This window comes from Hemitrygon akajei, chromosome 8, assembly GCF_048418815.1.
Source record: "Hemitrygon akajei chromosome 8, sHemAka1.3, whole genome shotgun sequence".
NCBI classification, from domain to species: domain Eukaryota; kingdom Metazoa; phylum Chordata; class Chondrichthyes; order Myliobatiformes; family Dasyatidae; genus Hemitrygon; species Hemitrygon akajei.
Genome location: NC_133131.1, coordinates 147,937,055 through 148,009,143, shown reverse-complemented (window position 1 = coordinate 148,009,143; position 72,089 = coordinate 147,937,055).

Sequence of the window (72,089 nt, the reverse complement as noted above, 5' to 3'; positions counted from 1 at the left end):
AGAGCAAGGTCAGGGTCCAGGGGCATGGCATTGAAGACAACTGGTGACCTTTCAGTGCTGCAGCTTTCCTTGGCCTGCACTGCCAATGTGATGAGTCTTCACCTTCTGCCAGCTCCACCACTGAGGTCTTGTTTCTGCCAGTTCCACCACTGCATCGAGCTTCTTGCTTTGTGGCTACCTGTGAGCAGGAGTATCTCAAGGTAGTACAATTTATACATTCTTTGATAACAAATGTGCTTGAATGTTGAAATATATAAAATTTATTTATTCCTCACCCCTTATGGGTGATGTTCACGTGTATTTTTCCCTCAGTCGCAGGTCCTCTACCAGAGGCCTGGGAGCCTGAGGGTTCGGTGCAGTATCCTTGTTGTTCCGGTCCTGCGCTCTTCTGGACCGAGATCTTAGATGTTGTTCCTGGGACTTGTTGGAGCCACTCTCCCAGTCCAGGTGTCACAGCTCCAAATGCTCCTTTCACTGCCGGGGTTACTCTGGCTTTAACCTTCCACATCCTTCCTATCTGCTCTTTCAAGCCTTGGTATTTCTCCAGCTTCTCATATTCTTTCTTCCTGATGTTACTGTCATTCAGGATTGCTTTCTTTTGTCCCGTGTCCAGTATTACTATGTTTGGATGGTTGGCCAGTACCTACTTATCAGTCTGTATTTGGATGTTCCTCAGGATCTTAGCTCTGTCATACCTTCTCAGCTGTTTCCCATTTGGACTTGGGAGTGTAGAATCCATACCCAGCACAGACGTTCCTGTATACAATTCCTGCAACTTTGTTGTGCCGTTCAGTGTATGCTGTCCCTGCCTGCACCTTGCACCCTGCTACTATGTGCTGGATGGTATCAGTGGATTCCTCGCACAGTTTTGCATCTTGGGCCTTGTCTGGTGTGACAGACGCCTGCTTCCATTGCTCAGCCCCTGTTCTTGTGCAACCATGAGCAGTGCTTCTGTGCTGTCCCTCAGCCCTGCCATTTCCAGCCATTGGTAGGACTTTATGTTAGGCACCACCATGGGGGTCTGGGGTACAGGTCTTGCTGGTGGCAGTCCGGTTGGGGTCTTGGGCGGGTCCTCCTGAACTTATGCTACATCTGCCCACATAAACTTCTGGATGAGAGTGACAAAGAACAAACATATATATACACTTCCTCTGTAACTGTACCACTTCTGTGTTCCATTAATGTTTTTCCTTTGTACAACCTGGATGTACTGTTGCTGTGAAGTGATCTATATGGATCACGTGCAAAAGAATGTTTTTTACTGTGAGAATAAAAGACCAATTACCAATTAAATTAATTGTTAGAGAAAATAGAGAGAAGTGGAGGAGATTTTTATTATCACCTAGGGGATGGTGGAACTTGGAAAGGATGACTGAAGCAGAAAATCTTGATGTATTTTTCTAAATGACCAGAGTCCAAACCCATCATGGCATTAGTGGAATTTAAACACAATTTGGAAATCAAATTAATCTGAAATTTACGGGGAGAAACCTAGTAGTAAATGATTACCACAAGACCACTGACACTCATTTGATTCATTTTTCTCCTTCTGAGGAAGAGATTTGGTACCGTTAATTATAGGCACAAGATATTCGGCAAATGCTGGAAATCTTGAGCAACAGATACAAAATGTTAGAGGAACTCTGAAAGTCGGGCAGCAGCTATGGAGGGAAATAAACATCCGATGTTTCAGGCCAATACCTTTTACCAGGACTAGAGATGAAGGAAGCAGAAGTCAGAATAAGAAGGTGGATGGTGAGTATTCGGGGGGGGGGGGGGCGCGGTGATGGGGGGTGGAGAGGGAAGAACATGTGATAGGTGAGGGGAACAAGAGGGGGCTGATGGACAGGTAGTGAGAGAAAGAGTGTGAGGCTAACCAGAATGGGGAATGGAAACATGAGTGAAAGGGAGCATGACTTCCTTTACTGTCACAGTGAGGCCAAACTTAGACTTTATTTTATTTAAAGATACAGCGTGGAATAGGCCCTCCCGGCCCTTCGAGACCACACCGCCAGCAACCCCTGATTTAACCCTAGCCTAATCACGCGACATTTACAATGACCAATTAATCTACTAACTGGTTGGTCTTTGGAGTGTGGGAGGGAACTGGAGCACCCGGTAGGAACCCATGCATCACACACGGAGGATATACAAACTGCTTACGGAGGATGCTGGGATTGTACTCCGAACTCCGACACCCCAGTTGTAATAGCACTGCACAAACGACTACGCCACCATGGGGACAATTCTTGGCAGAGCCACATCTCATAGGTTGCCTACAACCTGATGTTATGAACATTGATTTTTCTAACTTCCGGTAATTAATTCCCTCTTGCCCTCTGTTCTCCTAACCCCTTCATTCTTTATCCATTTTGATTAGTCTCTTATCCCTGTTTTACTTCTTTTCTGCTCTCATAACCTGCCCAGCGTCTCCCTTTGCTGTTCTTCCTCCTTCCCTTTATTCCACCATACACTGTCCTCTCCTATTAGATTCCTTCTTATTCAGTCCTTATCGTCTTCCACCTATTCCCTCCCAGCTTCTCACGTCATTCACCCTCCTCCATCTCATCAACCAGCTTCTCCCTCACTTGGTTTTACCTATAACATGCCAGTTTGTTCTCCTCCCCCTCTCACTGCCTTCTTATTCTGGTTTCTACCCCCTTCCTTTCTAGTCCTGATGAAGCATCTCTCTCACAACGTTGACAGCTTATTTCCCTTCATAGATGCTGTCTGACTTGCTGAGTTCCTCCAGCATTTTGTGTGTGGCGCCATTAATTGGCCTGTCCCATATATCACTTACATCTCACCATTGCGGTTAATCCATAAAGTGCTTAGCAAGCTACTGTACATAGCTCCAAGTAAATTAGAAATGCACAATGAATTCTGACCTAATCAGTGAAGCCCAAATCATGACATATGAGTTTTATGTAACCTCCAGGACTATGGATAGAGAACATGGGTTAGGTTTTTGTTTGCTGGCATGGGTTGGAAGGTCTTTGGTGTTATAAATAAATGTTGTTGATTCAATTTTGTGTTAGATCAGAGAACGGCGAAATAAATAACACAAAGACTGAGAAAGCTGTGTTATTTAGCATTATAAAGCTTAGGCACAGAAACCAGAATACAGGGAAATAATGATAGATGAAAAAATAGAGAAAAAGGATGCAGTGGGGAAAACCAAAATTTAAGTTGTAGTTTGAAAAATCAGCAAGAATTAAAACTTGCTGCTAGAATTATGATATCAGACTAGCAATAGAGTGGAATGGAGCAGATCTCACAGGTTTCAAAGGTACATTTAATGTCAAAGAAATGTATACAATATACATCCTGAAATTCTTTTTCTTCACAAACATCCACAAAACAGAGGAGTGCCCCAAAGAATGAATGACAAATAAATGTTAGAGCCCCCAAACCCCTCTAGCTCCCCCCTCACATAGCCAGTAGCAAAGCAATGACCCCCCTTCCCCTGCCAGGAAAAGAGCATCAGCACCCCCCCCCCCACCGAGCACTCAAGCATGCAGCAAAGCATCAATAAAGACACAGACTTGCAGTACCCCAAAGACTACTTGTTCACCCCGTAATTCAGCATACCACAGGCTCTCTCTCTCTCCCTAGTAAGGGAAAAAGAGGTGTCCCCATTTCACAGCAAGAGGGGAGACATAACAAACAACTCGCTGATTTACAATGTTAAAAGTTTGTAGCGTCGCTTCTTCCGAGCTCTGTGGCCAAAGGCTCTGCGTCGGGTCTCTGGGTGCACAGCCAGCAGCCAGCTCACTGCTTCTGATCTTCTGTCTCCCACGACACACCGATTCCCGGCAGAGGCACTGACCTCAAGTCCACCCACCTCCAGAGGCACAAAATCCCGGAACCCTGAAGATGCACTAGTCTTCTAGGCCGCGTCCTTGGCATATTGAATAGCGGTCAGCTGTGAGACCCTGAGAGCGGGTCCCATTCCCACAAAGAACCAAGGTCAGCGTTTAACTCCAGGTCAGGGTCTTCAAAAGAACCCTGAAAGGGAAAAACAGATACTAAAGATAGAAATAGAGCTGTTTTTGAAGATGCAAGCAAAGGAGTCACAGTTAGGTACCATTGTTCTCCTAAGCTCCTCCTCCTACCTGTCTAGGTCTTTGTTCTGAAATTATTTTGTACGCTGCACTAGTCAATGGATTTCAGTGGGTGGTAGACAGTGTGATGTCATTCATGTGAAATTAACATCAGAATTGAGCAACCAAAACAAGACCACATGGATATCTACATTAACTTACAATCTTCCCTTCATTTATATGGACAGACAATCTATCAAGGGGTTATCAGTTTTCTTAATAGAAACCAAATCCCATTTTCTTCCATCCTACTTGGGCCACAGATGGCCTCTAATTCTAGCAAACCCCAGAATTAATTTTGTACACTGCCAAAATTCACACAAAGTAGGAAACAAAGTACCTGACTCTCCCTGCAAGTCCCAGGAAGCAATTTGATGTGATTAGAAGCCATGCTATTGAAGAGGAATTCACAAGTGCACTCTCAATTTGGGTTTTCTGCACAACCAACCAAGTACTACTTTGGACAAAGTGGCTGGAGGTACTTCTATTGGAAACAAGACAGACCAAATGGTACCCAAACTGAGCAATCATCCCAAGTGGCTATAGAAGGGTGACAAATTGTTACTGCTGTTTTTGGGATGCAAGTCATGTGTTCTGCATCTCTGGGAACCTCTGCTGATGTACTTTAACCTAACTGACATTCCATCTAATCAATCAGCTCATTATTCAGATGCTGATGCTAATCAGGTTCAGACTCAACATTCTTCATGTTACCACGAGTTCACTCATCTGTTTGACCTGGAAATAGTGAATAATGTAAAGTAGAAATAGAAGATGGACTAGCCGACCTTCTGCCTGAGCCTGCAGCAGACTGGGAATTGTCTGGTGATATTGATGCATTGATTAATTTGGGTACCTCCCAACTCTGGGCCAACTCAGGTAGGATCATCTGTAAATCAAAGATTCATACAGAGTACTGACCTGTGTGGAGACCTGATGGCCTTACTTGTGGGCTCTGCTCCACTGTAGCTGACTGGGCCAGATGTAGAAGCCTTCACTGGAATTTCACTTCTTGGATCTGAATAAAATTAGCCTTGGCAGAAGGTAGTCATGGTGATAGGAATCAGAAAATAGTGGTTGAAGGGTGGTTTAATTATTGGAAATCTGTGACCAGTAATGAATTGCAACCATCAGTACTGAAATCTTTGTAGTTTCTGTTGTACTAAGACTTGGATCTGAATGAAGGATACATGATTAGTAAGTTTGCAGACAACGTGAAAGGTGGTGGTGTTGTGGATGGCACGGAAAGTCGTCTAAGGCTACAACAAGACATAGATCAGATGGAAAGTTAGCAGAGTGTTAGCAGATGGAATTTAATCCCAACAACTGAGAGGTGATTCATTTTGTAAAGTCATGTAGGGGGTAGAATATAGTAACTCGCTAAGGAATTTTGAACAAATGAACCTTGGGATTCAAATCGAGAATTCCCTGAAATTGGCAATGCACGTTGACAGTGTGAAGAAGACATCATATGCTGGGGCATAAAATTAAAGTTAGGACCTTATGTTGCAAATAAAACTGTGGTTAGGCTGCACTTGGAGTATGGTGTTCAGTTTTGGTTTCAACTTCATTGGAGAGTGTGCCAAGGAGATCACCGGGATATTGCCTGGATGAAAGAACTTTAGTTAATTAGAGAGATTAAATAGGCTGGACTTGATTTCCTTGGAGGTGATGAGTCACCTGCGGAGAGATATATCTTTATAGGAGGCATAGGTCAGGTAGATAGTGAAAACCATTTTTCCATAGAAGGGGTAATAAAAACATAAGGTCATACATTTAAAGTGAGAGGAAATAGTTTTGAAGAAGACTTAAGTGGCAAATTTGGCACAGAGTGTGGTTGCTACCTGGACTTTACTGACAGAGGAGGTGGTGGAGTCAGCTACAGAGACTACATTTAAGGGGGTTATAGATAGCCACTGGAATGGGTAAGGCATAAAAGGATATGGACCTAATGTGAGCAAATGGGATTAGCGTAAGTTAGCATGGACATGGTGGTTTGAAGGCTCTCTTTATTTGCTGGGTGACTCTAGCAGTCAATGTCTCTAACACTGTGAGAAAGCCTTACTCTAGAACATATAAGCTGGCAAGTATGTCACTAAATGGCCTTCACTTGTCTCTAACATTTTCAAACTCTGAAAGCTTAAAGAAGAAATTAAACCATTCATAAAAATGCTGCAAACAGATAAAACAAAACAAAGCAGAGCAATTTTCAAAATCAGCTTATTTTCTTGTCTCCTAAACTTGCATTGGAGGTTCCACTGAAGATGCCGGGTATCAGATCCAAGTAAGGCTGGGGCCTGCTTTTTCACTCGATGGTGAATCCATTAATGGAGCAAAATAATAGATTTGCCCAAGTTACAATTTTCCGTGTTGCGCTACGGTCTGGGAGTCACATAAGTTTCAAAGGCGGAATGTTAGCTGCAGACATTGCAATCTGTCATCTTGACAGAGGGAAGCTGGTCCTACCCTGTTTGTAAATATTGCCATTTTACCGACGTGCTGTGCCATGCTGCTCCGAGCCTGACACGGTGATTGATGTTGTGTTGCAGTGATTTATCTCAAAACCTGTTGAAAAGTGTAGGGAACTCGTCTATATCCACAGCACAAATATGGAAAGGCACGTAAAGGCTGCAGGAATATTTGACAGATGCACATCCAAGTGGAAAACTAATATCAGCTTCCTGTATGATACAGGATTCCTGCAGGTTGTGGTATTGTGGCTTGGTGGTGGGAGTGGGGGGGGGGGGGGGGGGGGATAGGAAATTGTTCATTTTACTGTTGTTGTGTCCGTATTGTATGTTGGTTGTGTGTAGTTCTGCTGAATATTGTGGGCATTCAGTGTTGGCACCAGAGATGTGGAGACACAGGCTGTTGAAATGTGTTTTTTGTCCCCAACATATCCTCTTACTGTATTGGTTATTAATGCAAATGACTCATTTCGCTGTATGTTTTGATGTATGTGTAACTAATAAATTTAATCTTGAATCTTGAATTTCTCATTGATGATTTTAGTACAAGATGAGCAGCTGAATCAGCAGACAAGAAGCTATAACTAGAGAATTCTGATCAAAGCTAATCAAATTCTGATCGAGCCCATTGATGGGAAGTAGAGAGAAACAGGGCTTGTTTTGCTGTTGTGCATTTGTTCCCTGCTATGTTCTGTTTTGTGTTGCTCTGCCAAGCTTTGTAGGTACGATATGTTAGCGGCGGAATGTGTAGCAACACTTGCAGACTGTCCCCAACGCACCCTTAGGTGTATTGGTTGCTAATGCAAATGACAGATTTTACTGCATATTTTGATGTACATGTGATAAATAAAACTGAATGGTAACAGACATGGAGAACTAATCAAATCATGAGAGGCTGTGGATGCTGAAATCCAGAGCAAAAACGAAACTGCTGGAGGATCTCAGCAGGTCAAGCATATCCATGGAGTCAAAGGATTTAGACAAGTGGGTCCTAAAGCAGGAACTTGACCCGAAAGGTGGACTGTTCCTTTGCCTCTACAGATGCTGCCTAATACGTTGAGTTCCTCTAGCAGTTTGTGTTTCTGCATGAAGAAGTAATTGACTCACTTCATAGGATGTTATGGGCCACGAATTCTGATATCACCTCTGTATTAAAAGCAGAATTTCCTGTTGCACCCTGAAGATGGACAATCTTGAGAATGAGACAGGTGGTGTGTAATGGCTTCTGAACCAAGTTCAGCTGCATAAAAGGAGCTGTCTGACAAGGAAAGTTTGTCTGATGTTATCACTGCTCTGTGTTGAACACTTGTAATTGGTTTTCCAAAGAGGAAGACAGGATAAGATTGCTGAGAGGTTAGACTGAGATTTTATGCTGTATCTGTTGAAATGTGTTTTTTTTTTTGTTCTCTATGCTGTGTTCCTGCACACTTTACAAAGTATCTAAACCCTTTCTCCAATTTCTCAAAATTCCTTTTTATGGGAAAACCAATTATTTATTTTTCACCTCTCACTGATGACTCTGCCATCTCATATTGTCATTATATCAACATTCTTTACCTCATATAAATAATGTAAGATTTTAATATTTCTTTATGACATAGAAGGATGGCCCATGATGTTTACCCCAGCTCAAAGGCATTCACTTAAGTCCAATTTGACCTGTTTCCCTAGGATCTCATCGAGTATCATGGGATAATTTAGACTAACTTATCTATGCCAGCGTTTTGTAAAAGCTATCCAATTGTTCTTTACCCCAATCCTTACAATCCCTGCCATCAACATCATCATTGTATACTGTGTCCTGTGATGTAGGCGACCATGATCTTTGACCATGATTCTTATTGGCAAATTTTTCTACAGAAGTGGTTGGCCATTGCCTTTCTCTGAAAAGTGTCTTCACAAGCCATTATCGATACTCTTCAGAGATTGTCTGCCTGGTGTCAGCGGTCGCACAACCAGGACTTGTGATACACACCATCTGCTCACACAACAATCCAATACCTGTTCCTATGGCTTCACGTCACTCTGTCTAAGCAGTTGCTACATCATGCCCAAGGGTGACCTGCAGGCTAGCAGAGGGAAGGAGCACCTTCTTTGGTAGAGACATATCTCCACCCTGCCACCAATCACTATCACCTGTTCCAATCATTATGTATTAGCCACACACACACAGAGCTGGCAAACTCATTTAAAGCCACTGATTATTTGTCTGATGTGTTTAACACTCTCTTTCTTATCTTCCCTTCTTACTACATCCTATTCACTCTCTCTGAAATGTGAAGCACAATGATAGATTCTTCCATTTGTATAGATTTTTAAACTCCACAGAAGGACTGTAGACTTTACAGATGCATTATTAAACAATCATTATTGAGCCACCTGAGAAGTCTCCTTGAAAAGCAAATAGTAAATCCCTGGAATTATTTACCCTGGAGGTCTGTAGAAGCTAAGTTATTGGGGATACTTATTGATACATTTTTGAAATATCAGTGAATTGATTGCGATGGTACAGATCAGCCATGATCATATTGAAGACAGGATATGTTTGAGGGACTGAGTAACCTACTCCTTCTCCTATTTCCTTATGTTCTAAAGTGGATACTATCTCACTGGCTTTCCATTCCATCTTGGACCACATGGACACCAAGTAGCTATTTATTGATTAGACTCGAAGTTCAATCCCATCATACCATCAGTACTAATCAGCAAACTTCAAAAATTGGGCCTCTGTTTCTCTCTCTGCCCCTGGATCCTTGACTTCCTCATCGGGAGACCACAGTCAGTGCGGATCAAAAGAAATAACTCGTCCTTGCTGACAATCAACACCAGGCCATGTCAAGGAAGCATCCACTGCTCTACTTTCTCCATGCTTATGACTGTGGGGCTAGGCACAGTTCAAATGGCAGCTATAGATTTCTGAATGGACAATAAACCAACCATCCACACAACCTCATTATTTTTGGCTCACTTTTTGCACTACTTATTTAATTTAAAAGAATTATATTTTGCACATTTTTTTAATGTATTGCTCTATACTGCTGCAAAAAACAACAAATTTCATGACACATGCCAATGATATTAAACCTGATTCTGATTCAAAGGCTCACAAACACAAGAACATCTGCAGATGTTGGAAATCCAAAGCAATACACACAAAATTCTGGAGGAACTCAGCAGGTCAAGCAGTATCTATGAAAACATGAACTGTTTCGGGTCAAAACCCTTCATCCACATTGATGAAGGGCTTCGGCCCGAAATGTCAGCTGTTTACTCTTTTCCATAGATGTTGTCTGGCCTGCTGAGTTCCTCCAACATTTTGCATCTGATTCAATGGCTTGTACGAAGTTTACGAGGAAGTTTTAGGAAAAAAGAAACTCACAAAGCAAAGGTATTCAGGGATCAATCTCAAAATTTAGGGCTCTGCCAACTGAAGCTTTGATCAATAAAGGAGGCAAATATCACAGATGGTTATAAGGCAGGAGAAGTTTTTGGGGTGAAGGTACAAAGCTACAATGGAATTTTGAAAAAAGTCTGCTAATATAACTCAGCCATTCCTTAACCAGACATCAAGATAAACACAAAAGTGACTTGTTTGCAGAACCTGGTGTGAATTACAGAGAATAGAATTTGTGACAAGTGGAATAGGGGAACTGGTCAATAGTGTGTTAACACAATCAGATATAAGGGTAACAAGGGCATTGGTGAGGGTATTAGTGGTGATTGAGGCAGCAGTGGAATCAGGTGATTTTAGAAATAGATTGAAAATGGGCACAGATATTAGAATCAAAGCACATATCATAGTCAAATAATGGAAACAGCCTTGTTTAGTATCAGACAATTGCCAGTGAGAAGTTTAAGTAAATTGTCAGCTTAGACTGAATCTCCTGACAGTTTACATTGTTCTTTCAAAGTGAGCTGATTCACGGATCATCCCGGGGTCTGGAAACAAATGCTTAGAGCAAACCATCTTCTATTGACCAAGAGAAGTTACAGATTCTGTTCAGCCTAGTTACAGTTCACAGCATTTGAACCTTCTTCTCTGTGGTGTTATTGCAGCAGATCAGACAGCAACTCCCTCAGGAATCCAGGTATAAACAAACTGTCTGCAGTAGCATGTGTCAGCTGGCCAGCGACACTTTCTTAGTGCAAGCAGCCATCACAAGGGAAAGCTGAATTTCTTTATTCATGAATATAATAAAGCAGGAAGATCCTGCTCTGCTGTTCCATAAGACCATGCATTACCTTCCACCTCTACACCATCTACCTACATCTCCTTCTAATTTCCAGAAACTCTTCTAGTATCTGGAAATTTATTGAGTTTAGTTTTGAATGCTATCAATAACTAAAGTTTCAGAAGGATACGGATCATGTACAGGCAAAAAGGATTAGCTTAATTTAGCATTGTATTCAGCACATCCGTTGTGGGTTGAAGGGCCTGATCCTGTTCTCTGTCCGATGCTCTATGTATTTAAGGTATGTTAAATGATGAAGAGCTTAGACGTAGAAAGTAGGAATGACCATTCGTCTTGATTAAGTGGTCAATGATCAAAAGACAGACTTACATTAATTATAGAAGGATAGAGGAGAGATGAGGAGATGATTCTTCAACAATAAGGTATATGAAACAGAAACTCTAATGAAATTTAAGAGTGGCCTGCACAACTACATTCCAGATGCTGAAAATTGAAGTTTACTCTTCTTTGTCCATGATGGGCTGAAACGCCCTCCTTCACTGTTAAGTTTTCTATGATTCTAAGATGCTGTCAGGAAAACACCACTATCATTCCTGTTTCCTCCACTTCCCCAGCAGCCCATTCCAGATACCTATCACTGTGTTAAAAACTTGTCCTGCATGTCTCCTGTAAGCTTTCCCTCTCTCACCTTAAATGGATGCCCTCAGTATTTGATATTTCTATTCTGTGCAAAAGATTCTGACTGTGCCTCACACAACTTTATAAACTCCCATCAGGTCTCTCCTCAGCTTCTGGTGTCCAAAGAAAATAACCAAGTTTATCCAATCTCTCCTTATAGCACATATACTCTAATCCAGGCAGGGTCTTGGTAAACCTTTTTTCAAGCCTTTCACATTCTTCCCTTTCTCCCACCATTCTCCCCCCGCCCCCCAGCCTCTTCTTTTCCAAATAAATCCATCCCAATTAATTCAATCTTTCTTAGCCACAATTTTCCAGCCCTGCTCAGTTCATAAATATCCATTGCATCTTGTCCTGTGGAATAATTTCTTTCCTGTAACATGGTGATTACAACTATGTAGAGTCATCAAGATGTGGCTAATTGGTGTGGTATATAATTATAGTACAACTTCTCAGTTGTTGTAGTTTTTACTCAGCTAATAAGGGAAAGTATCTACCGTAATATGTAGTCAATTCTGGTTGCCTCACTTCAAGAAGGACGTGGAAACCATAGAAAGGGTGCAGAGGAGATTAACAAAAATGTTGCCTGGTTTGGGGAGCATGCCTTATGAGAATAATTTAAGTGAACTCAGCCTTTTCTCCTTGGAGCGACGGAGGAAGAGCAGTGACCTAATAGAGGTGTACAAGATAATGAGAGGCATTGATTGTGTGGATACTCAAAGGCTTTTCCCCAGGGCTGAAATGGCTAGCATGAGAAGACATAGTTTTAAGGTGCTTTGAAGTAGGTACAGAGGAGATGTCAGGGGTAAGTTTTTTACGCAGAGAGTGGTGAGTGCGTGGAATGGGCTGCCAGCGGCGGTGGTGGAGGTGGATACAATAGGGTCTTTTAAGAGACTTCTGGATGGCTACATGGAGCTTAGAAAAATAGAGGGTTATGGGTAAAACCTAGGTAATTATAAGGTAGGGACAAATTCGGCACAGCTTTGTGGGCCGAAGGGCCTGTATTGTGCTGTAGGTTTTCTAAGTTTTTATGTTTCTATGTCTTTTCAACCATCTCTTTGAACATTCCCCCATAATCACTTACTGGAACTGCTAATGACAATAGAGCCCAAAGCAGTGTTTGGTTGCAAGCTGAGCACTGAGGCAAAAGCTGAACATTAATCCATAACGTCTATGATTAAATATTGTTCTTTAAATATCTGTTGATCTACAACTTTCTCCAAGACTGATTGTATTCTTTTAATACACTGGCTATGGACCCAAACATTTGCTGAACAGTTCATCTCAATCAGAAGCAATGTACAGTGATGTTTGAATTGATATTCTATCTCAAAACTTAATTTATTTAATGTGATTTGTTCATTCCATGGAATGGGGGACCATGTATGCCTAGCATCACCCTCATTCTAATAGCTACCTTTTTGTGTGACTGCATTGAGCTGTGTGTAGTACTGGAGTATGTGTATCATAAATGCCACCTCGTGTAATTTGGTTCTACCTGAACCTACTGTCTGGCTTCAGAGCTGAATGATATTCCATTCAATTGGACTTGGTTGCACTTCCTGTCCTTTATACAAAAGTTTTCTTTCAGAAAAAAAACCCACCTCTGACCATAAATCCATCAGCATAGGACATTCTGTGGGAGAAGGATGAAGCGTCCAATGCGATAGTTTCCTAAGTGACCTGTCAAAAACATTTGGTAGGATGTGTCATTGCCAGAATTCAGCAAGAAGGACTAAGACCTCAAGATTTAGGCAGTGTGAGGAGTCTTTCCCTTCAGTTCCTTCCAGGATTGTTGGTGTCTCACTTCTGATGCTCTCTGGTCTAACAGCTGTTCCCAGGGACTTTTACCACGATAAACATGAAGAGTTTCTGGAAGATCTTCAACTCAAAGAAAGACATACTATGGTCTGCCTAAAACCTAATGGTCTTTCAGTGCTATGAGATGTCTGTAAGTACATGATGACCTCTGCATTCCAGCCTGCTGAAATATGGCTAAAGAATGTTCTGAAACTTGGTATTACTAAATGCAAGGACTTTGTGGAGGAAAGAGTGCTGTCTAAATGCCTGCCATCACCACTCAGATACAATGCAGATAAAATGCAAGGGATGAACCTTAAAAAAAGCCAGATACTGTTCTATATTTTTTCTGTATATTTTTATGAATAAGATTTTATTTTTTTGGAAGTAAAAAGGTCATTCTATTAAATCCCTTCTGGTAAATTCACAACACTGGTAATCTCTCAAGGTTCTTCTTAAATCTAGGCCCCAGAGATTAGAATCCTTTCCATCCATTCTTTACCAAGGTGCTTTCTAACTCCCTCCTTATTAAATTCAAGCTCACTTCTACCAATATCATTGCCAACCTGTCAAATGGACCATCTTTTTAATTTGTCATGTGTTGGTCCTAATGAGCTAGGTCTGGTTGGCTTGCCATAAAAATCAACATGGTTTCTTAATGTCCCACAGGGAAGGAAATTTGCCATCCTCATTGTTCTGGTCCATATGTATGACTCAATTGCTCCTTTAGTTCAGGGGTAATTAGGGATGTACAATAAATGCAAAGTCTATATTCTGTGACTAATTAGGAAATGCTGAGATGATGAAAGAGAAAAACAATGAGACTCACTGGGGATCAGGAGGGGGCCTTTGTCATGGTAAGTGGGAAAGATTTACAGCTGATGTGAGGGAGGTGTCTCTTCACCCAGAGAGAGGCAAGTACCTGGAATATAGTGCCAGAGAAGTTGGTAAGAACCAGGGTGGTTGGCAGCACCTTAAGAAGTGTCTGGACAAAAACATGAATTGCTTCGGCATAGAAGGCAATGAGCGGAGTGCTGGAAGATGGGAATAATACAGATAGGTGCCCACTGGACGGTGGAAACATGATGGGCATGGAAACCTGTCTCCATGCTGTCTGAGTTTATGACTCACTGCTTGTAATAATTTATGTTTCGGTATGAGGAAGTTTAATTAGCAACTATCATGAGAGAAAGAACAAAATTTTGTTCTTAAAGCTCAAGGGATCAAGAAATGTGGGCAGAAAACTGAAACAGGGATAGTGAATTTTGATGATCAGCAAATATTATTGAAAGGCAGAGTAAAAATGAAGGGCTGAAAAGCCTATTCCCATTATTTTTCATGTTTCAAGGTTTCTTTTATGTTGTCCAATTTTACCCAGATTGGGTTAGGTCAAATAGTTATTAAGTTATTGAATGGTATGATAAGGTGGACTCCTGACTTTACTGTCTATTTCATTATGGTTTTGCACCTTGATTGCCTGCACTACACTTTCTCTGTAAATGTAACACTACATCCTGCATTGTGTTACTGTTTTCCGTTGTACTACCTCAATACACCAATCTGTATGCATGGCAAGTAAAGCAATTTTTTTCACTGTACCTCAGTACATGTGACAATAATAAACCAACTTAACAATTTAAAAATCAGAAATACTTAGAAGGTCAGGAAAGCAATAGCGGGGGAAAAAAAGAAAGTTAACATTTTGGATTAACAAACTTTCTTCCAAAGTCATACCTGAACAGGTGAGACAATCTTTTGTGATCAGCTTTGACTGTATCTACTGCGCAGGTACAGCTATTCTCTGCTATCTAATGCATTTCACTGCTGAGACAGGTAATGTGGTGACAGCTGAGCAGATTACAAGCGCAGGAAGTTCCAGTTGCTTCCAAGAGTTAAACCAATATCAAACTCCTGGAGCCCTCATTGAGTCGTGCTATGTGTCAGGCACTTGGCTCTGTTGAAGGTGACATTGGGTAGCAGATCTCAGTCACGCAGCTTGCTCTGGATAACACACCGTTCGAGGGATGCAAAGTAGTGGAAGCCTACGAGAGCAGAGATCTGTGGTTAGATTTTAATGTTAGCAGATGGCTTTCTGTTAATTTAACTCATTAAAAAATTAATTTTAAAAAGTTCCCAACTGCCACTTTAACCATCTGGGAACTTTTTAAATGTGGGTTATATTGGCGATGTTATAGTGTAGCAGATGTGAAGCCAACATGGTGTAAACCAACTCTTGGAGGCGTATCTCTTTTCTAAATACATTTTCAGATATTCATATCTGCCCTGCATTTCATAGGTTGCACTGATGTTTAGTTGAGGTCTCTCTTCAAATGGAGTTATATTCTAGCTGACCTATAATGCACTGACAAACATCCATAATATCTCATTAACCACTGAATGAGAAAACCTGGTGTAACATTTCCATTCCCACTCACAGCACCCTGAATGAACTGCATCTTAATTATTCCATATATTTTCCTCAAAGTGCAGGTATTAATCAGAAATTAATGGCAGAGGAAGCCATGTGACAAAAGCATACTTAAAACACTCTGTTGCTAACGCACCTGAGAAACGATGACTGTGGAACATATCAATGTCATACTCCACAATGCTATGGGCATTTTGTTGCCATGGTGATATGCAGTTCTATCAATTAGCATCCGGAAATTGTATGAAAGGACATTCATTTGCATTTGTTTCAGACTATTGGTATTGCATAGCATGTGATTTTTGGGCATGCATTTCCACGTTTGTAGATATTTCCCAGTGAGATTACCTCAGTTAGTTCTTGACATGAGTCACACTAAGTCTGTTGTCATTCACCTCTCATACTCTGGGGCATGTAACAATGTCATCACCTTGAGCGGGACTTTTATTTACTTAGGAGCAGAAATTGGACTATAAAATCCTGGATTTACAACTTGTGTTATCAGCACAGAGTTCAAAAGCGGTATGTTATACTGAAACTAGTGAAAGTTGAATGATTTAAAGGGACGTTGCTGGGGACCTTGTTTAATAATGCAGTCACTATTTCCACTGAGTTTTATTTTATTAAACATCCCAGCCACCCATGGCATGGAATCAATTTATGGTCCGAGGTTTATTCTCTGACCTAGCTATCCCAGTCATTGTGGATTATGTTATTTGCATTCTCGGCCTGACTGTGATTGTCCCATAGCTCAGGAGGTTCGTCACCTCTCCCCTCGTATATCAGCCAGTTATCAAATCCTGACATAATGTTCCATTTAGCATCTTGGGACATTTTACCTCAGTAAAGGCAATGTATAGATGCAGACTAGTAACGATGTGTATTTGTAGTTTGGTTGTGAGATTGCATCCATTGTACTAAACATTATAGTTTATAATGAGCTTCACCACGATAAATGTGCACAATTATTTAAGACTTTGGTACATTCCTCACAAATATTTTTTAAAAATTGCGGCTCAGTGCACACATAGGAAATGTTCAGAGGGCCAAATGCAGGCTAATGAGACCAGCTTCAATGCAAGTCTTGGTCAGCATGGACTAGATGGGCTCAATTTGATTGAGGACCAGTTAATGTCCTTTTGGTGAATACCACAAAAGGGAACACAAGACTCCCTAATGTCATGGGATCTCAAAATATCCAGCTGAACTAGCTGGAGCAGTTTGTACAAAACACTTCAATGGTTGTCCTCCCATTTTGATTTGAACAGACTGCTGGTACCTTTACAGTTTATTCTTAAGTTTGGTTTAAAGGCATAAGCAATATAGTCAAGTCATGTTTATTGTTTGCTTTCCAACTCCAATGATCTTTAGAGGTGGTTAGAGAATTTAGAAACATTCTTTGTATCCTATGTGAAGAAGGTGGTAGATTCTGGGTTATTAATACACTACTGTCCTATCATTGCACAGTATAACTATGAAATGACTGGACATTTCTTATAGCTCCGATTCTCTGTTATCACATTTTCCTAGATGAGATCATGTCTTCTAATTAACATTTTTAGGGTACTATTTCACTAAGATGAGAAAATCTGAAGATACTGGCAATCCAAAGCAACACACACAAAATGCTGGAGGAACTCAGCAGGCCAGGTAGTGTCTGTAGAAAAACATTAACATTTCACACCAAAACCCTTCTTCAGGACTGGAAACAAAGATGAGAAGTCAAAGCATGAAGGTGGGGGGAGGGGAGGCAGAAGTACTAGGTGATAGGTGGAACCAGGACAGGGGGCAGGGTGAAGCAAAGAGCTTGAAATTTGATTGGTGAAAGAGATGAACAACAGGAGAAGAGGGAATCTAATAGCAGAGAACAGTAGAAGAAAGGGAAGGGGGAGGAGCACCAGAGGGAGGTGATGTGCAGATAAGGTGATAGAGGGAAATGGGATTGGGGGCGATGGTGAAGGGAGGGCAATTACTGGAAATTTGAGAAACCAATGTTCATACCATCGGATTGGACACTACCCAGACAAAATACAAGGTGTTGCTCCTCCAGCCTGAGTGTGGCCTCATTGTGGCGGTTGAGGAGGCCATGGACTGACATTTTGGAAGGGGAATGGGAAGTAGAATTGAAATGGGTGGCCACTGGGAAATCCTGCTCTTGTTTCATTGAAGTTTGGTACAAGCCATAAATTCAGAAGAAATCCATACTTCAATAGTTGTTCTTGAAGTTAAACCTGTGCAGTGCTATCATCCATCTTCCTGGAACTTGCCATTGCGCAAAACGTTGGTTGTACTCTTTTCCATAGATGCTGACTGGCCTGCTGAGCTCTTCCAGAATTTTGTGTGTGTTACTTAGAAAATAAGAGGCAGCTTGCCTAGCTTTCTATTCAACATGTCACTTCAATGAGGCTCCATACAGCAGACACTTAATGTCTCAATACTCTGCTGAACAATCAGTTCAGAATGTGCTCAGGGTGGAACTTAAAACTGCAGCATCTGGATCCAGCTAAATTATGGCATTAGTGTTAAAAGGAAGCTAAGTTAAATAAAGATAGGACAACTGGAGCATCGGTAAAGTCTTTTAATGGTGCATAAAGTTTTTTTTATCAATGTGATGCAACAGTTAATTTGGAGTTGGCTCTTGCTCTTTGTAATCATAAAGTCATAAATTCATTCAGTCAAGCAAAGATGTTGTGAAATTAGAGGCAATTATCTCTGAAATGGCAACAACATTTCAGAAATATATCCCAGAGTATTAAGAACCATTTAATGAAAATAAAATTGTTCTCTGCCTGATAGAGCACATTATAGGAACATCTCCATTCATTGGTCTGAACTGCTGTGATACTGTAAAAAGCATAGTGCATCATTGCATTTTCTGTTGCTGATGGCATTGGTCCTAATAATTAGAAGGAAGCTGAAATGTAGTGAAGTGCAGGTTTGGGGTTTGGGGTGGGAGTTGTGATACATTCCTGTCAGGAAGCCCAAAGCTTCTGCCAAAAATCACCTTGTTAAAATAGGAAACAGATAGATATCGGATGATTATTATCACAATTTTCTAATGCTCCCTTTGCTGGACTTGCCTCCTGTTACATTCTTCCTCCTTCTATCCACCTGTAAAACTTCAGCTCATCCAGATCCCTACCACCTTTATACTATCCAATACCAAGTCCAACAATCAGCCACTCCTGTTCGTGCAGATATAATTAGCTCTTGGTACTCAAAATTCCATAATATAATTTATTTGTATTTGTGTTTAAAGTGCTCATAGCCTAACCTTTCTTTATCTCTATCTTCCTCTAACCAATTTCCTCAACAAACTCAGCATTGTGGTTAAGTGAACACAAGGAAATCTGCAGATGCTGGAAGTTTAAGCAACACCCACAAAATGTTGGTGGAACAGCAGGCCAGGCAGCATCTATAAGGAGAAGCACTGTTGACGTTTCGGGCTGAGACCCTTCATCAGGACTCAACAGCCCTGATGAAGGGTTTCGGCCCGAAACGTCGACAGTGCTTCTCCTTATAGATGCTGCCTGGCCTGCTGTGTTCCACCAACACGTTGTGTGTGTTGATTGTGGTTAAGTGATTGATTTTGTATCCAAGGGCATAGACTATTGATCAGGAGGTATGAGATTGAATTTGACCACAGCAACCAGGAAATTTTAATTCAGGTAATGAATAAGTCAGTAATGGTAACAATTAAACTATTGAGCTGTTGTATAAACACACTGATGTTCTTCAGAAAGGGAGAACTATCACTTTTATCTAGTCTGGTCTATATGTGACTCCAGACCCATCAATGTGGTCAGGTTTTAGGTACAATAAAACATAAAGGCCAAGCTGCACTAGGGTGGGAGAGAAAATTATTTCAAAATTCAGGGCAATAATCCTTCATCAAACCTGGAAGGAGACAAATAAAGTTTGTGTTACATCTTCTGTTAGGGAAATGAAAGATAATGATGACAATAATAATGATAAATACTTTATTGATCCCAAGTGGGGAATTCTTTCATTACAGTAGCAACATTTAAAAACACTCATAGCATTGTGCAGACTTAACTAATAATAAAGAACAGAATAAAAATATACACAATAATAATTTACCGATGTGCAATACTGTGTAATAATAATGTACGAAATAATAAAACAGAGACTATTGTACTATGATGTGTGTTCTCCTGTTGCATAGAGATGAACTGTTATACTATATATGCTTAATATATGTGGTAGGAAAGAATTTTTGTAACAATCCTTGTGACAGTGGAGCAGGATCAGTCTATTCGAAAGGGTGCTTATTCAGTAGGTCATGGAGAGGATATGCCTGATTGTCCATAATGGATAACAGTTTGTTTAGTGACCTCCTCTCCTCCTCTAACTCAAAAAAGTCTGGGTTGTAGCCAACGATGAATCTAGCCTTTCTGATGAGTTGATTCAGTCTTTTTGCATCACCAGCACCGATGCTGCTCCCCCAACATAAAGCCGTAAAGAAGACTGCACTCGCTACAACAGACTGGTACAAGATCTCCAACATCCTGTTGCACACATTGAAGGATCTCAGCTTCCTTAGAAAATAGAGTCTGCTCATCCCCTCTTGTAAATTGCCTTGGTGTTGGTTTTCCAGTCAGGGCTGTTGTTGAGATGAACACCCGAGTATTTGTATTCCTCCTCCACTGCAACTTTTCTTCCCTAAGTGTATACAGGACTCATCAGAGATGGCAAATAGTGAAGAGATTAAAGGTGGTGCTGGGGTGAGGATCTAAATTATCTTGGTGACACAGTATTTTAGGCAATATCTAGATTGAGCGATCTCTCTGGAAGAACATAAATTGAGGAAGATGATTAAGGACAATTTGAGGAAATAAAATGACAGTGTTGGAACTGAAGTACAGAAGCTGTTGGATGCTTTAATACACACTGAAATATTTGGGCTACCCGAACCAAAAGGCAATTGTCAAAGCCAAATTCGAGTTTATAATAATAATGCACAAATACATGTATACACAGGTGCAAAGAAAATCTTGTATGCCGCAACACCACAGGTACTAGGCATTTGATATACAACATTCTCAAGATAAACATAAATTATACAACAGAAAATCCAATTAAACCAAAAAAGACCAAAGTTCGAAGTACATTCATTATTGAAGTATGTATACAATATACAAACTTGAGATTCATCTCCTTACAGGCAGCCACAAAACAAAGAAATGCAATAGGACCCACTAAAAAAGAAGACTATCAAACACCCAATGTGCAGGAAAAACAAATTAATCAAACAAAAAAGTAGCAAATAACATTCAGAACTGAAAATTATGGAACTGAGTCCATGGTCATGAAGCCAGTCATAGCTGATCTGGGAGCCCGTTGGTTGCAGGACACCGTCTCAGTTCAATGCAGAGGTGAGTAAACCTCATGAGTAATGAGCTCAACACCAGCCCCAACACCTGACCTTTTTAATCTGGCTCTCTGCTTATATCGCCTAAACAGCAGGTCATTCCTTTTTCTCAGACCTATGCCCTGCCACTTCGATATGTTTCGGGTCCAGGACCTGCTGTCTTAATTCAGCTCGTACCTGACCAAAGTCATCGTAGTGTTGTTATAACAAGGTAGTAACCAGGGTTGTGCAGCATGGCTGAAAGCCACTAACTGTTCTGATGAACAATAAATGTTTGTCTTTGCGGGCAATGCTCAGAGTGCAAATGCCATGCATCAAGAGAATTTTTATTTCTACAGTTTTAGGAGCTCTTGCTGTGATCAGGATTTGAAGTAGTTGCTTCTATAAGCTTCTTCAATGGCTTTGTCTCTATTTGCCTAATTGTGAGAAGCTTCTATGAGGCACCTTTGCACAATATCCTTACGTTGAAGAAAATGTTGAAATGGCAAGTTGTTAAATGCATCGGTATTGATGAGCTGTTGTAATCATCAATTACTCACCTAGATTAATTTGTTTTTGCCTATTAATAGTTAAACACAACAAGATTAAATGGCACCCATTAATCTTCTTTCCTCTTTTTGGGAATTGAAGACCTAATAGCTCTATGACAAGAAGCACAATGAAGGGGAGCTCAGGTAGTTAAACGTGAGAGATTCTTCCTTATCTTGTAGTATTTTAGGATCACCAAGTTATATAATGTGGTAACTGCCAGTTCAGCTCAACTTGTCCATATTCGCCAAGATATCTACCTGGACTAGTTCCATTTGCCTATGTTTGGTCCATAGCTAAACCTTTTCTATCCATGTACACAAAGTGGTGCTAAGGGAACATTAATGCATCAGCAAGCTAATATGAAGAATGAAGATTTATCAACCCCTTTTCCAGCCTCTCTACAGAGTGGAATCAGTCCTAAAACTGCATCCCCACCTTGAGAGATTGGGCCCTTTCAGAGGAGATAGAGGTGATTTAAGGAAAATAGTAGTGAGTCACTGTTTCCTGGAATGTACTTCATGAAAGAGTGCTGCAAAGAGCTTCAAATTGAGCTTTGGAAAACTACTTGGATTGCCTGGATTAATAATTGAATCAGTCATTGATACAGGGGATATCAAACACCCTATGTCAAACACCCATTACAGGCAATGGGATAAACTGGATTGCACTTACCAACAATTTAGGTGGGCCAAATTATGAGTGAATGGATTCATCACTAAAATTCTCCTAATTGAAACTGAGGAGACAAATGAAAAGAGTGATCATAAGGAAATGAATAAGACTGACATCTAAAATCATTGTGGAGCATGAAAAGAAAAAAGTTTCAAAGAAAAGGCATTGTTAAAAACATATTGCTCCCTCCTTTGCTGTGGAGGGAGACAACAGTGAACTGTGTACACTACAAGTATGTTTTCCAGCCGAAGTTCCTGTAGAAGATATTCCTGGTTAGTAAGTTAAGTTGACTTCCTCAGAATCCACTGTAATCTTAGCCACTATCTTCTACATTGAGCAGTACAGGAACTTCGGTAGATCTTAATTCATTGCGAATGGTTAGTATAATGCTTTACAGTTGATCAGGACGCAATTCCTGCCACTATCCGTAAGGAGTTTGTTCGTTCTCCCCATGACCATGTAGGTTTCCTCCGGGTGTTCCTGTTTCTTCCCATAGTCCAAAGACATGCAGGTTATGGTTAGTAGGTTGTGGACATGCTACACTGGTGCTAAAAGTATTGTGTCACCCTTGGGCTGCCATCAGCACATTCATACATTGTGTTGGTCATTGATACAAGGATCATGCCATCAGTTTGGAGGCTACTCAGATGAAATATAAAGTGTTATTCCTTCAGCCTGTGTGGTCTCAGCATGGCAGTAGAGGAGGCCATGAGAATGGGAAGTAGAAATGAAATGAGTGGCCACCGGGAAATCCTACTTTTTTGTGGTGGACAGAGCGAAGGTGCACGATGAAGCAGTTTCCCAATCTAAATTGGGTCTCACCGATATTTCTTATATTCCTTATATTCTGTCTGAGTAGTTTCCAATTTGATGGCATGAACATTGGTTTCTTATATGTCCGGTAGTTGCACCCCTCCTCTCATTCACCATTCCCCATTCTTGTTTCCCTCTCACACCTTCTTTTCCTACCTGCCCATCACCTCTCTCTGGTGCTCCTTCCCTTTCCCTTTCTTCCATGGTTTTCTGTCCTCTCCTGTCAGATTCCCCCTTCTCCAGCCCTTTATCATTTCCACCCATCAACTTTCAAACAATTTACTTCACCCCCACCTTCTTATTCTGATCTCTTCCCTCTTCCTTTCCAACCCTGATAAAGGATGTCAGCCCAAAGCGTTGACCTTTTATTCCCCTGACCTGCTGAGCTCCTCCAGCACATTATGTGTACTGCTGTAGATTTCCAGCATCTGCAGAACCTCTTATGACCAGATTCAAGAACAGTTATTACCCAGCAAACATCAGGTTCCCGAACCAGCGTGAATAACTTCAATTGCTACAACTCCAAACTGAATCTATGACCTAGAGATCTACTTTGAAGGACTATTTACATCTCATATTCTCAGTATTATTCTCTTTTTGTTTGCAGTTTGTTTTCTTTTGCACATTGATTTTTTGACAGTTTTTGTTTATATATAGATTTTTGTACATTCTATTGCATTTCTTCCTTTTTTCCTGTAAATGAAAATGAATCTGAAGATAGTGTACAATAGCATATACATGCTTTGGTAATAAATTTACCTCGAACTTTGAATGGTGATTACTGTTGCTTCACAGTTCTGGGTTCAATCCTGGCCTTGGATATGCTGTGTGGGTTTTGCATATTCTCTCCATAACCACACAGGGTTTCTGCAGGTGCTCCAATTTCCTCTATATCCCAAAGATATGATGATAGTTAATTGTCATTGGTAAAAAGAACCAAAAGGAATTGATGGTCTTATGTAAGAGGAAGTTATTGCTGGGCACTGGGAAATAAGGGAGAGGGGAACTGGAACTAATGGCATTGTTCCCAAAGGAATCAGCATGGATTTCATGGGTTGAATGGCCTCTGTCTCTGTCATTATAAATATAAGACAATAAGTGCCAAATTGCTTCGTTATGGTGAACAAGACTTCATTTAGTCATTTTGGAAGGGTAATGATATTTTCCCAAAGAAGTGATAAAATCGCTGTTTGAGTGTATGATTAAAGTAGAACCTGTTGTGACCTTCAAATTAAATTTACTGAAAACTCATTTTTAAAATGCTAACTTTGATTTTTGAAATCTATGAAAGCTTAGAAGTTACAACCTTATTTTACCTTTATTTTTATTTACTCATTGTGTGTGGATTTGGTGATTAAGCAATATCTCTATCAATGGACATCGCTTCTGGCAGTAGAAGTGAGCAGAGATGATGCCAGCTAAATTCTAAACAGTGTGGAACAATTTGGTAAATGGTAATTAATTTATTATTGACAGATGCATGAGATATGGTAAAACAGAATTTGTTTGCATGCCATTCAGATGTATATTTACATACATAATTACATTAAGATGTGCAAAATAGGGAATAAAACAATAGACCATGCTCTTGTCTTATTACTACCATCAGGAAGGAGGTACAGGAGACTAAAGACACACCCCCAGCATTTTAGGAACAGCTTTTTCTCCTCTGCCATCAGATTTCTGAATGGACAATGAACCAACTCCTGAACACTACCTCATTATTTTTTCTTTTTTTGTACTACTTATTTAATTTTCAAATTGTAATTTGTAGTATTTATATGTATTACATTGTACTGTTGCTGCAAAACAACAAATTTTTCCACATGCAGTGTGTCAGTGATACTAGATCTGATTTTGATTCTGAATATGGACTACAGTGATGCACTGGCAGAGGAAGTACAGTGCAGGTGGGCAAATAAAATACATGACAAGGTCAGCTGGGTGATTAGGTGCATCATATTTTGAAAGCAGCTGGGAAAGTTGAGATGCACTTCATAAATAAAGGCAGGGAGAATGAGTATAAGGAGGTTTGCAGTCTTTATTAGAACACGTTAAGCTACAACTGGGGGTTTGCCTCCAGCTCTGGCCACCTCATCAATTACATGCTATTCAGTACAGTATCATATTTTCTCCAGTTATTACATTGCGAGTAGTGAGATTCATGTCAAATCATTGATTCTGCAACAATACTGTGGAGGAGTATCACTGACAAGAGCTGAATTCCCACAATAAGCTGTCTATGTTTGAGTGTCAGGAGTTGCTGTCAGTTGCACAGTGCAATGACAACGAGTGCTGACAGTGTCACTGTCATTACAATCTCAAATCCTCGGCCAATATATTATCTAAGCAAAAAAAAAACATGGATAGTCAGTACTGCCTCACTCAGCTCTTGTACTCAGCAATTTGTACACTTACAGTACATGTCGAATACCGCTTGCAAAAAAAAGTGAAGTCAACAAGCTGCGAATATTAATGCTCATACCAGAAATGGCTTGGAAATATAGGCACAAAGCCAGCCACTAAATTCTGAAGGAAGCAATGCAAGAGAAATAAGGCATTCTTTTAGTCTCCACATTTCACGTCACCGTATACATCTTGTGAATATATTGTATGCCCTTTTCTAATCTTATAAACACCACTGTCTGTCATACATTATTGGCTTGACCCTATCCCAAGAATTTGCAATAAAAAGAACAGGCCACGTTTGCAAGTCTGATCCAAAAACTCCTTTCTACTTACACAACGCCCGTTGTTTCATCTTTAATATTGTTCCTGAGATAACATTTATGGCAGGGATCTGGTATATACATTATTCAACAAGGAGTTTTGATATTTATTGCGATGAAGAATTAACACAAAGCACAATATAAATATAAATTCAAGGTTACAGTATGGCAAAAATGAGTCCCACTCTTTTGCTTTTGTGAGTAATAAACTAAGCTCCTTTTGTGTGTGCAGGGAAGCATTTGACCTGCCACCCATGTAGGACTTAAGCTTGTGCATGGCATGCTGTGACTTGGTAGCTTATTTGACGTGCGTCGCCTACAAGAATATAGAATGAAAAGCTTTATTAAAAGTGCAAAGCCACAGAAAGGGTTGACGTTTTTGGATTTTATTTTCACTTCTATTTGGATATTTTTTTTCCACTTCTGATCAGTGTTGGTAAAGTTGACTATTTTCATTGATAATCAGAAAATACTCAAGGGATACACTGTTGGAGCACAACTAAGTTAATATTGATAATAATAACAATTTCAGACTGATTCAGATAATATCTTAATTACTTCCTCAACAAAATCTGTACTTTCTTTCTTGGAATTGTCAGCACTCTTTGTTTTTCTCTCCATTTATCCTGCTTTTATTTCCCAACCTGCCTCACTTCCGTTCATTCTGCTGACCAATGCATCTTCTAAGCCACTATGATGGGACACTGGGAACTTAAAAGCCACGTGCTGCATTCTTATTGCAAAGTGTATAAAAATATCAATTCTGTATGGTAGATATCAATTGCTGGCTCAGAGCTTTATTGGAGAAAAGGCTTGGGACTGGGTCATACCAGGATCACACCTGCCACCTACAATAGCCATCTGCACTCTTCCTGCAACTCCCATTTGTTCTCGTGGCACTGAGGGTCCAAATATCATGGTAATTCTGTAAAATGGAGGAGTCCTTCAATGACTGTTCTTTTTTTACATTTAAACTATACTTTTGAAAATAAATTCAAGAAAAACAACAGTGTAGATATAGAGCAAACACGGGGAAATCTGCAGATGCTGGAAATTCAAACAACAACACACACAAAATGCTGGTAGAACACAGCAGGCTAGACAGCATCTATAGGGAGAAGCGCTGTCAACGTTTCGGGCCGAGACCCTTCATCAGTGTAGATATAGGGTCCTTCTTTGCATTCATTGTGCCTTCAAATCAGAAGATTCATCGTGTTGCTAAGAATAATGCGAAGTCTTACAAAGCACCAGTAGCTCTTGTGCTTAATCTTTACCACAAACCATGGGATATCAAGACTTCTTCCCACTTATTGCCCCAGTATTGATAATTGTTTTATTAGTGTCATATGTATCAAATACAGCAAAATGCTTTTGTTTGTAATGTCATCCATCTAATTCAAGCTATAATGGTATAGGTATCCTTGTCCATAAAGCCCTAAACTCAAAATAAGCCTTATCTGACTTACTTAAGCCTTATGTAAATATCTACAGGCACCCTCACTATAGGGCGGTGTTATTGCATGTACTTACTCTTTAGTGACTTGCTTACTTCCCTGTCTAGTCTCTGGTGAGGTTTAGCTGCCAATATCTACTACTTGAATGATGGGTCCACCCTCCCTACCATAGAGGAGATATTTCCGGCTTAGAAAATAGTTCAGACACAGTTTATTTTATTTTGTTGGGCAGGTGGGTCTCATCAGCCTTTGACGGCAGTCCGCCTTGGAGAAGGAAAACTCTGATCTTAAACCTCCGCTGCCTTGTGACAATATCCTCCCATGGGAAGGCTGCGGGAGTAAACCCCGAGGAAGAAATAAGGAGCCAGAGTCCCTAAGGCAGTTTGATGTTGTTTACAACTTCACCCTGGCAACCTCTGCGATGACACTGGTGCCAAGCTGTATCGGTGCTTGCCCTTCCCTTGGACTACATCAATGATGTGGAGGGGGGAACCCATTGCATGAGCAACAGCCGGTTCTTCAAATCTTCCCGCCCAGGCTTGCACCCTGGAGAGGCACAAACCCATGATCCCCTAGGATCAACGGCTGCCTACTAATTTTACTTTTAATGAAGCACTGGCAAAACGTAGAAACATAGAAAACTTACAGCACTATACAGGCCCTTCAGCCCACAAAGCTGTGCCGAACATGTCCTTGCCTTAAGAAATTGCCTAGGGTTACCCATAGCCCTCTATTTTTCTGAGCTCCATGTACCTGTCCAGAAGTCTCTTAAAAGACCCTATCATATCCGCCTCCACCACCGTCGCTGGCAGCCTATTCCACGCACTCACCACTCTGTGTGTAAAAATTAAAACTTTACCCCTGACATCTCCTCTGTACCTACTACCAAGCATCTTAAAACTATGCCCTCTCGTGCTAGCTATTTCAGCCCTGGGAAAAAAGCCTCTGACTGTCCACATGATCAATGCCACTGCAGTACTTCTATCAGTTCTTCAGTGTGTTTGGCACCTAGCCTTGGGACTTGCAGACATGACTCACACACATGCCCGTGTTCTGTCCCTGCTTGATGCTGTGCTCTCTCTCTGTGAGCCACATTGTCTTCTCTGTGGGCCATACACGTTCATTGTCCATGTTATTTCTTCCTTTCCTAAGCCTATCATATTACCTGCCTTACTTAGTGCGTCTGTCCCCAGGACAGTACCTTCATTGTATGGGTCACACCTGAAAATCCATACTCCTTCAATCTCAAGTAACTGAGGCTCACTTCTCTCTGTGCTCATTGTTACACAACCTGCTCTGGTAATGTAAGTTTTCTCTCCAGTCGTGGGCAAGGGTAGACCAGTCATCGATACAGACGACTATATGTCCCTAACAATTTACATTGCCGACCCCCTATTAAACCATGTATCTATCCATGGGTGACCAGTACTGTGAATGAATGTGGTCACCAGCCACTTGTCTGACCTGGATTCTGTCTTTTCTAGCTCAGTAATCTGGTCTCCAGTCAAACTGGACAGAGAGGGTGCTGCTGTTATCTCTGCCTGTTTTGGTTGCTGACTCTCATACTTTCTTCATTTTTAGGACACTATCTCCAAACACGGCCTGAGAGGCCACAACAGTTACGAATCATCTCCTTCCTACGTCTGTTCTGACAGTTCCTTGCTAAGTACCCTGGTTGCTGAAGTGCATTTGTCCTTCGCAGCAGCTGCATTGACTACAGCCATTTTACAACTTCTCTTCCCCTTCCTCTGGTCTATCTCACCGGCCCATGATACTATTGCTGAAGAGGTTGAACCACTTGCTGTCCCCAAATCTAGAACCTCCTGGTGAGCCAAGCTTGGGCCTTCCTTTGCATTTTCAGGAAAACTTGGCCTTCCCTCAATGGAATGTCCAACCCTAAATACTCCGCATACAGTAAGTTCAGTGTTTATGTTCTGCATGAACCATAGCAGGTTCATAAGCTTTCTGAACTACTGACATTATCATTCCCCAGCTGCTGCCTCAACTTCCCTCTTAAAGAAGCAATATCTCTTTTCATTACTGGTGATCTGGCTAGTTGCCCACATACCATTCCACACTTCCTAGGCCAGACTGTCCCACATCTTTCTTGGGCAGTTCACTTTTATCAAAATATACATACCTTTTACATAAGAACATAAGAAATAGGAGCAGGCATACGCCATCTGGCCCATCAAGCCTGCTCCCCCATTCAATAAGATCATGGCTGATCTGGCTATGGACTCACTTCCTCCTAACCTGCCTTTACCCCATAACCTTTAATTCCTCTTCAATGCAAAAATTTATCCAACCTTGTCATAAATATATTAACTGAAGTAACCTCCACTGCTTCATTGGGCAGAGAATTCCACAGATTCACCACTCTCTGGGAAAAGCAGTTCCTCCTCATCTCCATCCTAAATCTACTCTCCTGAACCTTGAGGCTATGTCCCTGGTTCTGGTCTCACCTACCAGTGGAAACAATTTTTCTGCTTCTATCTGATCTATCTTTTTCATAATTTTATATGTTTCTATAAGATTTCCCCTCATACTTCTGAATTCCAGCCAGTACAGTCTCGGGAGACTCAATCTCTCCTCATAGTTTAACCCCATCATCTCTGGAATTAACCTGGTTAACCTCCTCTGTACCACCTCCAAAGCCAGTATATCCTTCCTCAAGAAAGGAGACCAGAACTGCACACAGTACTCCAGGTACAGCCTCATCAGTACCCTGTACAGTTGTAGCATAACCTTGCTGCTCTTAAATTCAATTCTTCTAGCAATGAAGGCCAACATCACATTCACTTTCTTGATAGCCTGCTGCACCTACAAACCAACCTTTTGTGATTCATGCACAATCACTCCCAAGTCCCTCTGCACAGCAGTGTGCTGCAATTTTTTTTTATCATTTAAATAATAATCTGCTCTTCCATTTTTCCTTCCAAAATGGATGACGTCGCATTTATCAACATTGTATTCCATCTGTTAGACCCTTGCCCACTCATTTAGCCTATCTAAGTCTCTCTGCAGAGTCTCCATATCTTCTGCACAATTTGCTTTTCCACTCAATTTAGTATCATCAACAAACTTAGATACACTGCACTGGGTCCACTCTTCCAGATCATTTTTATGCAGCACCTTATCAAATGCCTTCTGGAAATCCAAGTAAATAATGTCCATCGATCCCTCTCTGTCCACTGCGCTCATTATATCCTCAAAGAACTCTGGTAAGTTTGTCAAACAGGACCTGCCTTTGCTGAATCCATGCTGTGTCTGCCTGATGGATCCATTTCTTTCCAGATGCCTTGCTATTTCTCCTTTAATGATAGCTTCAAGCATTTTCCCAACTTCAGATGTTAAACTAACAGGCCTATAGTTACCTGCCTTTTGCCTACATCCTTTTTTGAACAGTGGCATGGCATTTGATATCTTCCAATCTGCTAGGATCTGTCCAGAGTCCAGAGAATTTTGGTGAATTATCACCAAAGCATCTACAATAGCTTCTGCCAATTCATTCATTACCCTAGGATGCATTCCATCAGGACCATGGCACTTATCTATCTTCAGGCTCACAAGTTTTGGGTGCATCTGAAGAACTTCAATCATTGCTTTGAGCTTGCACCAGAACTCTGAATTTCCACAAGCAAGCTTAAGTGAGGGTGGCTCAGACAAAATGCTCTACTTCTGCCCAATTACTCCCATCATGTCATGGGCTGGCTGGGATCATCAGGATTCTTGACCTCAACAGGTGCCATCCCAACAGATACACCAGGGTCTAATCTCTCCTTCAAATATTTCCAACTAATTCCCATGTTAAACAAAATACAAGGGATGATACAAATTAAGCAGTACATACTTAAAACCACCGAGTACAGTATGTACTCTACAATCATCCACTCACAGAATGTGCTACTGAACTCATACCTTTTGTATTCCCTTCCATATAAAGTTTGTTACTCCAAAGTTTCAGACTTATTCTTAAAAATACACAAACAACTCTCAAAAAGTATATGGACGTAAAGATCCCCCTGAACGAGTATACATACAGTCTTCTGGTGTTCCAAATGGTCAGTAACCTCCTTTCACAACAGGTGGCCCTGTTTCACCAAGCTACACCAAACAATCTTATAGCTCATCCTATACACAAACATACATGCACACATGCACCATACTTTTATGTCTACTCGTTCAGCTCTCCAAAGTGTTCTTTGATACTTTGCCATCCTGTGGCTGTTGACCTAAGCAGATCTAAGTGTTGGATGCTGCTCTTAAAAATACTCACCCCCTTAGACTGTTTAAGTCACTGGCCACACAGTGGGTCACAAATGTATCCCAGAGAACCCCCAAATATTGTGATTGTGATTGAAGTCACTGGAGAGACACTGAAGCTGGTGATGTAGAAGTCTTTATTCAGCCCAACAAACAGGCATAGTTCTATAGACACTCTCGCTGGAGGTTCACAGACTCAAAAAACACATCACCTTTTTATATCCTTAAGAACAAAGGTGATTCAATACAATTGCAATAGTTACAATGATGTCATTTACTTCAATATTTTGGGCTAACAATGCATCCTTTGAATTACATATCTACAGTGAGAGACAGCTCTGAATGTTCAAACACACAAAGCTACTGAAGACAGAGAGTCAGATACACAAAATTAATGTTGTCAGGGCTCTCTCTGAGTATATAAAAAGCTATTGCTGGCCTATTTTGAACATATTTGATCTGCTAAGTGACATCAGTCTGGTTTGCTAGCTTGAACAAGTCCGAATAGTGCAAAAAAACTTAGCCCGTGTTTTTTGGTTTGATGCAGGCCAGTTAACACCACCCCATTGTCTTTGTTCTGGAGTCATACATTTGCAAATGTCTCATGGTCACCGTTTTTCAAACCACATCTCTTGGTCAGTGGGCTTTTAACTTCAGTCTATAGCTTGCAATTTACAATCCACATTAAAAACTGGTTCTTGTTTAAATGAATATCTGCTATAGTCGCATAATTCTAGAATACCTTATAACAGCATAATGTATGGGGCTGCGTTCACAATTCTGACATTTCTGCTGGTATTGGGCAGAGGAGTTACCATAGCGACCCATGATGCATCAGGATAGGATGCTTTCTATGGTGCATCTATAAAATGGGTACGAGTCATCAGGGCCATTCCATATTTCCTTTTCCTTTTGAGGAAGTAGATACGTTACTGGTGCCTTTAACAATAGCACCTCTCTAACGCCCAGCTACCACTTAATTGAAGGGAGCTGATAAAGGCAGTACCAAAGTACGACAAATGTTGGAAATTGGAAACAAATGCTAGAAATACTTGGCAGGTCAGTCAGCATCTTGAATGCTAATGCAAAATAAGATTAGTTTCAATGGCCCATTAACCTTCTAGCAGAGCAACCAGTAGGCCACAATATTTGTTATTTGTAATTGTAATTTGTAATTTGTTTGTTATTGTAATTACACTCAGTGCTAACTTTATTAGGTAGACTTGTACATTTGCTCGTTAATGCAAGCAACTAGTCAGCCAATCATGTGGCAACAACTCAAAGCTTAAAAGCAGACAGACATGGCCAAGTGATTGAGTTGTTGCTCAGACCAAACATCAGAATTCCAGGATGTATATGGTATACATTTCTCTGACATTAATTGTACCTATTGAACTGAGAATGGGGAGGAAATGTGAACCAAGTGACTTTCACCTTGGACTGATCGTTGGTGACAGATTGAGTGGTTTGGCTATCTTAGAAACTGCTGATCTTCATGGATTTTCATGCACAACGGTCTCTAGAATTTACAGAGAGTGGTGCAAAAACGGAAAAAAAAATCCAGTGAGCAGCAGTTCTGTTGATGAAAACACTTTGTTAATGAGAACCGTCAGAGGAGAACGGCCAGATTGGTTCAAGCTGACAGGAAGGCAACAGTTACTCAAATAACCACACAATACAACAGTGATGTATAGAAGAGCATCTCTGAATTCATAACGCATCACACATTAAAGTAAATGGGCTACAGCAGCAGAAGACCATGAGCATACCTCCTGTACTTAATAACTTGGCCACTTAGTGTATAGCTGAATAAAGAGACCATCTCTCACTATCCCTGCAGTCTCTATGTCACAGTATTTTCACAGTACATAATATGCTGCAAATTCTAAAATAATGCAGTGTTAGAACTAGGATACATTATACTGGAGGACAGCAAGAAGATAATCTTGCATTCAAGAATCCTCTGTCTGCAATGAAACTTAAACATGAAGCTCCAAGTTAACAAACATTTATATTAGCATATACAGAAGATGTTTTAACTTGGGTTTAATGCTTAAATTTTGCATGCTTTCCAATTCTGTAGAGGAAAAGCAGAGATTTAAATTGTAACAGCCACCTGGAAAAAAGTCATTCTAGCAGTGTGCATCTCTGTTCCCGTGACAACCATCTTGTGAACTGTATGCTCAATACTAATGAGCTTGTCTTTACAGCTTGCACTGAAAAAAAGGTTATTCAATATGGTTTCTCACTTTCCATGTGGATTTTGGTTTCATGAATGAACTTGCAGACAGGCTGTTACCCAGATTTATGGAAAATTCACCTTTTCCAACAGAATGCCTCATGAAATTGAACATTCATAGTGACATGACTTATTCCAAATGCAAGCAATGGAAATGCTGACAAAAATGAATTCCACCACACTAATTCTTTTTTTTACAAACTTGCCTTTGTCTCCATGACAATATGGAATGCGAATTGAAATATATTAAAAAAAAATAAAACATGCAATTAGGTGGCGAGTGCTTGCAGGTTGGAAGGGCCTGTTACTGTGCTGTATTTCTAAATTAAAATTGGGGTGGGGGCACAGTAGCATAACATGGCTGGCCAGTGGCATCTGCATCAGACTTCGAGGCAAGAGGTCCCAGGTTCGAATCCTGCCGGCTCTTTGCACACTTTCCGTCTGTACTGGGTTGAGCACTGAGCTAGCAACTCGGCCTTGTTAAAAACAGACCAATGCTAAAGAACTGGCAAGGTTGCTGCCTAATGTGCCACAAGGCGCAGAGAGGGACCAAAAAGATGGTAGCAAAGTGGGAAGCATTATGCTGTTAACAACCCCAGCAATCGGGGTTGAATTCTCCCCGCTGTCTGTGAGGTGCTTGTACATTCTCACCATGACTGCACTGGTTTTCTCAAAGTGCTCAGGTGCAAAGATACATGGATGAGCTGGTTAACTGGAGACGTGGAGACATAAGGGCAGCACGGGGTCATTGGGCTGGAAGGGCCTGTTACCACACTGTATCTATAAAAGAAATAAAGAATTGTTGGAATATGATGGAATAAAGAGCACGACAGTAAGTAACAGATAAAGATGTGACAAAGTAATTAAAACAGGTCCTTTGTGTAAATTTTCCTGGGCACCACCGTGACTGACTCTAGGGACCGTCAAGGTCATGCTTTGCATTCTTTGACAACAGTGAGTATTAAGGATTCCTGATTATGAGCAATACAGTAAGTAGATCTTTATTGCTAATTGCAATGAGTCAGTTCATGGGAGATAAATGTCAATACGTCCCATTCTGTTTAATTACAGCATATTTTTGAAGTTCATGAGGCAGGGAAAACCTACAAATATTTTCTGGTTGGGTTGACTCTATTAGAATGTGATCATTGTAAATTTCAAGATGACATTTTTCAAATTAACCCTCTGTAAATGGATTGCTCCAATGACAATAGAACTCTCTTTTTCAGTATGCCTCTTGCTGGACACATAGGAACAGCTGAATGTTTGGTTTAATTTGGGGTTATGAACCACTAAATAGGCTGCTTTGGAAACATTTTGAGGCTGGGGGGGGCTGGGGGAGGTTGGGTCACACTGAATTGCGACCAAATGCCAGATTTAGCGGAGCCAAAACACAAGGCCTCCTTAACACAAATATAACAGAACTCATTAGCTTTATGCTTTTCACCACAGTATTCATTATCCAGCAGGCATTCTGTGGAGACATACTGGCTGGGAACAGAAGATAGCTATGAGTTAAATGTAAATATTGCAAAGAGAGCTGGAATAATGTGAATGCGGTAAGGATCTACTTCCTATTCACTTAGGCAACAAGCCATCAATTTGACGTGTGTTTCAGACCAAACGTATGGTGAGTTTCAGGGAAACAAATAACTTATAGTTGGACTGGGTATGATAACAGGTTAGTAGAGTGGGTTTAATTTACAATACCACCAACTGCACGTGAGTTTAGAGGATAGAATAGCCTCCCGTTGTTTTACATGTAGACACATTGTGCACAGAAGGAAAAGCATGCAAGGAATTTACAGAAACTGAAAAAAGATTGCAAGTGGATATTGACAAACTGAATAATTGGGCAACAACATGACAAACAGAGTGCAGTGTGGAAAAATGTGAAGTTATTCACTTCACCGGTAAAATAGAAATCCTGAACCTTCTTATAACAGTGAGACATCACTGTTCAAAGGGACCTAGCTGTCTTGCACACAAGTCACTGATTGTAGAGCTATATAGCATGGACAATTCTGGATGAAAGTGTTGTTTACATGCAGTAAAGTTATTACTCTTTGTCTCTGTAAGTCTATATGGATGCAGTGGGCGATTTAAAAAGGCAAAATGTAATATCTTTATTGCAAGAATATTTGAGTGCAGATGTAAAGATGTTGTACAATTACTTTGTTGAGACCAACTTCAAGCAGCATATACAATAGTGGTCTCCTTAACATAGAAAAGGATATACTCACTAAAAGGGTGGTAATAAGAAATGTCAACAGACTGCTTCCCGCAATGGTGGATCTCACATACAAAGAGAAATTATGTTCTATTTTTTAGAATGTATAGGAATCAGAGGTGAGAGTTGACCTTATTAAAACATACCTATACAGTTCCTTCAGGGCTTGACAGGGCAGATGTGGAAAAAATGCTAGTCCTTTTTAAGAAGTCTAGAAGTAAGGGTCACAGACTCAAAATAAATGGCAAGCTATTTTCAACTGATCTGAGGAAAAACTTATTTGCTCAGATGAGACACCTCAGAACAGCTGGAATTCTCTACCTCTGAGGGCAGCGGACATTCTGTCATCGGTTGTGTTCAAAACAATGATAGATTTCTAGATGGCAAAGTTATCAAATCTTCAGCATCAGAAATAGCTTTAATATCATTGACATATGTTCTGAAATTTGTCATTTTGTGACAGCAGCACTGTGCTATTTTATATAAAATCACACAAGTTGTGCAAAAAGCAAAGTAAAAAAGTACTGAGCTCATGTTCATGGTTCATTATCCATTCAGAAATCTTATGGCTGAGGGGAAGAAGCTGTTCCTTGAAACACTGAGAGTGTGTCTTCTGGCTGCTGTACCTCCTCCTTGATAGTAGTTATGGGAAGAAGGCACGTCCTGAGTGATGGAGGCCTTCATGATACGCCTTTTGAAAGTGCTGGTGAAGTTAGAGCCCATGATGGAGCTGGCTGAGTTTACAACTTTGTGCAGCTTTTTCCGATCCTTTGCAGTGGCCCCTCCATGCCAGATGGTGACACAACCAGTTAGAATGCTCTCCATGATACATCTGTCGAAATTTGCAAGTGTCTTTGATGACGTTCCAATTCTCTTCAAACTCCTAATGAAATATAGCAGCTGTTGTGCCTTCTTTGTAATTGCATTAATAACTTGGGCCCAGGATAGATCCTCAGAGATGATGGCAGCCAGGATCTCGATACTGCTCTCCCCTTCTCCTTCTGGTCCTTCAATGAGGACTGGTGTGTGATCTCCTGACTTGCCCTTCCTGAATTCCATAATAAATTCCTTGGTCTTACTAGAGGTTGAGAACATGATTGTTGCTGTGACATCGCTCAACCAGCTGATCTATCTCATTCCTATACGCTTCCTCATCACCATCTGAAATTCTGCCAACAATGGATCTCCCAGTGGCCACACATCTCAATTCCATGTCCCATTCCCATTCTGATATGTCTGCCCATGGCATCCTCTACTGTCAAGATGAAGCCACACTCAGGTTGGAGGAAAAACTCCATATATACCGGCTGGGTAGCCTCCAACCTGATGGCATGAACATTGACTTCTCTAACTTCCATTAATGCCCCTCCTCCCCTTCTTACCCCATCCCTGATATATTTAGTTTTTTTTCCCCCTCTTTTTTTTTCTCTCTTTCTGCCTATCCCTCTGCCTGTTCTCCATCTCCCTCTGGTGCTCCCCTCCCCCTTTCTTTCTCCCTAGGCCTCCCGTCACTTTTACCAATCACCTTTCTGGCTCTCAGCTTCACCCCAACCCCTCTGGTCTTCTCCTATCATTTTGCAGTTTCCGCTCCCCCTGCTACTTTCAAATCTCTTACTATCTTTCCTTTCAGTTAGTCCTGACGAAGGGTCTTGGCCCGAAACGTCGACAGTGCTTCTTCCTATAGATGCTGCCTGGCCTGCTGTGTTCCACCAGCACTTTGTGTGTGTTGCTTGAATTTCCAGGATCTGCAGATTTCCTTGTGTTTGCTTTTGAATGTCCTGTTCTTATGTTATTATCTTCATATATGTTACTGGAAAAAACAATAACATAAGAACAGAGCAAATAGGACATCACTCCAAAGCCTGGACCTCTGTTTGAGGTGATATGATCATGGCCCCTTCAGCAATTATAAGTCAATCAGTTTAACCCTATTGTTGCTGAAACTTTTATAAATGATAGACCAGGACCAGGACAACACAAGTAGTCGATGCATTGATTGGGGACAACTAGCATAGATTTTTTTAAAAAATACAAATCATGTTTAGCTAGCTAGTAAAAGTGTTGTGATTATGCATCAAAGAAGGCTAATGTAGTGTACATGAACATTTGAAAGGTGTTTGATACAACACCACATAATAAGCTCAGCATCAAGGCTGAAAGCCCAGAAATGAAAAGAAAGACATAGCATGGCTAGAGGATTGTTTAAGCCACAGAGTATAATAATAAACAGTTGCTTTTTTGGGTAATAGTGAAGTATACAGTTAGGTTCCAAGGAAGGTGATAGCAGGACTACTGCATTTCAAAATGCACTTTAGTGATTTACAATAGATATCATTTCCAATGCTGCAGATAATACAACACTCAGATCCACAGTTAAATGCAAGGAGCAGAGTAATAAACTTCAAGGTGACAGGCAGGCCAGTGGAAATGGTTGAATCTTCACAGATGAACTTTAAGGTAGTGTTAGATTCAGCAAAACACACACAATGCTGGTGGATACTCAGGAACTCAGGCAACATTGATGGAGAAAAATAAATGTTAGACACTTTGGGCCAAGACCCTTCATCAGGACTAGGTTCGAAACAGTAGTTGTTTAACCCTCCATAGAAGCTGCTTAACTTGCTGAGTCCCTTTGGCATTTTGTGCCTGTTGTTCAAGATTTCCAGGAGCTGCAGAAACTTTTGTGGCACTGAAGTCTTTGAACAAGCTCAGAGTATTTTCCATCTCCATAAACCTGATTTTTTTTTTTGGTACTTCAGATTGTCAACATCTGCTTCCAAGATTCTTCCAGACAGCACATTGTTGCTCATAAAAATTTGTTAAATATTTTCCTGCTTATGTTGCGTTTGATATTTAGCCAATTTACTTTAAGTCTGAGTCTTCTCGTTACTGATTCATTGGCAATTGAAAACATTTTCCTGAAGTTGCCTCCAGGTCACTCTTCTTCCCTGTTAGGTATGCATTCACCCAAGAGCAGGTCTTCAATTGGGAAATTGGTCCTTGAGCCTGACCTGATTGCTCTGACTATGAACTGCACTGAAATATTTGGGCAAAAAAGATACTGCAGAAGTTGGAAATCATGAACAAAAAGCTGTTTGATCTCAGCAGGCCAGGCAGCAGCTCTAGAGAGAAATAAGCAGTTGAGGTCTCGCTGAGATCCTTCATCAGTCCTGCTAGCTTGTACTCCTTTCCCTACCAGTGCCTCTCCTCTCTCTTATCTTCAACTGTAACCCAAACAAGGATGAAAACAGAACAGACTACTCGTACAGAACTGCCAAAATGAAATACATACACTTGCAGGGGTGTCAAACTCATTTTAGGTCACGGGCCGGATTGAGCAAAATGCAGCTTCATGCGGGCCGGATCAGTCGGACGCGTGCGAACGCAGCTTTCGTTGCCTCCGTTTTTTCAGCCTGCTCTCATGTGTCTCAGTCTCTGCTATAACTACAAAGTGTTTCACTTTACAAATTCCGTTTCTTATGAAGAAGTCTGCTGAGCAAGACTGCCGAATAAACACTAAAAACCCTGAAAACCTGGTACCTGAATAAACTCAGCATTAGCCATATCATACGCCATAGGCGCTTCGATTACTGGGGCCAGCTTTAATAGTAATTAGATATTATCTCGCGGGCCAAAGATAATTCCACCGCGGGCCGGATTTGGCCCGCGGGCCTTGAGTTTGACATATATGACATACAGCATAACAGTAAAAATATGAACCAGGGCATTACACTGTTTTTTAACAGCTGAGGAGGACATTGGAGTCAGGTAGTGGACAAACGTATGGCTTAGGAAAGGGTTTAGGAAGTTGATATATCAGGGAAAAGATTGGGGTTCAGCGGAGGAAGCTGCTACAGAAGGAGTTGAGGGGATAATGCACCATTACCTGGTGGAAGTGGAGTAAAGGTTTCCGATTACTTGGAGGAGTAGGCCATGGGTACAGTGGCTCCTGACAATGCAGTGTGACAGAGAAAATGCTTTATCAATGAATATTGTACTTATGCTGCCCTCTGAGATGTCTCTTTGCACGTCCTCAGTCTGGATAGGGCATGGCAAAGAAAGGCAAATCAAGCAAATTAGTCACTTCTCTTACACCATATTTATTTTGTTCCACAAAATTCAATAAATGTCATTCTGTATATCAAATTTTTGGTAAGTGAGTTCTGCAAGGGTGAATTTCCATTACTCAAATCACTGTAACACAGAGGTCATCTAGATATGGAGCTCTCATCATTTTGCTGAAGTATCCAGACCAATTGCTCCTTAAAATTATTCAGTTAATAGCGTTGAATAATTCAAATATTTTGTGGAAATAAATAACAGATTTCTGTTTAATATACAATTAGATCAGCCTGCATTTAATCATACCACAACTTGTCTCTGCAACTTCTCTTTGCAATTGAACTGAAGCATATCTTACTAGCTGCAGTGTTTATTAAATTAATTCAAAACCACAATGTAGCGATTGGATATCAATACAGAAATATATATTTATATTCTTATGTTCAGCAAATAATTAAGGTAGTTCTTTTGATTTTGACTGGATCTAATAAATGCAACTGATATTTGATGGTGTGAGTCTGTGGGAGTCATCTTTAATTTCCTGTTGGCTGAGGCTTGCTTTTCACTCTTGGTTCTGCTCGCAACCATTTAAGGCATCTGTATGTCGAGGAATATCCGAACATTCTCTGCACTGATCCTTAGCCAACGTTATTAAGTTAATATTTTCCAGGGTTCTGATTTCAACCATGGAAATTTCTCTGAATTCAGTTCCACATTTTGTAGACTCTTTATTCATTTCTGCCTTTTTGCAAGAAGTGGTTCCAATGGGTCAGCATTTAAAATAATTATTTTCAAGGAATAATTCATGTGACAAAAAGCTCCTATACAAAAAGAAACCAGTGTTACTAGGGTTAATGCATATTGTAGGTGAAATACACCCATGGCTTGAATGTTTTTAACTTTATATTAGGTCTCATTAAGGAATGCTTTTTTTTCCACGTTATGTTAGTGTTTAGCAAAATTGGGCATTTTTGATTATTTAAAAAAACGTCTCGAGAGCTGCATCAATTTCAGGATTCTATTATGTATAATTAAATTGAAATTGGTAATAATAACAACTGCAGATTAACTTAGACTTGTCCATAATTTCTTTGACAAAACCTTTATTATTGTTCTTATAATCATCAACATTTTTTGTTTTCCTCGCCATTTTTGTCCATATTTCATCTTCGCTGCCTTTTTCATTAGTGCCTTGCCACCAACCCAGTAAATCCCAATGACAAACAGTATTGATCAGTACTAATTGAGCATTTTGAAAGGCACATATGACATTCTTAAAGCAAAATGAATGAAAACGTAAATCTTGCATGTTTGACATTTATTGCTGGCAGAGTTTAATCAGTGAAAACAAAGTCATTTTCTAGATGACTTTCGAGTACGCTTTTTCAGCTTTAATCAGAGAAGTTGAAAAATGCATGTTCAATATATGCCACTCTTTCACTATGCATGCATAGTCCACAATAGTGCTACAATGTAAATGAAACAGAGCACTGGATGACCTGATTGGGTCGGGCAGCACCTCTGGAGGCAAAAAGTGTGTGTTGACGTCCTGATGGGGGTTTTAACACAAAACATCAACATACACCTTTTGCTTCCAGCATTCTGTTTTTTTTTGCAGATTCTACCACAACAGTTTTTTTATTTGGTCTACAGTGCTGTGATGTAAACTGTTGTGTGGATTTTTATCCAGCAGGAGCACCTACTGGTTGCAGGAGGACTGAATTATGCAGAGTAATGCTGATGCCTTACTCACTGCCCGAGGTTGCATGTGAATCATGGCCCCCAGTCTGAAGCAGTGAAGTACTGTACATATTTGGGAAGTTGACCACTGTTCTTTTCCAAGCCAACAAGGCGATGGTGCTTTTTGGGACGTCACACTTCTGGTCTTTGGTAGTACCATCCTGGTTGATCTCAGGACAACCATGTGCTTGCAGCAGGCTTGAAGAAAACAAGCAAACTTTGTAAGGGATGAAATACACCATCCAATCTTTAGGTTAAAATATACCATAAGAGAACATTTTAATAATGGGACACAAACTTAGTTTAGATGTCCTTGGATGTTGATGTTTATAGGAAGTTATCAGTCTTTGCCAGCTTTATATCAAGGATGGCAATGCTACATTGTCAAGGATCTGGGAAATTTCTTCTCAGTGGGTGATGTTATAGCATTGTAAAAATAAGTATAACTTGCAGCATGTGTACAGTGGTAAGTTTGGTCTCGTCATCTTATTTTAATTAGCTTTAGACATCAAGGGAGAGTTTTGCAATTTCATACCCTTGCACTTTCATCTTTTGTTTCTTTCAGAGTTGCTGCTGGGGGAGAGAGTGAGTAACATAGTTATTAGTTACAAGTAATCATGATACACTGTTTTTGCCTGGGCTAAGTTTGATAAACCAACAGCTTATTGAATTCATGTGGCCGTCACTTCAATTTACATTCCTCAAAGTTGGAGGTCTGTGTTTATGAGTGTGAGTCGGTGGGAGGGTGGGAGGATGGGGAAAGGGGCTTCTTTTGCTGTTGGAGTGCTGAGCATTCTGGGCGTGCTTTGCTGGCACTGGGATGAGTGGCAACATTTACGGGCTGCCCTCTGCACATGCTTGGGTTTGTTGCTTGTTAACGCAAATGTCACATTTCACTGTATGTTTCAATGTACAGTACTGTCTTAGGCACGCTAGATTGTTTATATTGTTATGAAACCAGTAACTGGTTTCACTTACCAGCAAAGATAGATATGTCAGTTGAAGTCCAATGGTACTATTTTCAAAAGTTTTATTAATAAAGGGGCACAAAAATTAAGGTTAATACAAACATTCAGATAACATGCGTCACTACTCAATCTAAAACGCAGGTACATTAATAATCACTCAGAAATAAGCTCTTTCGTTGTCTAGGGTATAATACTGAGTCCAATTGGAAATATAAAGAGTCACTCTGAAGTCTGCAGGCTTTTCCCTTTTGGTTTCACGTGTTGGAGAGAGAGAGAGAGATAAACGGAAAAACTTGCCGTTTACATCCGTGGAATCAGGGGAGCGATCTTCCCCGTTGTTAGTTAAAAGCGATCTTCCGTTCGTTCCAGCCACAAACCCCGCATTCGGAATTTAACGCACGTGGCTTACTTCAAAATGGCTTCCCGTTCCCACGGGAAGCGTTATCGTTCTTCTTGGTGTCTCCTTGGTGCGTCTGAGGGTCGTCCTCTTTCAGACCCTTCTTTATACTGCCTCACGGGATCTCAGGTGTCAATCAGGTTGCAGGTGATGCAATCTCTCTCTCAACCAGCCCACTTTGCCCGAGGGCTTTACAATGTCCCTGCGAGTTGGCACGTCTGCAGTTCCCAGGTGTCTCCTGAGAACAATGCCACAGTCACCAGCTTTTGTCCCAGTGGAATGCGGTATCCAGCACGTTGCTGTCTTTCCATTTCCTGTGTCCATTCGGCCTGTCTCTCTCTCTCTCTCTCTGGTCATTGACCCCCCTTTCACTAGGGCTCTTGCAATTCTCACAAAGGAGGGGGCTGGTATCATAACACCTCCCCTCTTAAAAAGGTTTTTACCAGCGGTTAAAACCCAGAGTGGTACAGTCTTACAGAAATTTTGAATCTAATACAATACAGAAGCTTTTCTTTTCACTACAGAGTAATACAGTTATACATTCAAGTCAGCATCTAAACAGTTAACAAGTACAGTGCCCCTTTAGTTAATATCTTAACATCTTAATATCTTAAAGTCTTGTAGCATCAGACTTCAATTCAATAACCACCTATTTATTTATTGTTTTCAGCCACAAAACTGCGGAGGTGTGATCTTAGCTTAGGTGCATCTACAAAAGTTTATGCGAATACTAATCGTTTCGGTCGGTTTACTTCGCCGGCAGGTCTCCAAAGGTCTGTCTTTATTATTCACAGGCTTTGGCGCAACCCGTAAAACCTGCTTTGCTGTTTTAAAAAAAATGGCATCCCCATTAACCGTCACCTCTTTTCTGGCGAGTCCCCCCGTTGGGACTTTGAGTAATTTGGCGTGGTGAACTCCCGCCCGCCTCGTTCATCGGGGCTATTTTTTTCAACACCATGCCCCAAACTGTCAAGACCCTTCAGGCTATTTGTTTTTAATTCCAACTCCTCTTCCAGGTAGCATTTCGAATGCAACCTCTTCACACCCCACCCTGGCGTAACAATAGAGTGGGGGGGCCCCGCTATTTCCCGACTCACTCTGTGAGCGATCTGCCAGGTTTAAAATTTCTTCCTTCGACTTGGGAACTACAGACTTTCCGTTTCCTTCAATAACAATCCTCATTCCCCCCTTAAATTCGGCATTAACCTTGGCCCCACTCTCGAATACAAACACCGTGGAACTCACACTTCCCACGGTTACCAAGGTTAACCCTTTTCCTACTGAACCAACCCTATCTGATCCACAAAGACGGCCGCCCCGTCCCCCTGAATCAAACACCTCAGACTTCCCCTGAGCTCTGTTACCAGGTTCAGCACCACGTGCGCCCCCATCTTGGACACACTCAAACGGGACATTGGCCCCTTCCAGGCTTTCAATACCCGTACCTTTTTCAAATTCTAACGTCCCCCGATCCTTCCAGTTACTCTCTAGGCAGCCCCCCGTTGGGGAAGGCGCAACCCTGCGAGCTGAAACAACCTCCTCGGCCATTTCAGCTGACTTCTCCACAGCAAGGATACCCTTCCTCTCTAAGACTGCCCTCATTTCACTCTCGGGACCATCGAGAACACCTTTAGAACTCTGAACTTCTTCAAACAATTCTGCCAAACCAGACAGATTAACCATGTCCAACTCTGGACATTTTAACAACTTTATCCGTTTCTCAACTTTAGTTCCTACCTCTAGGACCTTTCTCTTCACTAAGGGCAGGGCTATTTCCTCTCCCTTACCCCCTTTTACTTTACTGCTTTCTGTTTTACCACCCTCGGAACCCTCATGGTACAGGGTCGGTAAAAACATCTTGGCCAGATCACCGCTGGCTTCATTTAAACTGTCCTCTTTCTCAGCCGCTTTTTCCGACAGGCTGCGAGTGACCGCGCATGCGCGATAGCTTTGGGACTCTAGGGGCTGGGCCACCGTACTCGCCGGTCGGCGGGTCGGCATCATGGCTGCCCAAATCCTCCCTCCTGCTAACACACTTTGTAACAACGCGACCCACTGCTCTTGTGGCCACTTCTGGTTCACTGCCACCTTTTCAAAAAGCAAGAAATAACTATCAACATCCGTCTCTTCGAACGGAGGCACTACTCTCAGCTCCCGACTAACATTAAACCGCTCTCTCCTTAGCTCCTCCCTCTCTCTTTCTCTCCCCGCTGCCGCTCTCTCGGCTGCTGCTAACTCTCTGATCCGAATTTCATGCTGTCTTTGCCTCTCAGCGTGATCCTGCTCGTTTTCCACCTCTAACCCCTTCGCCAAATTTAACAAGTCTGCTTTGGCGCTCACCTCTAGCGCCGCCACAGTCGCGTTTTTCATAAATTCACACACGTCCATCTTTGCTGGTTTTTCTGTCTGGCTACCTGCGTACCAGATCCAAATTATTTTGTTTTGACTTACAATCCCGATTGACTGACCTCCCCCTTTTTTGGTGTCAAATCCCGAGACGAGAACCCCACTTGTTATGAAACCAGTAACTGGTTTCACTTACCAGCAAAGATAGATATGTCAGTTGAAGTCCAATGGTACTATTTTCAAAAGTTTTATTAATAAAGGGGCACAAAAATTAAGGTTAATACAAACATTCAGATAACATGCGTCACTACTCAATCTAAAACGCAGGTACATTAATAATCACTCAGAAATAAGCTCTTTCGTTGTCTAGGGTATAATACTGAGTCCAATTGGAAATATAAAGAGTCACTCTGAAGTCTGCAGGCTTTTCCCTTTTGGTTTCACGTGTTGGAGAGAGAGAGAGAGATAAACGGAAAAACTTGCCGTTTACATCCGTGGAATCAGGGGAGCGATCTTCCCCGTTGTTAGTTAAAAGCGATCTTCCGTTCGTTCCAGCCACAAACCCCGCATTCGGAATTTAACGCACGTGGCTTACTTCAAAATGGCTTCCCGTTCCCACGGGAAGCGTTATCGTTCTTCTTGGTGTCTCCTTGGTGCGTCTGAGGGTCGTCCTCTTTCAGACCCTTCTTTATACTGCCTCACGGGATCTCAGGTGTCAATCAGGTTGCAGGTGATGCAATCTCTCTCTCAACCAGCCCACTTTGCCCGAGGGCTTTACAATGTCCCTGCGAGTTGGCACGTCTGCAGTTCCCAGGTGTCTCCTGAGAACAATGCCACAGTCACCAGCTTTTGTCCCAGTGGAATGCGGTATCCAGCACGTTGCTGTCTTTCCATTTCCTGTGTCCATTCGGCCTGTCTCTCTCTCTCTCTCTCTGGTCATTGACCCCCCTTTCACTAGGGCTCTTGCAATTCTCACAAAGGAGGGGGCTGGTATCATAACAATATGATTTCAGATGGCCTCCACAGAGCCCTGATCTCAACATCATCGAGGCTGTCTGGGATTACCAGGAAGGACAGAGCAAGCGAAACAGCCAAAGTCTGCAGAAGAAATGTAAAGATGTTTGTACCAACCTACCAGCTGATGTTCTTATAAAACTGCTCAACAGTGCACCTAAGAGAATTGATGCAGTTTTAAAAACAAAGGGTGGTCTTACCAAACATTGACTTGATTCAGCTTTTTACTGTCGATTCCTTTTTTTTAGTAATTATTTTGATATTCAATTCATTTGCAATTTGCATTTGCTTTGCAATTCATTACTTTTGAAAGCATTGTTGTTTCACAGAATCTTTTACGTGCCTCAGACTTTTGCACAGTTCTGTACATGTGATAAATACACCTGAATCTGTATCTAAGCCTATTACATTCCACGTGACCCTCCTCTCAGCTCACCTGCTCATACACTTCCTCCCTCAGCTCCATTTAGGGCCTCAAGCAGTCCTTCCAGGTGAGGCAATATTCACCTGAGAATCTGCTGGGGTCGTCTATTGGCTTCATATGGCTTCACCTACGTTGAGAAGACCTGTCACAAACTGGGGGACTGCTTCATCAAGCACCTCCATGCCATCCGCCACAAACAGGACTTCCCAGTAGCCAAGCATCTTAATTTCAATTCCCATTCACTTTCTGATCTGTCAGTCCATGGCATCTTCCTGTGCCAAGATGAAGTCTCCCTCGGGATGGAGGAGCAAAACCTTCTATTCCATCTGGGTAGCCTCCAACCTGATATGAATATTGATTTTTCCTTCTGTTAAACAAATTCCCCCCTCCCCCCTTCCCCTAGTCCCCACTCTGACCTTTCAGCTCTTCTCACCTGCTCCCTCCTTCTTCCCTTTCTCCTTTGGTCCACACTCCTCTCCTATCAGATTCTTTCTTCTCCAGTCTGTGACCTTTCCCACCCACCTGGCTTCACCTATCACCTTCCAGTTAACCTTCTTCCCCTCCCTTCCACCTTTTTATTCTGGTATCTTCCCCCTTCCTTCTCAGTCCTGAAGAAGGGTCTAAGCCCAATGCATTGACTGTTTATTCTTTTCCATGGATGCTGCCTAACCAGCTGAGTTCCTCCATTAATTTGTGTGTGTTGCTCAATTTTGTCACATGTGGTTAATATATCCTTCATTTTCCTTTTTCCTGGCACATATATCTAGTTTCCTCTTTAAAAAGACTGTGCCACTGTTGAGAAAGAGATTAGATGCAATATATAGTCTCCAGTACCTGCGTCCACTGGACAGTACTTTGGCATATTAATTGCTTCCTCTTCACTTCCAGGCCTAGGGCATTAAATATGTTTTTCAACTGTTGGCGGAATATTTCAATTCCTTTGTAGCAGCTCATTAGTTGAACAGAAGCTGTCATAGAATAATCATTGCAAGTAGTGTGTGAATGGCTGGGAATAAAAATTTCTCATTCCAGAAATTACACCTGTCAACTGTGCATTATTGAGATTACATAAAGAGATTTGTGAATTTATTGTCTTTACTGAAGGGAAGAAAATACTAATCTGCATGTTTGATACCTCAGGATAAATCATGTTTTTTAAAAATTACACACATAGCCCTTGCACAACTTTTAGGACTTAAAAAGTATCTATAAATTATTTCTTTATCCAACTTGCATCAAAATTCCATTTGATAAAATATTTGCTTTATCATGTGCCTACACAAGATTCAAAGTTTGTGAACTCAAATGTACAGTAATGTAATTTTGTTGTTCGCGCTGATAATGATGTTGTCACATTTCGTATCAATGTTAGTACCTCTGGAATGTGTAACCATTATCCATATCAAATGTTTGGCAAAATGGGGGCAAGTGCAAGACCAGCACGCACAGGTTGGGCCAATGGACTTGTTTCTGTGCTATGTAACTCTATGGAATTATCACTTTCATCTTCCTCAGGTTAACAGTTTAACTTACTAGGAAGCTCTCAAAATTACTATTTTACCTCTTTAGCGTGAACCCTATCGCTTCAATGAAAGTGTCCCAACACCAGGATATTTGTCACAATGTCAGGGCCACAAGAGCAGAGAGGATGGCAATGGTCATTAGGAGTTTTTTTTATCTTAGAGATCGAGGATGGAACAGGTCCTTTGATGCACTAGCAATAACTCCAAAAGACTGGAAGTAGAGTAAATACTGAAAGGGTTTTATTAGCAGTAAAACGGAGCACGTTCATGCCGGATGTCTGCCCTGGACTGTGGGAGGAGCAGTGACACAATCACCTTTATCCAGGGGTCTGTGGGACGAGCCACAGGAGCAGTCAGCAGAGGGGCGTGTCCAGACAGATATACATGGTTTACCACACCCTTCCAGCTCAGTGAGTCACACTGCCAGGCGTCCCACCTATTTAACCCTAACCTACTCACAGGACAACGTGCAATGACTGATTAACCTACATTATGTCTTTGGACTGTGGAAAGAAAGCGGAGCACCTTGAAGAAATCCACATACTCACAGGGAGGACATACACATTTCTTACACAGGATACTGGAACTGAACTCTGAACTCTGACCCCCCCCCCCCCCCCCCGAGCTGTAATGAATGAACTGAATGAATGAATTTGGATGAATTTATTTAAATCTTCCATCCATCCTGCAACACGAGGGAGTAAAATTCTCCGTTGAAATGTGAATGGCTTGTAGAAAATCGCTGTCCCGTAGCCTGTTTGTCATGGCTTTAAAGCTGCGGCACTATTTGCCAAGTAGAAGCAGCTGACTGGTGTCCCTGGTTATTTTCCAGGCCTTCTTTATGCACCTGCTGCTGTAAATGTCTTCAGTGAAGGGAAGTTCATGTCCACAGATGTGCTGGGCTGTCCGTACCACTCTCTTCAGTACCCAGCAATCAAGGTTTGGTTCATTTCCTGTTCCAGGCTGTTATACAACCAATCGGGATGCTCTCAATGGTTCCCCTGTAGAAGGTCTTGGGGATTTTGGAGCTTATTCCAAACTTCTTCAGTTGCCGGAAATGGTGCTATGCTTCCAGGTGAGATCTTTGGTGATGTGTATACTGAGGAACTTGAAACTACTCACCATCTCAACTGCAGTCACACTGATGTTGATTGGGGCAAACCCATCTCCGTTCCTCCTGTAATCCACAATCAGCTCTTTTGTTTTTTGGCCATTGAGGGAAAGGTTGTTAACTTGGCACCACTGTATCAGGGCGTTAACCTCTCCTCTGTAGGCTGTCTCATCACTGCTAGAAATAAGGTTGATCAATGTTATGTCATCCGTGAATTTGATCAGCAGATTGGAGCTGTGTGTGGCAACACAGTCGTGGGTGTAAAGGGAGTAGAGGAGGGGACTCAGCACAGCCCTAGGGACATCTGTGTTGAGGGTTAGCGGGTCAGAGGTGAGGGAACCCATCCTTACCACCTGTCAGCGATCTGCTAGGAAATCTAGGATCCAGCTGCACAAGGCAAGGTGCAGGCCAAGGTCTCTGAGCTTCCTGTCAAGTCTGAGGGAATTATGGTGTTGAATGCTGAACTGTAGTCCAGGAGCAGTGTTCTAATGTATGCATCCTTCTTCTCCAGGTGAGTGAGGACGGTGTGCAGAGCTGTGGCTATGGTGCCATCGGTAGACTGGTTCTGCGGCCAGTGAATTGTAGGGGTCTAACCTGGGTGGTAGCATGCTGCAGATGTAGTCTTTAACCGGCCTCTTAAAGCATTTGCTTATAATTGAGGTGGGAGTGACAAGGCACCAATTGTTCAGGCATGCTACCTTGGTTTTCTTAGGTACAGGGACAATGATGGACGATTTGAAACAGGAGGGCACTACACACTGGGAGAGGGAGAGAATAAAGATGTCCATAAACACACCAGCCAGCTGTTCTGCACACACTTTGAGGACCTGCTCTGGGATGCCACCTGGCCCATCTGCTTTGCAGCTGCTGACGCGTTGGAATGTTCTATGTACCTCAGCCTCGGAGATGACCAAGGTACAGGTCTTGTCGGCTGCTCTCCTTGGGGGTTCAGTCTTATCAACCGTGAATCAAGCATAAAAAACATTTAGCTGATCCGGGAATGAGGCGGCAATGTGGGCTGTACTGCTGTGTTTCCTCTTGAAGTCCGCAATGGTGTGCAGTCCTTGCCATATACATTGTTGCAGAGTTGTGACTCGATTTTGACCCTGTGTTGCCGTTTTGCCACCTTGATATCTCTACGTAAATCATAGTGGCATCTCCTGAGCTCCTGTTGTTCTCTGAAGGAGAAGGGTTTATCCCTTGCGCTGACAGCAACACGCACTGAACTATTTATCGAAGGCTTCTGGTTTGGGTAGACCTAGACCGATTCTGGGGAACAATGTCTTCAATACACTTCCAAATGAAGCTTGTGACCACTTCCATGTATTTGGAGATGTTCTCAGCTCAAAATACCCCCCAGGTGATGCTATCAAAGCTGTCTTGTAATATTGAGTCTGATTGGTTGGATGGTTAACCACACTAACAGCTATGCTATCATGTTTCCATGTACCATGTACCGTGGGTTGATGGCTGGATCTGAGTGCTCTTTCCTGTTCCAGTTCAAGATCAAGATACAGACTCCTGCTGCAAACTCCATTATGTGCAACACTATTCAATTTATTTGTTCATGGGATACGACAGCATTGACTAAACCAGCCCTCCTCATGCAAGTCCACACACACACACACACACACACACACACACACACACACACACACACACACACACACACACACACACACACACACACACACACACACACACACACACACACACACACACACACACACACACACACACACACACACTTCCATCTATCACCACTACCAACCCTCCAACACAAATATTCCTACCCATGAAGACCGATAAGCCACAAATTCGACTGGGCATCAGTGGAAGTCACCACACAAACAAACATGCAGCATGCAAGAGAATTCCTAGAAGTGTGGTTTTCTGCAAACAATTCCGTAAACGGCCACATAGACGTTGATCGTACTTATGAGCCAATGCGGGCAAAATTCTGAACCGCAATGCATGAAGTTGCCATTCAACCAGTTAGGAAAGAGTCTCCTTCCCCACATTACAACTGAATTCTGAAATGGCAACCAATCAGCTGATTGATAAGTATGCAAAATCCAAGCATTCAGAGAGCACTGATGATGTCTCCTCGCATGGTGATGAAACGTTTGCAAGTAAGTTGCCAAGGTTTGAGAACATCTCAGCCAACACAAATATGAGGCCTGAACAGATTAGGCAAAGTTATTTCCCATGGTAGGGGAGTCTAGGACAAGAGGGCATGATTCAGGACTGAAGGATGTCCATTTAGAACAGAGATGTGGAGAAATTACTTTAGTCAGAGGGTGGTAAATCTGCGGAATTTGTTGCCATGAGCGGCTGTGGAAACCAGATCGTTGGGTGTATTTAAGGCAGAGATAGATAGATTCTTGATTAGCCATGGCATCAAAGGGTATGGGGAGAAGGCAGAGGAGTGGGGAGACTGGAAGAATTGGATCAGTCATGATTGAATGGCAGAGTAGACTCAATGGGCTGAATGACCTACTTCTGCTCCTGTATCTTAAGGTTTTATGGTCTTATAATATACATACATATGGCACCATCTGCCACTCAAAGGTGTGCGCGTGCACTCACACACTTAAAACCCTCATTAATACTCTTTGTAACTGCCCCAAAGTGATTCTCCACCATAATACTTTACCTTTGCATTAAACTAGAAAAAAAATCTTAAGGAGTTCAACAGATGTATTTCACATCTTCATTTCACTGAAGCTGAGAATGAAACAATTTAGACACTTATACTTATTAAATCTTTAATGATCTTTTGTGGGGCAAGAAAAGGAGTTGTCTTTTGAGTGTTCAATGACACATTTATTCCTTGGCTGTCCCTGTGAATGAAACTGAACTCTGTCTTTTGTGAAAAATGGTCCCAGTGGAATAAAGGCTGCACTGCTTTACAGATTGTATTGCATGCTATTGTCTTCAGGGCGCAGTGCAACACACATTCAGATCTTTGTTATAGGCACAACACGGAAAACACTGTGGGGTGGGGCATCCCCATAGAATGACTCACCACTCCATCCAGAACAAGAAAGGATTTCCATTTTCTCAAATGTAGGAAGGAACTAATTTTAAAGGACATAGTTTTTTTTAGATTTCTGAAGTGGAACTGAAGTGGTATTTGGAACAATGAAGTTCCTTGAAATGATCTACCGTAAATCTTGTGCCTTTGCCAGTTGCTCTTCAATGTGCTTCTGAGGTGTGTTGGCATCATTAACTTCCTATGACTGGCTCCCACTTATCCTGTGACATAAACACATTAAGAATTTCAAATCAGTACACTTTGTTTGATCAAAATACAGTACGCAATGAAGAAGCTTGCACTTAAACTCTCAGCGCAGCCCAAAACCAATTCTGTTCCTTTTATGATGCAGTCAGTGTTCTAGTGTAGGAAATGTGGGAGACAGTTGGTGCACAGTTGGGTCTCACATGCTGGAATGGGTAATTGACCAGCTCATCAGTTTTTAATGATGTCAGACAAGTAATAAATATTGGCCAGGATGCCAGGAGATTTCTATTTATTTATTTATTGAGATAAAGTGTGGAACGGGCACTTGGGTCCCTTCAAGCCATGCAGCCCAGCAACCCCAGATTCTAACCCTAGCCTAATCATGGGAGAACTTAAAATGACCGATTAAACTATAAACTAGTGTGTCTTTGGACTGTGGAAGGAAAGCAGAACACCCACATAGTCAGGGGGAGAATGTACAAACTCCTTACAGACAACAGCAGGAATTGAACCCAGATCACTGGTACTTTAAGGCGTTGTGCTAACTAGTACAATATCGTGCTGTCATTCTTAAATAAAATAATCTTAACGACGTTAAATAAAAAAATGAATGTGCTGGAAATATCCAGTAAGGCAGCATCCGTGGAGACAGAAGCAGAGTTGATATTTCAAATCGTAGATCTTTATCAGAACACTTCGGTTGTTTGTTTAATTGTGCAAAGAATACTTCATATTCATCTGAAAAGATAGTGAGGGGTTTTCTTTCAGGTTTAATGTAAAAGACAGCACCTCCAACACTGAAACACATCCTCAATACTTGGTTGTTCTTTATGGTCTTGCAAGGTTCACATTTGGAGATATTTCACAATAGTGGAGTGGATTAGGTACACTATGGAGCAAGGGCAACATAGACTATCCTCAGGTCAGATGCTGACACTTTCACTTGGTTAACTTCATACTTCGAGGAGGGAGGGAGAGAGAGGTCTGTTCACCTCAGTGATGTATATCTACTCTTTCCCTGATACTATACAGGATGGCATAAAATAGTTGTGCTTGGAACGTCATTTCATAGGAAGTATTGAGCAAGAAATAACAAACAGGATAGACAAAGGAGAATCGGTTGTTGTGTGCTTGTCAGGAGGCCTTTGACAAGGTGCTGCACGTGAGGCTGCTTAACAAGCTACAAGACCATGGTGCTATAGGGAAGATTCGAGCAATGATTAAACCGAGGCTGATTGGCTGGAGGCTGAGAGTGGGAATCAAGAGAGCCTTTTCTGGTTGGCTGCCCATGACTAGTGGTGATCCAAAGGAGCCTGTGTTGGGATTGTTTCTTATTACATTATACGTTAATGATTTGGATGATGGAATTGATGGTTTTGATGCAAAGTTTGTGGATGATACAAAGGTAGGTGGAGGGGGAGGTAGTTTTGAGAAGCTCAAGAGGCTGCAGAAGGACTTACACAGATTAAGAGAATGGACAAAGAACTGGCAGGTGGAAATCGGTGTTGGGAAGTGTATGGTCGTGCACTTTAGTAGAAGAAATGAAAGAGTTGACTATTTTCTAAATGGAGAGAAAATCCAAAAAAAAAGTCAGAAAGGGTCTTGAGAGCACTTATGCAGGATTCCCTAAATGTTAATTTACAGGTTGAGCCTGTGGTGAGGAAGGTAAATGTGATGTTAACATTCATTTCAAGAGGACTAGAATATAAAGGCAAGGATATAATGTTGAGAATTTATAAGGCCCTGATGAGGCCTCAGTTGGAGTATTGTGAGCAGTTTTGGGCCCCTTACCTTAGAAAGGATGTGCTGAAACTGGAGAGGGTTCAAAGGAGGTTCACAAAAATGATTCCAGGTTTGAACGGCTTGTCATATGAAAAGTGTTTGATGGCTCTGGGCCTGTATTCACTGGAATTCAGAAGAATGAGGGGTGATCTATTGAACAACCTTGATAGAGTGAATGTTGAGAGGATGTTTCCTATGGTAGGAGAGTCTAACACCAGAGGGGCATCTTTCTAGAACAGAGATAAGGAGGAACTTCTTTGGCCAGAGAATGGTGAATCGGTGGAATTCTTTGCCACAGTCAGCTGTATAGTTAAGACAGAGGTTGATAGATATTTGATTGTTTAGGGAATGTAGGGATATGGGCAGATTGGGGTAGAGAGGAACATTGGATCAGCCATGAAGAAATGGTGGAGCATACCTGATGGGCCATAAGCCTTCTAGCTTATAGTCTTATAGTCCTATTGGAAGGAGATACAATAGTGACATCAAGAAGCTTTTAGAAAGGGACATGGATATGCAAGGAATGGAGGAATACTGATAGGGGTACTGATAGTGTATGATCAGCCATGATCACAGTGAATGACGGTGCTGGCTAGAAGGGCCGAATGGCCTACTCCTGCACCTACTGTCTATTGTCTATTGAATATGGATCATGTGCAGGCTGAAGAAATTAGTTTAACTTTCATTATGTTTGACACAGATATCATGGACCAAAGGGTATATTCCTGTGTTGCACTGTTCTTTGTTTCATGTTCTTATACAGATATAGCGATACCATCTTCACCAATGCAAAACATTTCGACCATCATTGGTAGTCAAACCTAAGACCTGTGATTGCGTGGGTTTTCTCTGGATGCCCTGGTTTCCTCCTGCTTTCTAAAATACAGGATAGGGTTAATAAGTTGTGGGCAATACGTTGGTTCCAGAAAAATGGTAATATTTATGGGCTTTCCCCAGTATTATCCTTCCTAATTTGATCATTACAGAATTTCTCTCTGGCGCTTCCCACTCCCTTCCCCTTTTCTCAGCCATGATTCGCCTCTCCCTGCCCCTTGCCACTCTTAATCCCCAATAGAGACCCAAATCAGAATTAGGTTTATCATCACTCACATATGTCATGATTTTTTTTCTTTGTGGCGGCAGTACAGTGTAGTACATAAAAATAGTACAGTATTGTACAAAAGTCTTAGGCACCCCAGCTATAATATATTTAAGCAAGAAGGTACTTACCTAATACAGCTTTTTGTTCAGTAAAGCATTTGCCATGGTGCTGGTATTAGGAGCAGGCCCAAAATCTCCATTTACCACATTTATCATGGTGGCCTTCTGGATTCTTTTACCTCCTGCTTCACTGCACAGAGCAGATCTGACTGTATCTGCTGGATCAGAGACTTATGTTGGTTTTAACCACATTGAATTCCAGCAATGAAGAAATCAGAAAAGCTAGGTCTAAAAAATTGCTGGGTAAACTTTAATTAATTTCTCCATTTAGAATAGGGAACTTAAAAGAGCATTGTTTTTAGTGAGTCCATATTAACTTCCTGGACATTCATTCCATTGATTTACCACAAAGTGTTAGATTAAATTGTGCTTAGCCAAGTTACCCAATGTGCCAAAAATAGCATGCAGGTGGATGAAGTTCTCAAAACCAGCCTTATGCTCCTTCCTATTAATGTACACACTTGTATTTTTTCCTATGCTCGTTTTCTGTGAGAATAATGAGTGTTGACAGTGTGAGGGAAACACCTGCAATGCACCCTTCCCATCCGTCCACCTACTTCTCCCTCCTGCCTGCACAATGGCAGATCCTCCTGCTTTGCTTATGTGCGGAGAACGGCTCGGCAACGGGGCCAGCCTGCACGTGCATTCCTCAAGCTGCTCACAGCACCCCAGCTGAGCAAGCAGGGATGATTACAACAATATTTTAAATACTGCTAATTTTTTCAAATGGCAATGAGACTGATGCACTGTGTGAAGTATAACGGTGAAACCATTCATTGAAGCTGGTTCAAAATTCAAAGTAAATTTATTATCAAAGAACGTATTCACACAAGGGCCACTTCATTCAGTGCCTCCTGTATCTAATAGAATGGACACTAAGTGCATGTTCGTCCTCTTCTGCTGCTGCTGTAACCTATCCACTTCAAGGTTTGAAGTGTTGTGCATTCAGAGATGCTCTCCTGTATACCACTGTTGTAATCCATAGTTATTTCAGTTACTGTCACCTTCCCGCCAGCTTGAAACTGACTAGCCATCCTCCTCTGACCTCTCTCATCAACAATGCGTTTTCACCCACAGAACTGCTGTTCAACGGCTTTTTTTTTTGTTTTACACACCATTCTCTGTAAATTCTTGAGACTGTTGTGCACGAAAGCCGTAGAAGATCAGCAGTAGTACAAACAATGTGCTGGAGGAGCTCAGCAAGCCAGGCAGCATCATGGATGGAAATAGCCAGTCGACATTTCAGCAGTCCTGATGAAGGGTCTCGGCTCAAAATGTCAACTGTTTATTCCCATCCACAGATGCTGCCTGACCTGCTGAGCTCCTCCAGTACATTGTGTGTATTGCTCCAGATTTCCAACATCTGCAGTACCTCTTGTGTCAAGGGATCAGCAGCTTCTGTGATATTCAAACCAACCTGTCTGGCATCAATAATCATTGCACAGTCAAGATCACTTAGATCACATTCGTCCCCATTCTGATGTTTGGTTCAAACAACAAGTGAAACTTACCCTGTGTCTTCATGCTTTTATGCATTGAGTTGCTGCCACATTATTGGCTGATTAGGTATTTATATTAATACTCATGTGTACAAATTAAAGTGGCCACTAAGCATATGTTACCATGCACTATCCTGAGATTCATTTCCCTCCAGTCATTTCAAATTTCTCGATCATTTGTATCTCTCCTGAGGAAGGTTCTAAAGGGACCGTTTACACGAACTCAAGGGAGACCAATAAACTTGCTGGCAGGTTTGCTAAAGCTATTGGGGAAGGTTTAAACTGAACTGGCACATGGATGGGAACCAGAGTGATGGGGCAAAGGATGGGGTAGTTCATGTACAACTAGACGCAGTGTACAGTGAAACTCTCAGGAAAAACAGGTAGATGATAGATAGAGCAAAATTGGCTACAAATTACAATGGGAGACAGAAAATGCATGTCAAAAGGCAATGTTATGATAGTTTTGGGGTATTTCAATATGCAAATAGATTGGGAAAATCATTTTTGTTGCTGGATCCCAAGAGAAGGAATTTGTAGAAGGCATGTGAGATGGCTTTTTAAAGCACCTTGTGGTTGAGCCCACGAGGTGAAAGGCTATTCTGGATTGGGTGCTGTGTAATGAACCCGAGCTTAAGGTAAAGGAACCCTTAGATGACAGTAATCATAATATGATAGAACTTATCCTGTAATTTGAAGAGGAGAAACTAAAATCATATGTATCATTACTGTGGAGTACAGGGACTTATAGAGGCATGAGAGAGGACCTGGCCAAAGTTGATTGGAAGGGAAACTAGCAGGGAAAATAGCAGAAAATCACTGTCTGGAGTTTCTGGGAGCAATTCAGAATGCGCAGGATAGATGCATCCCAAAGAAAAAGTTGTATTCTAAAGGCTTGATGATGCACAATGGCTGACAAGGGAAGTCACAAGCAACCTAAAAGCAAAAAAGAGGGCATATAATACAGCAAAGATTAATGGGAAGTTAAAGGATTGGGAAGCTTAAAAAAACCAACAGAAGACAATTAAAAAGCCATAAGGAGGGAAAAGATGAAATATGAAGCCAATAATATCAAAGAGCATACCAGGATTTTTTCAGATATATAAAGAATAAAAGAGTATATATTGGACCATTGGAAAATGACACTGGAGAGGACAAAGAAGTGGCAGATGAACTGAATAAGTATTTTGCATCTGTCTTCACTGTGGAAGACACTAGCAGTATGCCAGAAGTTCAACCGTGTTAGGGACAGAAATTAGTGCATTTCTTGGAAAGCTGAAAGGTCTGAAGTGGGTAAGTGATCAGGACCAGTTAGACTACACCATATGGTTTTGAAAGAGGTAGTTGAAGAGATTGTGGATGCATTAGCAATGATCTTTGAAGAGGACTGAAAATGTTACTTCATTCTTCAAGAAGGGAGGGAGGCAGAAGAAAGGAACTTAAAGTTAGTTAGTCTTACATCAGTGGTTTGGAAGTTGTTGGAGTCCATTGTTAAGGATTATGTTTCAGGGTTCTTGAAGGTACATGATAAAGAAGACCAAAGTCAGCATGATTTCCTTAAGCAACAATCTTATTTGACAAATCTGTTGTAATTCTTTGAGGAAGTATCAAGAAGGATGGACAAAGAAGATTCAGTGGATGTTGTGTACTTGGATTTTCAGAAGGCTTTCAACAAGGTGCCACACATGAGGCTGCTTAACAAGCTAAGAGCCCATGGTATTACAGGCAAGAGGATTGGCAAATTGGCAGGAGACAAGGAGTGGGAATAAAGGGAGAATTTTCTGTTTGGCTGCCAGTGACTAGTGGTGTTCCACAGGGGTCAGTGTTGGGACAGTTTCTTTTTATGTTATATGTCAATGATTTGGATGATGGAATTGAATCAGAATCAGAATCAGGTTTATTATCACCGGCATGTGACATAAAATTTGTTAACGCAGCAGCAGCAGTACAATGCAATGAAAATATAGGAAGAAAAAAAAAGTAAATCAATTACAGCATATTAAACAGTTGGATTAAAATAGTTTAAAACAAAAATAATTTATATAAAAAAGTGAGGTAGTGTTCATGGGTTCAATGTCTATTTGAAAATCATATAGCAGAGGGGAAGAAGCTGTTCCTGAATCGCTGAACATATGCCTTCAGGCAAATGTACCTCCTTCCTGAAGGTAACAATGAGAAGAGGGCATGTCCTGGGTGATGGGGGTCCCTAACAATAAATGCCCCCTTTCTGAGGCACCACTCATTGAAGATGTTTTGAGTACTATGGAGGCTAGTGTCCAAGATGGAGCTGATTGACTTTACAAATTTCTATAGCTATTTTCAGTCTGGTGCAGTAATGCCCCCCGCCCCCCAATACCAGATGGTGATGCAGCCTATGAGAATGCTCTCCACGGTACATCTGTAGAAGTTTTAAATTGTTTTCGTTGGCAAACCAAATCTCTTCAAACACCTAATATTATATAACTGTTGTCTTCCCTTCTTTATAGTTGCATCGATATGTTGGGATCAGGTTAGATCCTCAGAGATCTTGACACCCAGGGGCTTGAATTTGCTCACTTTCTCCACTTCTAATCCATCTATGAGGATTGATTCATATTCCCTTGTCTTACCCTTCCTGAAGTCCACCATGAGCTCTTTTCTTTTACTGACATTGAGTGCAAAGTTGTTGCTGGGACACCGCTCAACTAGCTGGTATATCTTGCTCCACTTTGCCCTCTTTTCTCCATCTGAGATTCTACCCACAAAGGTTGTATCATCAGCAGATTTATAGATGGCATTGAGCACAGTCACACTAGTCACACAGTCATGGGTTTAGAGGAAGTAGACCAATGGGCTAAGCACACACCATTGTGGAGCACCAGTGTTGATCGTCAGCGAGGAGGAGATACTATCACCAATCCGCACAGGTTGTGGTTTTCCGGTTAGGAGGTCAAGGATCCAATGGCAGAGAGAGGTGCAGAGGCACAGGTTCTGTAGCTTATCGATCTGTATGAATGATGGTTTTAACCTTTGAGCTATAGTCAACGAACAGCATCCTGACATAGGTGTTTGTATTGTCCAGCTGATCTAAGGCCATGTAAGGACCATTGAGATCACATCTGCCATAGACCTATTGAGACGATAGGCAAATTGCACAGAACAGGTGTTGATTCTAGTCAAGACCAGCCTCTCAAAGCATTTCATCACTGCAGATGTGAGACAGTAGACATTAAGCAGCTCACACTACTTTTCTTAGTCACCGGTATAATTGTTGCTTTTTTGAAGCAGGTCGGAACTTCCAACCATATTAGTGAGAGGTTGAAAATGCCCTTGACTACTCCCAACAGTTGACTAGTGTAAGTTTTCAGTTTTACCAGTACTTTATTGGGGCCAGCTGCCTTGCAAAGGTTCACCCTCTTTAAAGAAAGCCTGACACTGGTCTCTGAGATGGAGATCACAGGCTCACCGGGAGGGAGCAGCAGGGATCTTCACAGCTGTAGTTATATTCTCCGTTTCAAAGCAGGCATAGAAGGCATTGAGTTCATCTGGTAGTGAAGCATCGCTATTATTCATACTATTGGGTCTCGCTTTGTAGGAAGTAATGTCTTGCAAACCCAGACAGAATAAGCATCCGATGTTGCCTTCGACCTCGCCTGAAGTTGTTTCTTTGCTCTTGAAATAGCCCTCTATTGATGGCTTTGTGGCCAAGTCTGCAGACAATATTAAGATATGTGGAGGGGCAAATTGTGTTGAGGAAGCAGGAAGATTGCAGAAGGGCTTAGACAGATTAGGAGAATGGGTAAAGAAGTGGAAGATAGATTACAGTTTTGGGAAGTGTATTGTCATGCACGTTGATAGAAGAAACAGAAGTCTACACTATTTTCTAAACAGTTAGAATAATTTAAAAAATACGAGGTGCAAAGGCACTTGGGAGTCTTCATGCAGGATTCCCTAAAGGTTAATTTCCAGGTTGCGTCAGCAGTGAGGAAGGCAATGTTAATGTTGGCATTCATTTTGAGAGGACTAGAATATAAAAGTAAGGGTGTAATTCTAAGGCTTTGTAAGGCACTGATGAAGCCTCACTTGGTGTATTGAGAACAGTGCATCTAAGAAAGGATGTGCTGACATTGGAGAGGTTTCAGAGGAGGTTCATGAGACTGATTTCAGGAAAGAAAGTATTATTGTATTATGAGTGTTTGATAGGTCTGGGCCTGTACTCACTGGAATTTAGAAGAATGAGGGAGATCTCATTGAAACTTATTGAACGTTAAAAGGCCTAGATAGAGTGTATAGGGTTAGCATGTTTCCTGTAGTGAGAGTGTTTAAGACCAGAAGGCACAGTCTTAGAATAGAGGGACGTTCATTTAGAATGGGGCTGATGACAAACTTGTTTAGCCAGAGGGTGGTAAATCTGTGGAATTTGTTGCCACATGCAGTTTGGAGACCAGGTCGTTGGGTGTACTTAAGGCAGATGTCAATTGATTCTCAGTTGATCAGGGTGTAAAAGGCTACGGGGTGAAAGCAGGAGAATGGGGTTGAGAAGGAATTGGATCAGCCATGATGAAATGGCAGAGCAGACTTGATGGGCTGAATGGCTAATTCTGCTACTTTCTATTATGGTCTTATGACACTTATGGAAAGAAAAGAAATGCCGAAGGATTCGGTTCCACATAGCATCTATAGATATCCATGTCCAATATCATCAACACCATTATAATACTGTTGTGCTAAATGTATTGAATACTGAGATTACTATTGCTGAAACCATTGGACAGTTTTGCTCTCTTTTGCATTGTTAGCTTCCACTAAGAGTAACATGGCTGTATTAAACTACTGAATCAAGGAATGTCATGCAGATAGTCCTCGAGTTATAACTTTTTGTTATAATTCCATTGAATATTTTGAGTGGGGGGGGGATGTGTGGCTTCTGTTTATGAAACAATGTTATCCCTGAAAATATTTCATAAAGCAGAATGTTTGTAAATTGAAAAAGCTGGGTGTATCATGTATCCCTATGCATGGGGGTTATTCATTGTAACTTCATCTTTTCCTCAGCAACTGACAGTTGTTAATCGATTGGACGACAAAATCCTATGGAAGACAGTAAAATCTGCTGAGAGGATCACTGGGGGGTTCCCACCCCTTTATTTATGACATTTTCTGGAAGTGTTGTATACGAAAGGCCCTAAACATTGTTGAGGGTCCTTACCACCCATTCCACAATCTCTTTGACTCACTACCGTCAGGAGGGAAGTACAGAAACACCAGGATTAGCACCGCTGGACTGAGTGACAGCTTCTTCCCTCAGGCTGTCAGACTAATGAATACCTTGTCACCACTGAGGTCTTGTCATTATGACATAGAAAAACATAGAGAGCCTATAGCACTATACAGGCCCTTCGGCCCACAAAACATGTCCCTACCTTAGAAATTACTAGAATTTCCACTAGCACTCTATTTTTCTAAGCTCCATGTACCTATCCAAAAGTCTCTTAAAAGATCCTATCGTTTCCACCTCCACCACTGTCTCCATCAGCCCATTCCACACACTCATCACTCTCTGAGTAAAAAACTTACCCCTGACATCTCCTCTGTACTGTTACGTACCCCGTAACTGGGTCACTTACCAGCAAAGATAGAGAGGTCCGTTGAAGTCTGATGGTACTATTTTTTAAAGGATTTATTGATAAAAAGACACAATATAATATCAATGCAAACATACAGATAATATACTTCATCAATACTAACTCTAAAAGCGCGGGTATAATAATAATCAATAAGAAATAGCTCTATCGTTGTCTAGGGGATAATGTATTGTCCGATGGAAATATAAAAGTCACTGTCATTCAAGCTGCAGCTCTTTGGGTTTAAAAGAGACGGTTTTAAACTTGCCCGGGTCTTTTATGATGCCAGTCCTTTGAGTCGGGGGAGTTGATTTCCCCGTTGCTAGCTAAAAGCCGTTTTCCGTGGTTCCAGCCACCAGTCCCAAGAAACAGAACTGAACGCACGTGGCCTCCTTCAGATGGTTCCTGCTATTACGGGATCGCTAGCGTTTCTTCTGGTGCATCTGAGGGGCTGTTCCTACAGACCCTCTTTTATCCTGACTCGCAGGGTCGAAGATGTCAATCAGGTTGGGGTGATGCAATCTCTTTCTCACCCAGCCCACTTTGCCTGAGGGTGTCCACGTAGCATAGTATTTCAATCCACAAATGTTTTGCACAATGGCCATGTCCCGTAGTTTTACATTGCCGGGGAACGAGGCATTCTGCACGTCTCTCTCTCATTTCCTGGGTCCCCGGACCCAACCCAAAAGTGATCTTGCGATTCTCACAAAGGAGGGGGCTGCAGGCATAACAGTACCTACTCGCCAGCGCCTTAAACCTGTGTTGTCTTGTGGCAGCCATTTCAGCCCTGGGGAAAAAGCCTCTGACTATCCACACAATCAATGCCTCACTTTATCTTATACATCTCTATCAGGTCACCTCTCACCTTTCGTCGCTCCAAGGGAAAAGGCCGAATTCACTCAACCTGTTCCATAAGGCATGTTCCCCAGTCCAGGCAACGTCCTTGTAAATCTCCTCTGCACCCTTTCTATGGCTTCCACATCCTTCCTGTAGTGAGACGACCAGAACTGAGCACAGTACTCCAAGTGTGGTCTGACCAAGGTCCTATATAGCTGCAACATTAGCTCTCGGCTCCTAAATTCAATTCCATGATTGATGAAAGCCATTACACTGTACTCCTTCTTAACCACAGAGTCAACCTGTGCAGCTGTGTTGAGTGTCCTATGGACTCAGACCCCAAGATCCCTCTGACCCTCCACACATCCAAGAGTCTTACCATTAATACTATATTCTGCCATCATATTTGACCTACCAAAACCACACTTATCTGGGTTGAACTCCCCCTGCCACTTCTCAGCCCAGTTTTGCATCCTAGCAATGTCCAGCTGTAACCTCTGACAGCCCTCCACACTATCCACAACACCTCCAACCTTTGTGTCATCAGCAAATTTACTAACCCATCCCTCCACTTCCTCATCCAGGTCATTTATAAAAATCACGAAGAGAAGTGGTCCCAGAACAAATCCCTGAGGCACCCCACTGGTGACTGACCTCCATGCAGAATATGACCTGTCTACAACCACTCTTTGCCTTCTGTGGGCAAGCCAGTTCTGGATCCACAAAGCAAAGTCACCTTGGATTCCATGTCTCCTTACTTTCTCAATAAGCCTTGCATGGGGTACCTTGTCAAATGCCTTGCTGAAATCCATATACACTACATCTACAGCTCTACCTTCATCAATGTGTTTAGTTACATCCTCAAAAAATTCAATCAGGCTCGTAAGGCACAACCTGCCCTTGACAAAGCCATGTTGACTATTCCTAATCATATTATACCTCTCCAAATGTTCATAAATCCTGCCCCTCAGGATCTTCTCCATCAACTTACCAACCCCTGAAGTAAGACTCAGAGAAAGCTATTTACTGTTTACCTGCATTGCACACTTGTTATGTATTTTGAATGATGTTTTATTAACATTTGTGGTAACATTTTGTTTTATGTACTGAGTGTGATATATGTGTTTTGGGTGCACTGTGGTCTGGAGTGACCTTGTTTCATTTGCTTGTACATATGTACAGTCAGATACAAAATAAACGAACTTGAACTCAAACTAGATAGTTTTGTGAATCAAGGTAAGCATTTCAATATGTCAATGAAGTTCAAGCAAAAATTCATAACTCAGTCAAGCATCATAAGTTAAGCATGCCTGTAGAAGCAAATGAAATAATGGTATAGCAATAATAATCGCGAGGTTTAAAATCTTTAAAGATATACTGAGAACCCTGTTGTAGAATTATTCATGGTAAATTGGTGACTACATGCCACTTTTGGCTATCTTGGTCTCTATCTTGTTCTACTTCCTCTGTTGCTTTTGTTGTTCTCAGGCCTGAGTTCTGATCTTCATTTTTGAATGTGATGTGGTGTAGCATTTTTGAGAACGCATGCTTTCCCACAGTAGCTATGAGGAAAATGCAGACTATGATTCCTATCTGCTTTCTCTCCCATGTCCATTCGTACTTCGATTGCTTCACACTGCCTGTTTCTTCTGTTGCCCTGCATTGCTGTTGTTGCTTATGGCCCTCTCGGAAAGTGCAAGGCAAATTTCTGCATCATTTACTTGTTTTTCCTTGTTGGCGAGTTTGTGTATGTCTAGCCCCACAACAGAATCCCAGTTTGACCATTTATACCTCATGCACTCTGAATGCTAATGAACAAAAGCTGCCTTCTGATTAATCATCTATTCAGGGTTTTCAACAGAGTTTGCAAACATGCTTGGCATAGAGTGGTTTAGGACATCCACACCAGCTCTTTAGAGAGCAATCTTGTCCATCCCATTCCCATTCCCATTCATATTCCCACAATGATTTCCCTATGGAGATACAAGAGACTGCAGATGCTGGAATTTGGATCAAACAATCTGCAGGAGGAACTTCACCTGCTGAGTTCCTCATGCAGAATTTTTGACATTTTCTCCATGTCCTCACCAATTATTCTCTCTCACGTGCTCATGCAGTTCCCTTGTAATAACCCTAGATGGTTTTGCTTTCACCAAGGAATGGGCGATTGAAGGGGGAGGGCAAGTAAGAGTGGATCTTAGGAAAAGTTGGTGATATAGCAGGTTAGGAGAGAACTAGTAACAGGGAGAATACAAATGGATCTGAATACAGTCATCAGTCTGGAAAGAATGCAGAAAAGATTCATAGGGTTCTGTTCAGGACTTGAGAGACTGAGTTATAGGGAGAAGTTGTACAGGCTGGGAATTTATTTCTTGAAGCGTAGCAGACCAAGAGGTGACCTTCCTTGGGAGTTTGTGAAGATTCAGCATGACATCTAAAACTCTGACAAACTTCTGTAGCTGTGTGGTGGAGAGTACATTGACTGGCTGCATCACAGCCTGGTATGGAAACAACAATGCCCTTGAACGAAAAATCCTACAAAAGTTAGTGGATATGACCCAGTCCATCATGGGTAACGACCTCCACACCATTGCGCACATTGAAATGGAACACCATTGTAGGAAAGCAGAAGCCATGATCAAAGGTCTCTGCAACTGATGTCATGCTTTCTTCTCACTGCTGCCATGGTTTGCCCCATCATTAAAATGTTCCCACAACCTACGGGCTCACGCTCAAGGACTCTTCAACTCATGTTGTCGATATTTATTTATGCATGTATGTATTCATTTATTAATTATATCTTTCCTTACTTGCACAGTTTGTTGTCTTTGCACACTGGTTGAATGCCCAAGTTGTTGCTGTCTTTCATTGATTCTATTATGGATTTAATGATTATGCATGCAAGAAAATGAAACCCAGGATTGTATTTGGTGACAGATATGTGCTTTGATAATAAATTTACTTTGCTAGCTCTTGCTAGGAACTAGGGCTTTACTCTTTGGAGGAAAGGAGGATGAGAGGAGACATGATAGAGGTATACAAGATATTAAGAGGAATACATAGAGTGGACAGCCAGCACCTCTTCCCCAGGGCACCTCTGCACAATACAAGAGGACATGGCTTTAAGGTAAGGGGTGGAAAGTTCAAGGGGGATATTAGAGGAAGATTTTTACTCAGAGAGTGGTTGGTGCTTGGAATGCACTGCCTGAGTCAGTGGTGGAGGCAGATACACTAGTGAAATTTAAGAGACGACTAGACAGGTATATGGAGGAAATTAAGGTGCGGGTTATATGGGAGGCAGGGTTTAAGTGTCGGCACAACATTGTGGGCCAAATGGCCTGTACTGTGCTGTACTGTTCTATGTTCTATGTTCTATGCTTTGAACTTCCAACTTTGAAAATTATTAGGGACATAGATAGGGTGAGTGCATTTTGACTATTCCCCAGGGTTGAGGCAGTTAGCCTATGAGGAGAGGTTGAGTTGCCTGGGTCTATACTCAATGGAATTCAGAAGAATGAAAGGGGATCTTAAGGAAACATAAAGGTATGAAAGGGACAGATAAGATAGAAGCAAGTAAGTTGTTTCCACTGGTAAGTGACACCTGAAATAGTGGACATAGTTTCATGAGACAGGGGAGGTGATTTAGGAGGAAAAGGGGGAATTGCTTTTCCCAGAGACTAATGAATCTATGGAATTTCTGGCCCAGGGGAGCAGGAGAGGCTATCTTATAAAATGCACTTAAGGCACAGTTAGATAGATTTTTGTATAGTAGAGATATTAGGATTAAGGTGTATAAGAAGGGAAAAGATGAAATATGAGGGCAAACTAGCCAATAATATAAAGCAGGATAGAAACATAGAAACATAGAAAGTCTGCAGCACAATACAGGCCCTTTGGCCCACAAAGCTGTGCCGAACATGTCCTTACCTGAGAAATTATCTAGGGTTACCCAGAGCCCTCTATTTTTCTAAGCTCAATGTACCTGTCCAGGAGTCTCTTAAAATACCCTATCGTATCCGCCTCCACCCTATCTACCTGTGAGGCAACTTTCAGGAATCTGTGGACATGTACCCCCAGATCCCTCTGCTCCTCCACACTACCAAGTATCCTGCCATTTACTTTGTACTCTGCCTTGGAGTTTGTCCTTCCAAAGTGCACCACCTCACACTTCTCTGGGTTGAATTCCATCTACCACTTCTCAGCCCACTTCTGCATCCTATCAATGTCTCTCTGCAATCTTCGACAATCCTCTACGCTATCCACAACACCACTAACCTTTGTGTTGTCTGCAAACTTGCCAACTCACCCTTCTATCCCCACATCCAGGTCGTTAATAAAAATCATGAAAAGTAGAGGTCCCAGAACCAATCCTTGTGGGACACCACTAGTCACAGCCCTCCAATCCAAATGTACTCCCTCCACCACGGCCCTCTGCTTTCTGCAGGCAAGCCAATTCTGAATCCACTTGGTCAAACTTCCCTGGATCCCATGTCTTCTGACTTTCTGAATAAGCCTACCGCATGGAACCTTGTCAAATGCCTTACTAAAATCCATGTAGATCACATCCACTGCACTACCCTCATCTATATGCCTAGTCACCTCCTCAAAGAACTCTATCAGACTTGTTCGACACTATCTGCCCTTCACAAAGCCATGCTGATTGTCCCTGATTAGACCATGATTCTCTAAATGCCCATAGATCCTATCTCTAAGAATCTTTTCCAACAGCTTTCCCACCACAGATGTAAGGCTCACTGGTCTATAATTACCCAGACTATCCCTACTACTTTTTTTGAACAAGGGGACAACATTCGTCTCCCTCCAATCCTCCGGTACCATTCCTGTGGACAATGAGGACATAAAGATCCTAGCCAGAGGCTCAGCGATCTCTTCCCTTGCCTCATGGAATAGCCTGGGGAATATTCCATCAGGCCCCGAAGACTTATCCGCCCTAATGTATTTTAACAACTCCAACACCTCCTCTTCCTTAATATCAACATGCTCCAGAACATCAATCTCACTCATACTGTCCTCACTGTCATCAAGTTCCCTCTCATTGGGGAATATCGAAGAGACGTATTCATTGAGGATCTTGCTCACTTCCACAACCTCCAGGCACATCTTCCCACCTTTATCTCTAATCAGTCCTGCCTTCACTCTTGTCATCCTTTTGTTCTTCACATAATTGAAGAATGCCTTGGGGTTTTCCTTTACCCTACTTGCCAAGGCCTTCTCATGCCCCCTTCTTGCTCTCCTCTGCCCCTTCTTAACCTCCTTTCTTGCTACCCTATATTCCTCAATAGACACATCTGATCCTTGCTTCCTAAACCTCGTGTATGCTGCCTTCTTCCACCTGACCAGATTTTCCACCTCACTTGTCACCCATGGTTCCTTCACCCTACCATTCTTTATCTTCCTCACTAGGACAAATTTATCCCTAATGTCCTGCAAGAGATCCTTAAACATCGATCACATGTCCATAGCACATTTCCCTGCAAAAACATCATCCCAATTCACACCCACAAGTTCTAGCCTTATAACCTCATAATTTGCCCTTCCCCAATTAAAAATTTTCCTGTCCTCTCTGATCCTATCCTTTTCCATGATAATGCTAAAGGCCAGGGAGCAGTGGTCACTGTCCCCCAGATGCTCACCCACTGAGAGATCTGTGACCTGACCCAGTTCGTTACCTAATATTGGATCTAGTATGGCATTCCCCCTAGTCAGCCTGTCAACATACTGTGACAGGAATCCATCCTGGACACACTTAATAAACTCTGCCCCGTTTAAACCATTGGAACTAATCAGGTGCCAATTAATATTAGGGAAGTTAAAGTCACCCATGATAACAACCCTGTTTTTTTTGCACTTTTCCAAAGTCTGCCTCCCAATCTGCTCCTCGCTGTCTCTGCTGCTACCAGGGGGCCTATAGAATACTCCCAATAGAGTAACTGCTCCCTTCCTGTTCCTGACTTCCACCCATACTGACTCAAAAGAGGATCCTGCTATATTACCCACCCTTTCTGCAGCTGTAATAGTATCCCTGATCAGTAATGCCACCCCTCCTCCCCTTTCCCCCCCTCTCTATCACTTTTAAAGCACTGAAATCCAGGAATATTGAGAATCCATTCCAGCCCTGGTGCCAGCCAAGTCTCCGTAATGGCCACTACATCATAATTCCATATATGTATCCAAGCTCTCAGTTCATCACCTTTGTTCCTGATGCTTCTTGCATTGAAGTACACACACTTTAGCCCTTCTACCTTACTACCTTTATACCCTTTATTCTGCTTCTCTTTCCTCAAAGCCTCTTTATATGTTAGATCTGGCACTCCATGCACTATACTTGCAGTTCTTGCATGACCTTTATCCTCCTCCACCTCACTATCTGCTCTAACACTGTGGTCCCCCTCCCCCTGAAAATCTAGTTAAAAACCCCCTGGAGCAGCACTAGCAAACTTTCCCGCAAGGATATTAGTCCCCCTCCAGTTCAAGTGTAACCCGTCCTGTCGGAACAGGTCACACCTTCCCTGGAACAAGGCCCAATTGTCCAGAAACATGAAGCCCTCCCTCCTGTACCAACTCCTCAGCCACATATTTAGCTACATTATCTTCCTATTTCTAGCCTCACTAGTACATGGCACAGGCAGCAGTCCTGAGATTACAACCCTGGAGGTCCTGTCCTTCAACTTTGCATCTAACTCCCTAAACTCTCTCTGCAGGACCTCCTCCTTCTTCCTATCTACGTCATTGGTCCCACGAACTTCCCCTTCTGTGGGCAAGCCAGTACTGGATCTACAAAGCAATGTCCCCTTGGATACCATGCCTCCTTACTTTCTCAATAAGCTTTGCATGGGGTACCTTACCAAATGCCTTGCCTACTGCTCTACCTTCATCAATGTTTTTAAGCACATCCTCAAAAACTTCAATCAGGCTCATAAGGCACGACCTGCCTTTGACAAGACCATGCTGACTATTCCTTATCATATTATGCCTCTCCAAATGTTCATAAATCCAGCCTCTCAGGATCTTCTCCATCAACTTACCAACCACCACTGAGGTATGACTCACTGGTCTATAATTTCCTGGGCTATCTCTACTCCCTTTCTTGAATAATGGAACAACATCTGCAGCCCTCCAATCCTCCAGAACCTCTCCCGTCCCCATTGATGATGCAAAGATCATCGCCAGAGGTTCAGCAATCTATTCCCTTGCCTCCTACACTAGCCTGGGATCATCTTGACCGGTCCTGGTGACTTGATGCTTTCCAAAAGCTCCAGCACATCCTCTTTCTTAATATCTACATGCTCAAACTTTTCCAGTCCACTGTAAGGATACTAAGTGTTTCTCAGTTATATAAAGAATAAAAGGGAGATGAGAGTTAATATTGAACCACTGGAATATGATGTTGGTGAGGTAGTAATGGGGGACAAAGAAATGGCAGATGAACTTAACAAGTACTTTGCTTCAGTCTTTACTGTTGAAGATACTAACTATATTCCAGAAGTCTGCGAACGTCAGGGAGCAGGAGTGAGTGCCATTGATATTACAAAGAAAAAATGTGCGAGGCAAATTCAAAGGTCTTAAGGTGGATAAGGCTCCTGGGCCAGATGGACTACATTCCAGAGTCCTGAAAGAAATTGCTGAAGAGATAATGAACGTATTGGTCATGATTTTTCAATGGAGTTTGGCATAATCCCAGAGGACTGGAAAATTGCAGATGTCACTCTGCTCTTTAAGAACGGAGGAAGACAAAAGTGAGGAAATCATACGCCAGTTAGCCTAACCTCAGTGGTCTGGAAAGTGTTGGAGTCCATTATTAAGGACAAGGTTTTGGGGTACTTGGAAAGTCATGATAAAATAAGTCATGGTTTCTGTGAAGGGAAATCTTGCCTGACAAATCTGTTAGAATTATTCAAAGAAGTACCAAGCAGGGCCAACAAAGGAGAGGCAATGGATGTCATTTACTTAGATTTTCAGAAGATATTTGATAAGGTGCCTCACATGAGGCTGCTTAACAAGGTAAATCCTATGGTGTTACAGGAAAGATACTGGCATGGATAGAGGAAAGGATGACAGGCAGGATGCAGTGAGTAGGAATAAAATAGGCCATTTCTGGTTGTCTGCCAGTGACTAGAATTAGCTTGGATGAAGAATCTTAGCTGGGGTGCCTAAGACATTTGCACAGTACTGTATTAATTTTATGTATTGCGCTGCAGCAAAAAGAAACATATTTCATGACATATGTGAGTGATGATAAACCTAATTCTGATTTGGTTCTCTATTGTAGATAGAGAGCAGAAAGGAGGCAGGGAAAGGGGA